This window comes from Protopterus annectens, chromosome 2.part0 (genome assembly GCF_019279795.1).
Source record: "Protopterus annectens isolate FY-2018-M chromosome 2.part0, PAN1.0, whole genome shotgun sequence".
Classification (NCBI taxonomy): Eukaryota; Metazoa; Chordata; order Ceratodontiformes; family Protopteridae; genus Protopterus; species Protopterus annectens.
The window spans coordinates 1,094,185,411-1,094,257,499 of NC_056728.1; positions in this window are offsets into that span (position 1 = coordinate 1,094,185,411).

Genomic DNA, 72,089 nt, shown 5'->3' on the forward strand with positions numbered 1-72,089 from the left:
CTAGACCCTGTTTTTTCAAAATATCATCAAGATGATGCTAATATATAGACTGTATTTTATATAGCATATGTTAAGAACAAAAACTGGCAGGCCAAAAAAGAGCCATAAAGATGATAGTGTGGACTATTGAGGATAAGAAAGAAATTATATATTGTTACTATTATGCAAGAAGCCTAGAATTTCCAGAAAAGATTAAGAAAGAAATTAGAGGAAAGAGAAAGACTTGCACCGGAAAATTGTCTAAAGTTTCAAATGCAACTTTGTTTTCATTAATACAATGGATTCATGAAAAACATTATATAGACCAAGAAACATTGAACTGTTTGGAGAAATAAGTGACTGAGGTAGTGCAAAAATACAAAGACCAAAATCTAAAGATTTTTGAAAGTTATTAAAAATAAACATGGACATGGGAAATGAAGAGAGATCTGATATGCTGCAGTATTTATGTAAAGGATCAAGCAAAACTAATCAATGCAAAAAAGTAGCGCCAAAGGTATTTAAAGGGAAATACAGGCACAGGCACCCAGATATGGAAATTTTCACAATACAAAAAATAAGATCACAAAAGGGGACTATAGAACAGAAGATTAGTAAAGTAGAAATTCAATAAACAGAAGCTGAAGTTTTGGAATACCTGTGAAGTAAGGGATTTACTGTAGAAAGTCTAACATAAGTTATGTCACAGCATGATGGAACAACGAGTCTCCTAAGGAAGAAGAAACAGGAGGACCAGGAGACATCTGAAGAAGAAATATAGACATAGGAAAGAAAAAGATATTTAATATGATGCAATATTTATGCAAAAGAAGAAAGCAAAACTAATCAATGCAAAAAAGCAGCACCAAACATACTCAAAAAGAAATACAGGAAAAGGCATCAAGATATGGAAAAGTTTAGAATACAAAAAAAAAATTAATATATTTTACAGCCTCCATTAGAATCCAATACAAACATTCATTTAGCATTGCACAACAAGGGAAGGACCCGGAAATGGTGGCAACTCTGACATAGTCAGTGTTGTGGAGTGATAGGCCAGTAAGTTTGCATATGAAAGGGAAACAGATGATGTAGGATGAAGCTGAAGAGAATAGGTCACAGGAAAATATTCTGAAACTTTCTGTAGAATGTCTAAAGGAAACAGAGAACAAAGAATGTTCCTTTAGTTTAGAAAAAAATATGATCTAAAGGAAACTTTGCTTGATTTGATTGTTCAGTTTAAGGTGTTTTAGCTTTGTGCCTGTATGGTGTATCATTTTTCTTCCTACTTTTTCTTGCTGTACAGTTTGAAGTTTTTATTATCCTAGTTTGATTTGATGTAAAATCTATAGTGTCATGCTTCTATACCTGGAAATTGTAATTTATTCATTTGTGTTATATGTGGAGCTATTCTCCCTAGGCCTCCACTGAAAAAATGACATGTGTCCAGTTGAACTTTTCCAGTAAGCAATTGTAAAATAAATAAATAAAATAAATAAATAAAAAATTTATTGAGATGGATTGACATACTAAGATCACTGAAAGAAATAGATTGCAGAAAGTCAAGAAGACCCACAATGTTGGAAATTCGATAAAATAAATGAACACAGTAATCAAGTCTACTTACAGAACTTCAAGTGATGGAGCAGAAGTAAACAGGATATATTACTGTGCAGATTCATTAATAACACATAAAGTCTTACCACAGAAACACAAGACAATAAGGGAAAGGAAGGGAAGAAATCAAATGTCATCATGGAAGTACCGAATAGAAAAAATGTAGAGCAATTAAGACAAGAAGCGTCACTGTTAGAAGAGTACATAAAAGGGAACAGATCAACGAAAATACTTGGAAAGATAGACGTAATAAAAGCAACATGCAGTATCAGACCAGGATCTGTCTTACACTGTTCTAAATTATAAACTCAAGATATCAGGACAGGCAGAAAAAAATTAGAGGATATGCAGAGAAGTATAAATGGTAAGTACAAAATAAGCAATTCATTGATACCCCCAACAAAGTTTTATAGAAAACTGAGAAGCAAGGCAAAAGGAATGCAAATACCACCAAAAGAATAAGAAATAAACACATTTTGGAGAAATACCTATGAGGGCCATGTGGAACATAACAAAGATGCTGAATGGATAGAAGAAGTGAAAGAAACAATAAGAAGTTCAAATGTACAGGATATGAAATGGTATGAAGTAATGGCCAGAGAAATTGAAACAAAGTTAAGAAAAGCCTCTAATTGGAAAACCCCAGGCCCAGATGCAATACCTAACTTGTGGTTAAAAGTATTAACATCTTTGCATGAAGATTTAGCTATGAGTAAGAACTATTTATATGCACACCCCAAACAGACACTAACCTGGCTAACAACAGGAAAAACAATGCTCCTACTGAAGAATGAACCTGCAAGCTACCCTAAACATTACAGACCAATAACTTGCCTTCAGATGAGGTATAAACTATATATTGGAATTGTTGTTGACAGAGTTTATAGTCATTTAGAAGAAAGCTCAATTATGGCAACAGAACAAAAGGGCACTAAAAGAAAGTGATATGGAACAAAAGATCATTTACTGTTAAATAAAGTCATAGTGGAGAACTGTAAATGGGAAGACTCTATGTATGGCATGGACTGACTATAAAAAACATTTGACAGTATCCCACTTTCATGGATAAAACCGTGCTTAAAAATGTGTAAGATACACCCTGCACTGATAAACTACATCACAGTGACCATGAAACAGTGGAAAACCACTTTACAGTTAAGCTATGATAAAGGACAAATTATTATTCCAGGGATAAAAATCCAAAGGGGGATATGCCAGGGTGACTCACTGTCACCGCTGCTCTTTTATCTTGCCCTTAACCCATTAAGCTGTTTGCTTAACAGACTAGGTCATGACTATAATTTGGCACCCAGAAAGCAACAAAGTATAAAGACTTCTCATCTTCTCTTTGTTGATGATTGAAAACTGTATAGCTCATCAGATGAGGAACTGAAAGCACAACTGCAAGTAGTCAAAACATTTTCCAATGATATAAGAATTCCATTTGGTCTTGATAAATGTGTAAAACCAACTTTTAAAGCAGGAAAGCTGCAGCACCAAGAAAACATCAATTTGGGACAAGAATATGATACAGAAAAACTTGAGCAAGAGGGAGTGTATAAATATTTGGGAATTGATGAAGGATCAACAATAAAACACAAGCAAATGTGAATAAAACTTTGTAAGGAATATTTTAGAAGACATATTAATCCTGAAAACAGTGTTGACATCTAGGAACAAAATTCAAGCTATAAACCAATTTGTTCTTCCTGTCCTAGTACTGGCTAGATTAGAGAGGAAAACAAGAAATATGCTTCATGCTCATCAAATGATTTATAAAAATCAGTGCATACCAAGGTTATATATTCCCCGTTCCAAAGGAGGTATGGCCTCCTTGAAACTGATTACATGTATAGATCTGCAATCGTGAAACTACATACATAATTGCTGACCTCACAAGACACAAACATAGTGAATGTTTTAAAACATGAGGTGAATAAATCTAAGATGACTTCCCTTCTTAGTCTAGCAGAAGCATATCGGTGTCGAGCAGGAATGGAAATCAAACCAGAAGTAGATAAAACTCAGGCAGCAACTGAATGTGCCAAAAAAAAACAAGATAGAATATAAGGTGAAGGATTAGATGAGAAGGAAAGAAATGTGGGAAATGCATAAATATAGTTGCAAGTATAGAAATCTCCTGGAAGAACCTCATGTTGATCAGGATTGAATGCAGGAATGGCTAAGGAGAGGCAAATTCAAACCAAAAGATAAAAGGTTAATATTGGCAGCCCAAGACAGCATATCTCCCAACCTCTTAGAGCAAAAAATATGGACAAAGCCTAAAATGATGGAAGGGGGACAAAAAAGGGACATATTTTAAATATTGCTCTTACAAACTTAGAAAGTTGATAGAATAATAGGTTTTGCATCAGCATGAATTTTCTAAAGGATGTGGAGTCTTAAACTCAAATGTATGTCATTGTGCAATGACTTCAATCCTCAGCTATTTGCCAGAAAGGAACAGATTTTAGGTGAAACACACCAAAAACATGAGGCAAACATCTGGACATTCTGTGAAAACCTGCAGAGTTGAGAGGTATGCAAGACAGTGGGGTACAGTCATACACGTTGGTTTACAAAGTCTATTGAACATGTGGGAGAAACAGACAAATGTAGGTTTTGTAAAACAGAATGGGAAACAGTTGTACACCTTGTTGCTGGTTATGACATATTAATGGCAGAAAGACTGTATACTGCAAGACATAATAATGTGGCAAGACTGTTGCACAGGGGATTATGCAAACATTATAATACTGAAGTAGCTGAATAACACTGGAAACATAAGCCATAAAGCAGCATGGAAAATTATGAAGTCTTCATCACATGGGATCACCCATTACCAGCAATTCAAAAGATAGATGTGAAAAAAAACAGCTATAGTGGTCCATGAAAAGAAGACAAAGGTAGCATTGATCACTGAAAACTCTACACCCAGTGACTACAGTGTCTTGCATACAAAGAGACACAAAGTCATAAAATATCAGGATTTGCAGGCAGAAATGAGAGCAATGTGGGGAAAAAAGATACCCAGACAATTCCATTAGTAGTAAGAGCAACGGGTCTTATAAAAAAGAATAATGTTACCAATGCATGTAAATCCATACGAATTGCAGAAGGAGTCATTACTGGACACATTGTGGGTGCTGCAAAGAGCACTGCTGGCTGACATCAAAGATTGAAATAATTCTAATTTCATGAACTTTAATCATACTTTGACTTAGGAATGGGGGTCATTCCAGTCATGATATTAGAAACCCAAAAGATTAGGAGAAATTAAAAAAGAAGGAAATAATGTTAGGGGCTTCTGCTGCTCTTCTACGTATGTGTGTGTGCAACAGGTTCAAGTTTATGCTGCTGCTGCTGCTGATAAACCTCAGGCAAGCAGGAAAAAGGTATTTAGACCGTTTAACTTTTCATACTCTACATGAGGTGGAAATAATAGAGTGCTACTGGGTGGATAGAAACACACTCCAGGAACTCTGCAACATCTGTTGTCCTCACCTGAAAGCAAGGGCAAAACAAGAAGGACCAATACCTCTGGAGACCAAGGTATGAGTACCGCTTAGAATATTAGCTACAGAAACCTTTCAGTGATCCACAGGGGACATGCTAGGGGTGTCACAGGCATGAAGATCCTACACCAATTCCTAAATGCTAGGCTACTCCATGCTACTGACTACATATATTCACTCCTACCCCTGAGGACAGAGCTACAACTATGCTGGAGTTCTACCCTGTAGCACACTTCCCTGCAGTCTTGGGTACTACACACACACACACACACAGACACACACACACTCACACACACACACACACACACACACACACACACACACACACACACACACACACACACACACACACACACACACACACACACGCACATACATGCACTGAGATCAAAGCACCACCTGGGGAGCAGGGAAATGTTTACATCAATAGAAAGGGGTTCCACTCCATTAACTGCCAGACTGTGTGTAATGCTAACAGAATCATCCTGAATGTGTGTGTTGGCAACCCTTGCAGTTAACACAAATCCCATATCTGGCACATCTCACAGTTCTACCAGAGGTTTTCCAGAGGTGATGTTCCCACAAGGCCATTTACTGCAAAATGTAGGGTATGCACTTGAACCATGGCTGATGACTCCCATCAGAAATGTACACACACCCACAGAGGAATGCTATAATGAGGCACACACTCAAACAAGAAATATCATAGAGTGTGTGTTTTGGCAGATGAAGTCATGGTTTTAGTGCCTCGATACATCAGGGGTGCTGCAGTTCGATCCCAGTACTTTTGCCAAAATTATCACAGTCTGTGCAGTCCTATGTAATATCATCCTGAAAAACAGCTGTAGCAGGAACAGCAAAGGCTAGGAGAAAATGTTCCACCACCACTGGCATGGTTACCTCATCCACTTGCAGTTGAGGACTCATAAGGTAGCATCCCCAGCTGCTATGCGTATAGGTAGATGTAGGCGTGCACATATGCCCTTGCCCTGGCCAAGAGGCAACAGATAGCACCCATGCTCACCTCTTAAAGGGTACACCTTTCATCCTGTGCACATACATAGAGTAAAATTGATGCCAGGCAATGCTCACAACCTTTACTTATCCATGCAATGGCTGAGTGATGTTAACATCACATAGAGTAAGCCCTAAATGGAAACAGTTGTTACTGCAGGACTATCAAGGTTAAGTGTTGAAAATGTAAAAGAAAAATAAATGTGTAAAAACACAAATGAATGGCAGATCCCTGCATACTGTTGCTTGTAAATTTACCTAAGTAGAATATGTGTGAGTTGACGTCTGTAACATATATTCATGCAATTTAACAACTAACATGCCTCATGCATCTAAAAAAAACATTATAGAAAAAAGCAGTCCAAAGTCTGCTTATCTGAATTCTCATACGTGGAGCAATAAGCATGAATACTGTGTAAATGTTTTCAAAGTAGGAATCTTAACACTAAAATGCTGTAATAATTCAGAAAAAAATTCTAAATTACATCACCACTACATATCCTAAGTTATCCATCTTATCAGACATATACATTTGTAACCCTGAATCCAAAAGATAGAAACAAGGTGATGGCACAGTTATGATCATTGCATAGGGTGTTGGTGGGGGGGGGGGGGGGCAGGCAAGGCTAATACCAAAGTAATGACTATGTGGGAGTAAGAAAGAGTAAGAAGCACAGGCAGGCAGGAATGTAGCTAATATCAAAGGGCCACTAAGATAGGATGACATGCAATTCTCATTAATTCCTCATGTAGCTGATATGTGTGGGGGTCTGTATGAGCACCCAATGTAAAATGTGGATGTCCTGGCTTATTGAACAGGTATGAGCTCTGTGTGGTAGCAAAATCAGCTGAGCATCATTGTCCCAGACTGCAAAAACTGGCTCTGCCGGGAGTTGCACTGGCATGTCCTTAGCCATGGTCAGATGTGCTGGTTATGCCTGAATGTGAATGATGTTTGCTGGATGAGCTCTCTTCATAATTATGCCCAATATCATAACCCCCATGGTCTTCCATGTCTAGGTGTGGACATCTCAACCACTGACACAGCAGTGGAAGTAGTGCCACTACTGGAGCAGGATCTGGCATGTCCACGTCAGTTAACTCCAGATGAAGATGTGGTCCTATGACCATGTGGATGCTATCACCCTCCCAGCAGATGTGCCATTACAGACACTGCCTGTTCCAGCATGGCATTCATCTGATCCATTAAATCAGCCACATGGTAGAGGCAGTCATGCATGTTTGATTGTGCCACATCTAGAGCCTTAAGCATGTTCTCGGAGGCCCTAGTGGAACATGCCTGTGCCTCCATTAAGGCCCTATGTGAGTAGCATGTAATGACACACCAGGATCAAGTGGAGGGTGAACAACAGGCCTCCTCCTCTGAGCACCCCTACCAACCATCCTGTGTTGCACCTCTCCCACACATTGGCTATGGCCAGAGCCAACCAGCACTGAAACTGCAATAACCACACTACCCTGATCAAATGTCTCACCCTCAACCTCCTGTCCACTATCTGAGGGCTCAGCGGAATGGGTCTGCATAGACATACTTACTGTGTCTGAAGGAAATCCAGGGGATGCATGAGTCACAACTTCAGTGTCAGACTGAACCTCTGGACCCACCTGACTGTGCCCCCATTTAGCTACCATCATCATCAGAACCTACTGATACTTTGACATCAGGTGGTAAGAGTCCTGCACTCCCACTGTCAGGATCACCTGTGATAATAAGCAACAAACAAAGGAATGATGCTACTAGTCCCCTAAATAGTAACCCAAAATGTCTGAACAAAAGGTAACACTGGTCATACAATTGCAGATGGAAAATCAATACAGACACGTATTACATCCTCCTCACACATGCCAATAATATATTTAAATAATGCTTAGTAATAAGAAGAGAAAAATTTGCTTACCATGTGCAGATGTCTCAGCACTTTACAGGGAGGATGGGCCTGGAAGAAATGAAGCAGCAAAAGGATGGCTGTTAAGCATTACAAATGGAATAATACAGAGAGAGTGAATAAACAATTGGCTATATAACTTGTAAGAAATAGCTATAACTGCAACTTGTCTGAGCCATTCTCTCCACCCTCATGTCTATTTTCCCACTCTCTTGTAATACTATGAATTATCAATAGGTACAGAAGTAAAACATATCACAAGCAGTTTCAGACAAATTATATTTTAATTTACAAGACAATATAATGTTGGCATATGTAAGCCTACCTGGAATCTGTTCCTAGGATGCACATGGCCTCCCTGCCACATCAGCACCAACATCAATCATGTGGTGCTAAGGCTCCTGTGAGCTGTCAGGATCTCTGACAGTGGGCAGGAACTCCTCATTTGGTGTCAGTGCTTTCTCAGTAGTAGGACCACCCCCTATAGCCAGCTGTTCTTGGGCAACTTCTGCCGCCCTCCTCCATGCCATTGAAGTAATGTCAGAGGCCCAGTGCCACAGCTGATTGTAATTATGTCCACAACCACCAATTGTATTGACTTCAGTGACTAACTGGTTCCAAATGTTCTTTCTGGCAGTCATATCCCCTGACTTATATCAAGTAGGAAGGCTGCATGGTGTCTTTGAGCCTGGATGATGTTTGCTAGCTTGGGTGCCATAATCTTATGTGACAAGAAACAGAGAAGGACAAAACCCCATATTAGCACATAACTAATGCATTTTTTTCCAAAAAAATAATAATGCTGTGGTAGCCATCATCAACATAAAGCACTTGAAACACACATCTCATTTTGGACAGCAGAATGGTAGGTTGCACTCCCCACACCCTCCAACACAAATGTAAAGGTCTGGACAAAAAAACATTCTGACAGAATTCTTGTACTGAAGACTGCAATCATGTCATTGACTTCTGGATGACAGTTATCATTGCTAAACAGTCAATAATGCAAATTAGGAATGCCAGTCAATTTTCACTGTACCCACCACTGCTGTGGAGGTAGCCCTGTGCCAGCTGAGAAGCATAACATCTATGTCAGCCACATGTACAACCCCTTGCATTGGATGTAAAACATAATTACAATTTTTTTCCATTTCCAGGTGAAATTGCAAAAACAAATAGTAAGAACGTACCTGTGCTGTAAGCATAACCTGTGTATCTCACAAACGTAAAGCCCTGCAAAAACTGCCTATGCCAACAGTGAAGTGTAAGAAGTGCATACAGATCAACCTTCTTTTACCTACTCGCTATATAAATACATATTTAAATGATTACAATGTAAATTTCTTGAATGATAGAAGCATACCTTATCAAAATAAATGTTTCTCAACAGAGAAATCTCCTTCAAAGAAAGTATTCTGTTTGCCTGAAAACATTTCTCCTGATCTTAAAGTTCCCTATTTACACAGTTACTTTTTTATAGTGTATTTTCAGCCCTCTGAGCACTGTGAAGATGCAAATGAGGTATGAAATCATTAGAATTGCTGAATGCCAAACTTTTGACTTTGTGCAGCAGATGAAAACATAGTGTAGCCTCTACACCACTGTTAGGTGTTATTGTCTTGCAACTGTGAATGATTAGTCTGAGTGAAAGAAAACACAACAGAAATTCAGACACCATTCACTGCAGTGGGTGTGTTGTAAGGATCCACATACAAAGCGTGGAACTAACTGCTGTGAGCTTTTAAATAAAATCAAACACCATATATGTATAATTTTTTGGCCATAATAGCACAAGGCTCACTCCTTTGCTGAAAACTGTTGTTCACTGTTATGTATTTGTAACACATCTTGAAAGAAAAATGATAGGAAATACATTCCAGATTGCATGTCTGACAATAAAGCAGAGATAAAGGAAGGGTGGCCAGAATACAAAGAGAAGACAGAGATGCATTTTTGCAAACATATACATAAATAATTGTGTGATCATTAATTGCACTAAATATGTTAGCTACACATGTACAATCAAATGAGAATGTCCAACTGTATGAAATGTTAATAATGGATATGAAATGTGAATTGCTTATATGCATGTGATTTGACTGGTATTGTAAAGCTGTGTCTTTGGCAAAGAGAAATAACCCACTACAATTGTGTTGTGTAAGTGCAATAGTCTGATGGTTCAAATCCAGAGATGTCTAATTGTTTGACCTTTGTTTCCCTTTTTTATCCTTTTTTCCATGGGCATGTCCCATGGAAAAGAGAAAACACTGTTAGCTGCTTAAAACTAAAATTTAATTTCAGTTACCTCATACAGAGCAAACACGTTAGACAAGATTGCATTGTGGTCAGAAACATGGATGGTAATGACTGCAGAAATTCCACCCATTACCTGACTGTCTCTGTGGCACATGGTGTAAATACACTGAGCTACAAAATATAGATAAAGTGAGGTTGGAGTCCTGCTGTGCTTACTTTTACTGAGGAAGTTTCAAAATCAGTAGTTACATAACTGATATATGCTCACTATTGCCTTTTACATTTGTGTATTGCCTACCTATGCACAAAGAGGGTTCATTACTTAGCTATAGTTTGCCTTTCTTCACACAAACAGGCTCACTGTCAAGGTGTGGCTGTCAGCACACCAGACAGTACTGAGTGTGCAAAATGCACAGGGTGCCTCACTTTACATGTAGCACCAGGTGTAAATGCAGTGAGTTTATGGTCAGAGCACAGATAAACTAGGATTCAAATCCAGCAAACTCCACCCTTTAGTAAAAAAATGATTATGAAGGTAATACTACATGCCAATAGATATGTATAGCAGGTTGATTGATAGAAAGGTATTGTTACTGCTTGAATGCACATTCTTTTGTAGGTATCATATGTATTATGTGTGTAACTGGTTTAGCATGACAGTGATGATTATGTGATAAAACATGCAGTTGAATATCTGTGATGGATACCAAAGTTTACTGACAATCATCTACACTCCTCCCATAACCCACTTATAACTGTAAAACAGAATGCATTATAAGATATGTATCTTAACTCCAAACTGTATTACTAAAGTCATGCAAGTCTATTCATTTCCAGTATATTGTCAGACATTAGTCCTGCATCACACATCAGAATATCTAAGCCAGGACATTGTAATGTCACACACATACAGGCTTAATTGAAGTATAGCCCCATCACTCTTTAAACCACATATCTGTAATGAATATGGTTGACAAACACCTCATCTGTGGCAATGAGGAATAATCACCTATGTGGAAATGTATGCATTCCCTTTTACACAGGTTTAAATCCCATATTGTAGAAATTACTGTTAACAGTATGTACTGCTCCACAAAGTCATGGCTTAAAAGTCAAGTCATTTAGCATTTCATTGTTGACCATTGGACAAAGTATGACCAGGGATAGCAGCACACATGCCATAAATCAATGTCAAATGTCACATCATCATTGCTGTTTCATAAACTGCCTTCCTCTTTGTTTGGCAATGCTTCTCTTTGCTTACCATTGTAGAAGTGCTGTTTGCATGGTTGTACATGTTTGCACACTGGTCATAAAACATGATATCATAGCTGGGTGAGAAACCATTGCAACTGTTCTTGGAGGATCTTTGCAGACATGGCTGGATATGGGAAGGATGGTGCCAAATTCAGGACAAGAGATGGGGTGTGGAGGCATCAAAAATCTTTGTTGCACTCCTCATAAAGTGCTACAGCTGTAGACTGATACAAGGGTACTATTCTGGGTCTCAGTACAACGACGAGGCTTGGCACAGCCTAGCCAAGGCTGCCTCTAGTGCAGGTGTCATACCATACACTGTGTAGCAGTGTAGGAACTACTACAGTGACCTTAAGAGGTGCAAGCAGGTACACCTTGGCCAGTGGCTGAATGATTTTCGAACTGCTAGTACTCCTGAGTTGTGTAACTCTGGAGATCAAGCAACTGAAAATGATATGCAGTGGTGTAGATAGCCAGGACTGGTATGCATAATGCTTTCATGTCTGCTTTTCTCTCATTCTTTATTTTCCAGCTGCAGAGGAAATCACAGTGAACAGGGAGGTACATGCTGAAAGATTGGAGTGACTCAGAGAGGCAAGGGTTATGTCTGCAGCACAACTAAACCTTATTGTGGTAAATATATTGTGATTCCATAGATCAGTATCAAGTTCAGCATGCATATCTTAACTGTACTGGCAAGCACATGTGCCTTCTTCTGTAGCTCTTGGCAAGTGTATTAGGCAAGTGTAATAGTATGCCCAGATTATGTGGGTTCAATTCCCACATGGAGCCTATAGTTTCACATTCAGCCAGTATCATTTTTACATTTGAAATGTAGCAATATTAGCTTTAATATCATGTTGTTAAGTTAATCTGTAGTAGTTTTAAAAGTATTTATACAATATGTGTATATTCCAGTGACTACTTGTAACAATTCATAGCCACGATTGGGATTGTGAAAGCTCTATAGCTACTATAATAAGAAAATGATATTTATTATAATAAACCATGAATGTGACATTTCATGGTTCTAATAATCTCTTTTCTTTTTTTGTCTCACTCTACCCCTTATCTTTTTTCCTTTTTTCTTCACAGATCCATAAAAGAAAGTACTTTCCCAGCAATCTGGAAGATATCATACATCATACCCTTACACAAAGGAGGTAAATCTACTGACCTTTCTAACTTTCTATAATAGCACTATTATCTCCTCTAGCTAAAATCAAAAAAAATGTATAAAACAACACTATTACCATCTCCTTCCTAAACAACCCTACTAGCTAACACTCTACATGGATTCAGACTTCACCCTTCATACTACTCTACCACTTACTTTCTTTACACTAACAACTGTAAACTACAACAACAACAACAACAAACAAACTAACCTCCTAGACCTGTCACCTGTCAAAGTTCTTCCCTACATACCTTAAATACTTCACATACTTTTCCTTTCTTTACCTGGATTTAACTTTCTCTTCCTTTTTCATCCTTCTTGAAAAACAAAACAAAGCCTGCTAAAAAGCCTATCTGCTTCTAATTTACCTCAAGGATCTATACTAGCTCTACTTTTTAACCTATATTTTTATTTATACTAGGCAATCTTTTTATTTTTCTCATTTATCCAAAATCTCAAATCATATATCTATAATCTATGCTAGAGATTCCTCACATATAGATCTCCATTCTCTCTCATAGAACTCTCTTCAATATCCAATCAATCAATTTCAAAATCAACCTTTTCAACCTCAAAACAAAACTTCTCTCAAACTTTTCTTCTCAACCCCAAGAAAATCTAACTTTACTTTCACCACTACTGCCTACAACTCTCAACTAATTCCCCCTATTCCCAACCCTCAACTTCGTACTCCTACCCAAAACTCCTTGGTGTTATTGATAATACTATAACTATAACACAATAAAAGCACAACAATAATACAATTCATAAAGCAAAAAAAAAAAAGTACACGAAATAAAACCACCTTACACCAAACCACAATCACCCCGCTATTCTCACCCCCACTTACACCCTCTCTGTCATCTTAAATCTCTACCTCTCTATCTCTAAAACCTTTTTACACTAATCTCTAATATAGGTAACCTTAGATTCTACATCTACTCTACTATAGCTCAAGGTCTCACCATTTGTCTCACTCACAACTAACTTACTACACTACAAACTAACTACAACCAACTAACAACATCACATATAACAATATATCTAAAATCAATACCTTAATATCAATAAAACTTATATCCCCCATCAAAAACCCCAAACTAACCGCTCTTGACTAAAACTCATAGCTCCAAAATAACCACTACCAAATTAGAATTACTAATAAACACTACTACTGCCTTAAATCAATCTCCAACCAGAACCTGGAATCTCCTCTTCCTCAATATGGAATCTCTTCCTCTCCAATCTCTCTTTCTCTATTACATCTACAACTTCTAAGAAACAACTTCCATTCCTGAATTTAATTTTATGGCCTTTCTACTCTTTCTTTCCTTACTCACATATCTTTCTGATTCTATTACTATATTGACTCTCATTCACACTGCACTTATGATGTCTATATAACAAATTGAAAAAAAAAAAAATTTTTATTACAAAAAAAAATTTATAAAAAAAAAAAATTTTTTTATACTTACAATTTTTCTTTTACTAACCGTTTACCACTGAATATTTTAATACTTAGAAGTTAGTATAATTTGTACTTTTTTTTACCTTTTATTTGTTTTACTTTTTACTTCATATTATTTTTTGTTTTTTTATTGTTTTGCCTGTGTTTTATTACATTTATTTTATTTGTATATTTTTTTCTGTCCTTTGCTTTTCCTGTTTTTCCACTGAAAATTAACCACTGGAATAGCCACAATAGCTGCTCAACAAATGTAAAATAAAATACAATAAATAAATTTTATTTGTTGTGGGTTAACTGTAATCACATTATTCTGATGTCATACCTTCCCGGCCATAAACCAAATGCATTTCAGCACTGTGAGGTCAGTCAACTGCTATGGCTCAGCCTGCCAGCCCTCCACTGGCTGCTGTACCAATACCCAGCACCTCTGGGATGCAACCTGGCAGTACTACCTCCACAGCTCCTACCCTATCTGGTCCATCAACATCAGGTAGCATTACCCTGGCTGGTGATGCAGTAATACCCTTAGCCTGAGGGCCTCAGATAGTATTGGTGGAGGTGGTGATTATGTCACCCACCGGGAGCTTCCAGGAAAGGTGCATGATATAATAGATACTGGCATTGGTGCCTGCATCAGCCGCCTGGAGAGGCTGCTCATTAAAATAGAACAGAGTCTCCCATGTCAAGCATTCTTGCAGGCAACAGAGGAAGGGGACCATGATGACAGTACTGAGGGTGAGGACTAGGTTATCACTGTTTGCATGCTTGATGGGCATGTGCCTCAGATGTTCCCTAACTATCCCCAAATCATGGTGCCCCCAACTATTTTGTGGCAATCACCATGCCTGTGTCTGTCATTTATGTCCTGTTTGTGTGGACCTGTTACTTCACTTACCCCACCTATCTGTCCCTCACATTCCTAAGTCCCTTCCTCAACATCTCTCTCTTTTTGAAGCACAAAAAATAAATAAATTCGCACATACATAATTGTCCCATACATAACTCTCCACTTTGCATACTGTATGTGTCTTCTTGACACACTTGATTTGGTACAATCGGCTATACATAATTTCATTGTTGTCACCCATCTGTGTTGTGGTGACAGTCCAAATTCATCCAGTTTTGTCTACATGTATACATTACTATGTTGAAGAAGTGGATATCTATGACTCTATCCTAATTCCCTCCTGCAAATTTCTGCATTGTTTCCCCTTTGTTCTTCCCTCTGCTTGCCCCCCCCATTTCACCACTTCTTATCACCCCCATTTTCACATGTTTGATCTGGACAAAAAATAAAATCATATGTAACACATATGGCCAGAAATGGCCCATAAAAAAGTCTTCACTTTTTGTCCTCTGCATTTGCATGGACTTTGGTATCATGCACCAGTGCTGAGTGGTGGTGAATGGCTGTTCATGTTGTATGGCAAAATCGGGTGAGCTTTTGCCATTGGCCAGATTTGTTTGGTTATTTCTGCACAGTGGTGCTTAAACATGATGCACTATTGGATATGGAGTTACAGCAGAGTAGCGCCACTGCTTTGAAACAATTACAGCGACAGAGCTGAAGACTTCTGGATATAACAAAGTGTAACTTCCTATGTGGAGCATTAGCATAAATCACTTGATTGAAAATTATTTTTGCCCATAACACCAAGATTCAATTCCAAATGCATCTTGCACAGACCTCTCAACCAGTCAGGGACAAATTTCAACAGAATCAGGGACAAGTCAAGAAAAAATCATTGACAATCAGGGACACTTTTAAAATATTAGTGCAATTAACTTGAAACATTGACAGAATCAGAGCATATGAATTAATACACATTTTTGAAGTAAAAGAAGTCTATAACTTTTAATTATTGTCATTATTTATTAAGTGTAATTCATTACCTTTCCTTAAAAAGTCACTAGTTTTAGGAGGGATTAAGAGGGACAGAGCTAAAATTTGAGTCAAAATCAGGGACGTCCCTGAAAATCAGGGACAGTTGAGAGGTGTGATCTCGCATCATTTCTTAGTGTGATGTTATAGGTCTATAATATGATTAATCACCCACACATTAACATTTGCCACAGTTGAGTTCTCATGGAGATAAATTGGATACTGGCCAAAAAATTATTTGCATTGACATCTATACCCGCAACTACGAGATGTTTACCCACCCTTATTCTGCTTCTCATAACCCTGATGGCCCTCTCAGGCCCTTCTTTATCCCATATCAGTGACTTCATGCTATATAACATGGCAGGTTAATAATGAGAACAGACCAAAAACATGTCCATGCATGTTCCATTACACCAAGCATTGTTATTTGTATATTCATCTCTCCTTGTACTCACCCCTTCACTCCCACCCCTCTTTACATGTGTGTGTATCTATTAGGCTGATGGATGTATAGGTCATTTCATGGTTTCTGTATCCTAATATGACTGTTGCTGGATAATACCAACATGTTACCTTGATGCAATAGGTTATCAGTGCTCCTGTGGTGTGCAAGATTTCAACATCTGCTGTATGATTCCCTTTGTGTCATATTCAGGTGATGATCAGATGTATAAATGTATGTTTGTATCTTGTCAAGGCTTATAACCCAGAAGAGGGGAATGCTCTTAAAGACTGTTTTCAGAGGTCTCTTTCCTGTGTATCTGTTGCCTATCCATCTGTCTACCCCTTCTCCTACATAAGTATGATAATTCTGCCTATCAAGTAAACTGCAAGGTGGGCCATAATTGATATAACTGTAAAAAATCAGTTCCCACATGGCACCATTATATTTCAGATGTCCCACATCTTCTTCAAACAGATGTATATGGATGTATTAATTATTGTCACTCTATATCTCCTCTTTCCTTATCTCATGTAATTCATGCTACAGAGCAGGACATATTCTGACTGAGAAGACATGTCATGCCAATGCACTATTAGGATGTTCATGAATGTGCCAGGACAGTATGTCCTATGTCCTCTACATCCCTGTGTCTATCATCACCTCCTCTGTCTCATCAGAATATAATGAAGCATCTTTAGTAGCACGACGGATGAAATGTTCATTTAATATGATGTGGAGACTATCCTTCCTTTGAAGAAGCATACTGCACTCACTTTTCAGGTTATCTGGCCCTACACAAATAATTAGGCTATCTGCTGAGTCATACTAATCATTTAAAAAAAAATGACTACCTCATGTCATTTGTAGCCAGCTGTACACACAATTAACTTGTGATTTGCAATGAGCCCTGCAAAACAACTACTAGTTGTAGAAGTAGCTGTGAAAGTTGCAGATTCTAAATCCAACTTCAGACCAGTGACAAGTGGAGTACCACAGAGTTCAGTCCTAGGTCCTCTCCTGTTTGGTATCTACTTCTCTGAAGTACAGGCTAACAGAGAAGGTCTTTGGCTAACAAAGTTTGCTGATGACTGCAAACTAGGAGCCATAATCAAAACTCCTAATGATGTGGACATGCTACAAACGGGCCTCACTGAGACAGATGCCTGGTGTCAAAGCCATGGCCTCAAGCTCAATGCCAAAAAGTGTATTGTCATCCCTTTTGGTAAAAACTCTGTACCCAGGCGGTAGTCTACTTAACACCAAAAGTGTGATAAGAGACCTTGGGACACAGGTGGACAGCAGTCTCTCCTTTGATAATCACATTGCCAGAGTAGTCAGGAAATTCTTCTATGTGGCACACCTCATCACAAAAGGTTTCTCATCCAGGAAAAAAGAGGTCATTGTTCCCCTCTACTCATCACTCATTAGACCCATTATAGAGTATAACGCCCCTTTTGGTATGTACCTCACAAGACATCTACAACAACTGAAAAGGCCACAGAAATACCTCACAAAGAGGATTACCAGCCTCAAACAGATACCCTACGCAGACCATCTCAAAAAACTCCAGCTTTACTCTTTCGCCTATCGCCTACTCAGAGGCAATCTCTGCCTAACATACAAAGCTATGTCAAACCCAGAGCTGTTGGACATGCTCAACTTAAAGAAATCCCAGTCCCTTCGAGCTGCATGCTTTAGTGACCTAAACCTTGTCACCACAATAAACATAACATGCTGGAGGGATAGATTCCTGTCCCAGAGACTTCCTATACTCTGAAACAAACTACCTATCTATAGCCCCACATTATTATCTCCCTTACTGGGGACTAAATATGAAGTGCCTCCCACGAAATTGCTGTTCTCTTTAAACACCACTTCAGACTCTGACACACTGCTAAACTCCCCATCACTAGAGAAGCCATGATTTCCTGAAACCTCTGATGTAATGTCCATTTTGTAAAATGAACTTCCCCATGTCTTTTGTTTAAGGTGGAATGATTGGTAAGGCAGTTTTCTACTACCCAAGTTCAAGTTCTTCTTTTTGTCGCCACCTAAAAAACAACTGTACCCAAATTATAAGCAGTAGCATCACGATCCAACTTTTTATTTTTTCTTTGAATCAATAGTTTTTCATGTTGTCCAATATCGGACATTAAAGTGGCATGTTCAACCCTCTCACAAAACTTAAACTTAAACTTAGACTCACTAGCCTTTTCGGCTTTACTTATTTCATCCTTAAGACCATTCATAATGTTACAGTTATGCTCTATGAGTAGTTTTAAAAGTTCCATGCCAGCAGAATTAAAAAGTTGCTGCAGTTTGTTAAAAAACTGATCTTTCTCATGAACACCATTGGGACACTTGAAAAACGTAGTCCTTTTGGAACTATACCCAACTATGCATTTAGAAAAAATATTTGTTCTCAATGTCTATACTTTTGTACTTTTTAGTAATCTCTCCAGCATATCACAATGCTCTTTATATAAAGATCTTTCAATTGGATTGACTGACCTTTTGTTATTAGTAAATGGATCAGCTCAGTCTTTTAAGACTGCCACAATGTTAGCATAACTGACAATCGGCTCTTCAGCCCTTTTATTGAAAAAGTTAGTCTTGTTGGTTATTATATTAGCTGACATACCAGTATTGGCTTCAACCACTGTTTGAGAATCGTCATCAGACCCAAGGCATACTAATTTTTCATTAGAATGGTCTCTGGCCAAAACCCTTAACGACTTCTGTATATCTTCCAGGGTTTTTAATAACAGCTGTGTTAGATTCACTCCGGGAGTACTAGAAACAATGAAGGTGCTTAAATCCATCAATGGGTCAGCTAAAATCTCAGTCATGGTTGCACAAACCCCAAATAATGAAAACCAAAAAGTGCAAATGGTGTAACAAAAACAAATAAAACCAAAACACCAAACCACTGACCGAGAAAAAATATATATATAGCGTTAACGTAAATAAACTTTAATCTTCGCTTTCATCCAAAGGACTTCTTCAGAACAGAATAAATTTCACATAATATCATACCAATATATAACAAACTCTAGCCAATTAAACCATAAATTAATCTATTAAACAATTAAATAATTAACTTCTAAATACCATAAAACTTACTATAAAAAACATTTCTAGTGAAGCTGCAAATATACATAAATACTACATATCATTTCTTAATCATTAGTTTACGATATTTTAAAAAACATTTGATGTTAATAACATCATTCAAACCAGGTTTTTTATCAGCTTGTAACTGGATTTGCCATTTGGCTTCCCTTTGTTCTAAATGTCCATTTCTATTACACGCGGCAATACCCAGCTGTGTGTAGGGAATCCACTCATAACAGCATGGTGTTTGTATGTGTTGTTAAGCATGCTGATGATATCTACATCAGCCAGGGATGCTTTTGTCAAGTGTATCACATTTGATATAGGGAGGTCTCACATATCTATTAGGCCATACAGAACCATTCTTTAGGGTGCAAACCCATTAAGATATGACAGTGCAGATTTTCCTTTAAGACGTTCTACAAGATGCTTGTGTGATAAGTCTTTCTGTGTTGAACCTAGTAAATACACAACTGAATGACAACATTGTTGGCATGAGTCTGATTCTTGCAGATGGGGATTGGGGCTTATGTGTCATTCAAACTTCTCAACTGGCCAGGAGTGGCCCTGATTTCAACTCCACTTGTATCACTGTTTCTCTTAACCCCTCCAAAAAGTGGTCATTTTTGAGAAGGGGTGGTGAATTCCCATTATAGAATACTGACAATTATTTCAGTTGTACACATCTGATCCTGCTGTATAAGTTACATTCACATATTATGTCAATGCTGCAGATAAATGATCATAATATTTTAAAAGGGATAATGATTGTGGCTGTTTCTGTCTACATTTGTCCAAGAGTCTGTTGCTATGTGTCCCTGAGTGGTTGACAGCTGGAGACACATCAGTTATATTCAAGCAAGTCATATGGCAGATCTTCAGAGTATGCACATACCCCCTATTTTATGTCAGTTATGTTTATATCACAACCATTCACCACTACTGACATGCAATCTCGTGCCACTGTCACATATATAGTATTGTGTGAGATGATATAACATACTCACACAGGAAATGTAAACAGCAGTATGCACTGTGCTAGCTACATATGTACTTAATGTTATGATACTGACTTATCTTGGAAGTGTACATACATTGACATATCCGATCTTGGGGACGTTGCCATATTTACCATGCCCTCTTCTTCTTTATTTATTCCTATCATTCATGCCTGTACCCATTTTCATCAGCACGCTTTCCCTGCCCAGTATACGTTTCCTTGGATTTGCCTTTGCCATTTACAGTCCCATTATTTCATTCTGCAAATAACTATTGTTGTGTACATTGCACTTAGTACACTTTTCCTTTACTGTGTTATTACTGCTGTTATTGCAGTGTTTTCACCCTGATAGTCATTGTGGCTGCACATGCAATCTTACTTAGCAGGTTTGCTCATAGGCAACATAACAGCTTCTTGTTTCTGTAGTCATGCTGCTCTGCAGAGTTTCATAGTGGCAGCACTGTTGCTGGCCACAAAACATTGGGGGGAATTCAATAAAGCCTACACGGATTAATTTTCTTTGTAGGCATAGTGACATGGAGATTACACGGAAGTAAGCAGCTGAGCAATACAGTAAATGGAGCTGAAGGGTGTGCATGAGTGTGCAAACACGGAAGTGTCCGTGGCATGCAAATCACCTCATAAGCAGGTGAACTGCATGCAAATGGGGATGTTGGGGTGATCCAGCAAGCAGAAAGGTAGTCCTGCAGACCCTGTGTTGGTGTCCGAAGTGTACATGGAAAAATTCCATGTACATGAGATAAAAAAGTGAACAGGGGCTGTAAAAGCCCAGTTAGAAGGACAGAAATAGCATAGCAGACACAGATATGTGCAAAACTATGCCCTGTGTGTCCAAAATGTAATGTAAGTAGTGCACAAACATGCCATTATACAAAAAGAAAATATTTAAAAGTGTAAAAATGAAAAAATAAGATATGTGACAATAATGCATTATAGGGCGCTGCATGGAATATGTACAATGGTAGATTTATGTGGTTGCTAAGGAGTCAGGGTCTGGAATAGTGTAGTTTCCTGGTTGTGTGGATGGATCTGTATGCAAAAGAGGTGGGGTTACTGAATAGCAAAAATGGGTATTCATGCCTGCAGATCACATCCATGTAGCCCCAGAACCATGTTTGTATCCACAGTAGAGGTAGCTGACATCAAAAGGGAGTGTGTCTGTATTTCATTAAGCACACTGGAGCTCAGTGGGACCTGTTTGCATGCTGCACCACTGAGCTGAACAGGGAGGGTGTGTCTAGTGCCTGTTAAGCTTTAACTTTGGGGCACATGTTTTAGCTAGTTTGAGCACATTTGCACAGTGTGCCGCTGTGCTGAGCATGCCCATCTATGGAGGTGTATCCATTGAGTGCTAAGCATTGTTTATATCTGCAGCATGGGTTTGCATTCCATGCCATAGTGATTAGCAAGGAAGGTTGTTTAAAAAAAAAAAAGAAACTTACCTGTGAAAGCCAATCATATATAAATTACTGATGACCCCTGTAACACTTAAACTGGGCCATTAAACACTGATAGTGATGTACTTGGCACATGGAATGCATCATAGGTAGCAAATCACACAGGCTGTACCTACAACAGAGCACTAGAACAGTTGCGTACACCCTACAATCTGATTTCACCCCCATACTCTGAACCAGTGGAATACAAACTTGGGATTTCTAACTGAAGGAATGCTAGGGGATGCTGCAGGTCTACTACATCTGTATGTGCTAGAAGCTGAGGACAGTGCTGCTGCTGCTGTGGCTGACAATAGGCCTAGACTGAGAAGGAGAAGAGTGTTCAGGCCCAGGGTAACCTACCAGAAGCTACATGAGCTGGAGATTATAGAGCACTACAGGGTGGATAGGGACATTCTACGAGAACTCACTGAGCTCTGCCACCCTCAACTCAGACCCAGAGCCAACAGAAGGGAACCCATCCCAGTGGAAACAAAGGTATGTGTAGTCCTTAGGATACTAGCTACAGGTACTTTCCAAAGACCAACTGGGGACATGATGGGGGTTTCACATACATCAGCATCCAGGGTACTCCCCCAGTTCCTGGATGCCATGCTACCACATCCCAGTGAGCACATTTTTCCCCTCACCTGTGTGACCTATAGTCAGCAGCAGCAGCATTAACCTCAGCATCTAGCACATACAGATGTAGTAGACCTGCAGCAGCCCCTAGCATTCTTTCAGTTAAAACTCCCAAGTCTGTACTCCAGTGGTGCAGAGTATGGGGGTAAAATCAGATTGTAGAGTGTATGCAGCCTTTATAGTGCTCTGCTGTAGGTGCAGCTTGTATGGCTGCCAACTGTGATGCATTCTATCTGCCGAGTACATCATTAAGGACTGTTAGTAGCACAGGGGTCATCTGTAATTAAGATATCATTGCCATTCTCACCAATTTTTTTTTTTGAACAGCTTTCCTTGCTCAGCATGAAAGGTCATGCTCATCACGGCAACATGTCACACAAACATGCTCAAACCCAATGAAATATGCACCCCAAAGGTAAACAAAGCTTAGCAGACACTGTACACACCCCCTGCTCAGCAGAGTTCCACATCACACAAACAGGCATCGGTGAGCTCCAATGAGCTTACAATTCCTTAGACACACACCCCTTTGATGTCAACCACCTCTTTTGTGGACACCAACATGGTTCTGTGCCTACACAGATGAGATCTGTGGACACAGATACCCATTTGTGCTATTCAGCAACCCAAGCTCATTTGCATAGGGATCTGTGCACACAGCCTGGAAACAACATAGTTCCAGGCACTGCCTCCTTAGCAGCAGAACAACTCCACCACTGCAGATAATCCACACAGGGTCCTATAATACATTACTATCACATACTACTAAATATCGTTTTTACACATTTTTTCATAATGGCATTGCTGCACACTGTGACACGCCATGCAAACATACCCATATTATTAAAAAAATACAATTATTTTAAATTATTTTCCATACAGTTTTGGACACATGATGGATAGTTTTGCACATATCTGTCTCTGCTATGCTATTTCTGACCATCTACCTGCACTTCTATAGCCCCTGTTGTTTTTCTCACATCCTGTACATGGACTTTTTTCATATAAACTATGGACACCAACACGGGGTCTGCAGGACTGCCTATCTGCTTCCTGGATTGCTCTGCCTCCCTCAGTTGCACGCAATTCACCTGCTTATCAGGTGATTTGCATGCCATGGATACTTCTGTGTAGGTGTGTGCTTGCATGCCACCCAGCCCTGTTTACTGGGTTGCACATCTGCTTACTTTGTGTAAGCAGTGTGCAACTATGCCTCTATGGAAAAAAGTCCATGTAGGCTTTATTAAATACTCCCCACTTAGTTTGGTGCTTTCATCCTATATAAGATGTCATTAGAATTAACTGAAGAATGCTAATCAGATGCCTTATATAACTTCCAAATATCACTTGATTTGTAACAAGTCACACGAAAAGCAAAGTTCATTCAATCTGTTATTTATAAGTAACATTTTAATGTTAGAAAACAGAATTAAACAACCACTTATAAAAACTAAAGCTATACAGGAGATTCAGATGTATAAATAATGTATGAATTGCATTAAAAATGTAATATTCTCCAAAACATAAAAATAATAAATATCTAAATTCTAAATAAATAATCAATCAATCACACAACTATGATTGAGCTAGTTAAAATATCTTTTAAAAAATCTTTAAAAAAATCACAAATATATTCGATATTGTGTGTGAGGCACACTACTACAGTCTGTCTGTGCTCATCTTAAGTACACTGTTGATGCTTATGTTTTAATTTTTACCCAGTGATTCACCAACCTTTAAGTGTAACCGACAGATTAATTCATGTACCTCTAATTTGAACTTGCAGGGGCAACTGCTGGAGTTCACTTGAATCTCTTCCAAAACTACAAATAAGAACTTCCTATAATGTGGCCATTCAATTGTGTTTATATAAGGCATTTTCAAAACTACCTCTAGTGAACATCCTTCTATGCAGGAAGTGCTCACTCTTTCCCATTTAGAAGGAACAAGGATCACAAAATGCTAAATACAAACCTTCATATCACAATTTCACAAGTTAAATAAATAATGTACCCCATTTAATTTAAGTTCTGTACCTTCAAATATAAATGTACTTTTTGAACATGCCTCACGTTTTAGCATGCCTTTTGTAGCTTTCCTAAGTGTGGTCATTCTTCCCCTTTTTGGTTCCTAATTTTCCTTAATATTCATGCCTTTTATATATATAAAGTACGGTGCCTTCACACACAATGCCATCTATTTCATTTGAACACTGAAATATTTTCCAATTTTGTGCAGTTACTTTTTTTATTTTACTACTCTCAGGGCTATATTTTAAAACCAGCATGGTATTCTCATATCCAGTTTTATACTCCACATATCGCCCAAATAATTGCATATATTTGTTTCTCCTATCAGCTAGCACTTCTTCAGTAACTTCATTCACCAACAAAATGGGATAACCCCTATGTAGAAATATCTTTGTAGGTAAACATATGTCATCCTTAAACATTTCATCACCTGAGATAATTCTCCTTAGTCTCACCATTTGTCCCTTAAGCAGGCTTCCATTTTGCTTCAAAGGATGGTTAGTTTTAAAGTGCAAATAACTATTACAAAATGTTGGTTTTCAATATATGGTTAAACTAAAGCTTCCAATTTCATTATTCTTACCAATATGCACATTTAAATAATTGATTCATTCACAAGAATAATTGTATGTAAATATTAAACATGGCACTGTATTCTGTATGTATGTCAACATTTCCTTTAACTCCTCTTAATTGCTGTTCGGTAGGATAAAAATATCATCCAAAAATCACTGATACAATTTTATGTATCCATTGTAGGCTGAATTAAACACATACCCATAGATTTAATAAACTCTGTGTAGGCATAGTATAGAGCCTGCATGGAATGTTACTATGTCCGTATACATGGTTTCCTCTCGGCAGTATACCACGCATATGAATCATGGCGTGTTGCCAAGGGAGAGCCATGGAACATGGTTATTGAATCAGTGTAAGGAGTGTGGTGTGAACTGTGTCTGCAGATGAGTAGCACACTCCCTCTCCCTGCACTGTCCAATTGTATTATATCAATGTAATCTAATTTTTTTCTTTATTATTTAAAAAAAACATGTTTGCATGGTGCAGTGCAGAGTGCAGCAGTGCTACGCAGTGCCAAGACACCTGCCAGATATCTAAAAATAGAAACCAGATGTTTTTAATTATTTAGTTAAAGGTCAAGTTTAAGCATAGCTGAGTGGGTTTGTGTGGTGTGGTGCTGTGCTCAGCACTGCTCAAAGGTAGCTCAGAGATATATGTAAATGCACAGCAAAACTCCACATATCCATGTAGTTAAATGAGTAGTGTTACAGCCTCATGTAGTAGGTGCAGGGTCTGAATTCCTGGAAGGACAACTAAGCATTTATTTTAAAAATACAGATTATGCAAATTATTTTTAAACACTGGCCTGATGCGCTCAGCTAAGCACTGTTAAGTCCTGCTAAGATGTGCTAAGCACTGCTTAAACAAAATAATGGCTGATAATGTTTATGCACTGCTTGCCACTGCCTGTCTGGTTTGCACACCACTAAGCAGTGTTAAGCAGATGGGTCTTTGGGTTTTGGCACTGCTCAGCTTAGCTGCACTGGTTTGCATGTTGCTAAGCAATGTGCCACAGTTTTAAATGTTGCCCAATGGTGTTTAAGAGTGGGAAAACATGCAATATTAAGCTCACTAGGTGGGAATACAGCATAATTTGTTGGATTTCTACCTGTGTAGTGACTATGGCTGGCATTGCAGAAGTGCACACTTCCAGGCACAGTGGTGGGGCATTCAGGAGTCCAGCATCATGGTTGAACTCCTGGAGAAAAGCCATTATGATATGGCTGCTGCAGGGAGGGTTCCAGGGCTCAGAGTGAAAGATGGAGACCTGGGTTTGGCTGGCACATGAACTCACCAGTGTGACAGGTATTCCCCACACAGTTGAGCAGGTTCATCACCACCATGATGGCCTGAAGCATAGAAAGTGGGATCTCTTGGACACCTGGATGTGAGAAGCTTCTCCAGGGAATACCCCACAAGTTTATAAGTAGTTTTACCTTTGTTTCACCAATACCTAATCTGAATGTCTAATAAACTGGTATGCATAATGGTGTGCCTCTCTCCCAACAGCTGCAGAGGAGAGGGCTCACAACATCAAGGCACATGCTGGGCACTTGGCCAGGTTGCACCATGAGTGTGGTGAGTACGGATGTAGTTTGCTGTCTATAGTCAAATAAGCAAGAAAGAGTAAAGCATTAACTGCAATTAGGAATATACAGTAAAGATTGTATTGCAATGAATGTGGAGTTACAGCTGTACTGCAATAAGTGCATATTGCCAACTGTAGTGCCATAAGCAGGGAAGACTAAAGCATCAATCGTACTAAAGTATATGCAATAAAGTTTGTAGTGCAAGAACTGTGAAATTGCAACACCTGCATAATGACAACTGTTGCACAATAAAATACTCAAAACTATACCAGTAACTGTATGAAGGTATCTCTAATAAAGTCTATTGTGCAATAAGTGTGGAATTAGTGCTGTTTTGCAAGAAATCAATTATGACAACTGTTTTACAACAAAAACACAACATAACACCAGTACTGCATGAAGGTATATAAAGTGTGTTGTGCAGTAAGTGTAGATTCAGAGCTGTTTTGTAGGAAATGAATTATGACATCTGTTCTACAACTACACATGAACTGAGAGAAATAACACCAAGGTAAATTGTGTACATCAGGATTGTCTAGTTTTCACCATTGCATGTCAGATATATGCATTCAGGCTGTGAAGTAAGGTGCTGCAGTCAGGTATAACAGTGTAATAGTTGAAGACTGTAAATAATAACCCATAATCAGATATTGTTTGTTGACTTCACAGATATTTCAACACACTAGCTATATGTTGTGTACACCTGCATTCTATGTAGTAATGTATAGGTTACCTACTATCTCTGTTACGCTTGGATTTCATGCATGTTTGTTCATGTAGTATAACACTGTACTACTATTACCAGCTCATATTTTGGTGCCAGATGAGCTCTAGGCAAATATCAGTCAGCTAACAGTTAGGAGTAATGCAGTAGCTCCATTTACTAAATGCTCTGTATGAAGTACATTTTGCCACACACAGACCAGGGTTCGAATCTTGTGCTATGTAGCACTAAATATTACAGCATCAGTCACGTAATGTTAACAGATTTTTTCTCCACAGGAACTATAGGAAAATGGGTGAGGTAGCCCATATTATGAGTGAATAATTGTGTGTTTAGATGTCACAGACTGTTACAATCATTTCCAGGAACGTGAAATCTTTGGTATGGCTGTATGCCTAGAGTGTCTGTTAAAGGTTGCTGCAGTCAACTAATACAGTCAATGCAGATGTCTTCTGCAGTTACTGTTATTGGGTTCAATCCCCATGCCTGCCAAGCAAGGCATGATAGTTGTTTATTCTCTGTACTGCACACATACATGTCTCTCAAGTGTCACACTGTCATGTAATGTAATTACTACTGCATTATCCCTCTGTCACAGATTTATCTTCAACATGATTATGTAAGTAGCAAAGTATCACTACATCAGCCCATAGTACACCTTGGTAGTTATATAGGCCCACCTGATGTGCAAGTGTTCTGTGTAGTTGTGTACCTGCAGTTGTTACTGCTTGGCCCATACTATCCCATGCAGATAGCTTGAGAGGTATGTACATGCTACAGCAGCTATAGGGCACTTTTACACATAAAAAAGGACAGACCTGTAGAGTAGCTAGCATTACTGTTGTCAACTATATAGCCTTTGATGGTATTAATGGACTGTATTTCTCTCTCTCCCCACCCCTTATCTTCATATATTTATAATTGTTATTCATTGGTTATGGTTTACTATTAACATATGTTGTTACATTAAACTGTATTTTGGGGCATGTGTTTTATTATTGTATGTATTAAAATGGTTGCATATTAACATATCTTGTTGAATTACCTATTCTGTTGGCCTTATGCTGTAACTATTGCTAGCATGCTGTTAATATATTGACTGTTCTGTTATTTATTGTTGTGTTTCACATCATATGCATTGAAATGTAATAGGGTTTTTTCCAAAATTCTGGAATGCTGTTATTACTAACAATGGTTTTGTTCATAACTAACCTATACTTATTGCTATACCTCCACCACCACAGCACATCAGGGTAGGCCAATTCCCGTTGATCCACCTACCCTACCTAAACTGGCCTTGGCACTGGGTCCCAGCACATCTGGGACCCAGGCTGGTGTGCCACCTCCACTGGTCCTACACCATCTTGGGGTGGAACCTCCTCAGGGGATGGCACCTGCCCACCCCACCCAGGAATGGTCGTGGAGGGGCAATATTCACCCAAGATCAACTACCAGCCATGGTGCACAAGAACATTCATATAAGCTATGAATGTCACCTGAACCAGATTGAGGGCAGACTGTTCAATCTGGTGGGGCTGGCTGGCCCTGGCACCCAGCATCCTGGACAGCCACCTTTAGGGCAGTGAAGGAGTAGTGTTGACTGCCTATGGGTGGGGACATCAGTTATGCTGCTGCCAACTGGAGGCACATGTATCTCAGATTCCACAACACCCTCCCCATCCAAGGTGTTTACCCTTCTCATGGGTCACAGACTGCCCTGTCTGCTGTCTTATCTGTCTTGTCTGTCTGCAATTGCATCCTCTTCTACCCAACTTACTTCCCCAAATGTACCTATATCCCTTCCTCAACATTCCACTCTCCTTATAAAAAAATGAGTAGCTGTCCTACAATAAAAATATGGGTCTATATCACATAGTCGAAGTCTTATAACTTCAAACATGTAATGTTCGAACCATTATGTTCGAAGTTGCAAAACTTCGACTATGCATAAGAAAAAAATGGAAAACAAAATAAACTGTTTTAAGCAGGTGGACAAGCCCCTCTGCACCCCCCACACCCCCCACTACTTAAATATACCAACTCTGAGATCACACCCCATTGAACAAAATGGAAACCTCCACTTATGGAGATGTCCAATGAAATGCTCAAACTTTTACAAATTCGAACTTATGGTCTCGACCATATGAGGTTCGAATTTGTAAAAGTTCGACTACATGATAGGAACCCTAAAAATATTACCCCATACATAGCTCTTCATTTCGCACAAGTGTGCACTGGGCACAACTATTTGTGTCCAATTGGCTTGACAACACATTTATGTCATCCTCACCCCTCTCTCTGGGTTTTGAGAGTCCAAATTCATCCACAAAATATGTCAAAATGCACAGCTGTTGCTGTACAATAAATAGAAAGCTATGGTTCTTTATTACACATTCCTACATGCCTTTCAATATGTTTTTACCCCTGCTTGCCTCCATTTCACCACTGTCTTCTCACCCCTTTTTTCTTTTAGATTGTTTAGCACAGAGCTAAGTGAAGCGCAAATCTGCTTTAATGTGCCTTAATGATCTTATGTGTTTCTCACAGTGTTAGGCACATATACAAAATAATCACTTCTGGCATGTTTTGAACCCAGGCCCCTGTTAACTGCAGCCTACTGCATTAACCCCGTACATCACACAGGTCTTACTTAAGACACGTGTTTCCAGCAAAACATACTGATTGCCACTGACAAACTGAAATTAAACCTAATGGGAAAAATGAAAGTGTACCTGGGACTCTGATAAAAAAATACACCAGTAGACAACTAAATAAATAATAATGGCAGTACGTGAGGCCTGGGATAGCAGGCAAATGTTCTCTTTTATCTGCAACATCTTTAAACACACCTGCTAAGGCATCAGTGGCACAGTACATATGTTCAACTGGGACTCTGCTGCAGAACAACTGACTTTGAAAGCCATGCACATACTGATGGTTGCAGACAATGTGTGTCACAGCCTGTATTACTGCAACTATCTCTGGCAAATACACCTATTGCAGCACTGACTCAGTAGCTCAGTCTGTTAAATGTTTTGCATATAGTGCATTTTGCCACATACAGTCCTGAGTTTGAATCCAGTGTGTTGTACTTCAATTACATTTTTGTGAAGACAGCAAGTGATGACTGAGACATGCAGTTTTAATCCCCATAGGTTACTGCTACTGAATTTCCTGTCACCCAGTTTTGCAAGGCAGAGGCCTGCAGGTAGGGACACACTGCACATATTCTTATAGCCTAACTATAGTTTGCCTACTACTCTGCTATTGGTACTGTTGCATAATGATAAGATGTACCTTAAGCTCATGCCTCAATTGGACTTTAAAGAGTACCCTTACTCTGGCTCTGCTGTAATGACAGAACTGCCACTGCTGCCACAGTTACATGCACAGCTTGCTGGCCTCCAAAGTGTTCAAACTCCCATCTATATGTGGAGCATACACAGCTGTATGTTACAGTAGCTGCTACAAACTGACTATACCTCCCAACCCCCTATAACAGGTGATCCGGACACATCCATACATGAGGGGGGCAAAGGCCCAGAGATAGGGTCATGTTTCACAGTTTGCCCCTACAAAGATAGTTAGTTGATAGAATAGCAGCAACCACATTAGCATGCATATTCTGATGGGTATGAAGATTGACACTCACGTGTCTTTCTCCCCTTACTGACCTCAACCCACAATGTTGGCCAGTGAACTGCCAGATGACCACACTGTCATGGGATACTGACCAAACATATAAGACAAAACTATGGACATACTTCATACATATCTACAGTGGTCAGTATTAGTACTTACCCTCTGTGATGCTGTAGTTTCCACACCTCAGTAATGTTCATCTCAACAACTAAGAAAGGGGCCAAGGCCTACATGAAGGCCTCATATATTGCACTGTGGTGCCATGTCATTGGCTAATGATAGTGCAATGCAGCTGTTTTGGATGCAATTAGCAATTCTGAGCCACAGATTGGTGCAGAGGCAATACCTGCTAATGAGCATTAGGAAAGCAACTGCTTATGGGGAACAGGTATGTATATGGTTTTGCTCATGCAGACTGTGTATGTGCAAAGCATTTCCAGAGGAATGCTTAAAAAAAGGAATACATCACTCTACCAGGTATGTACTAGATTTTCCATTAAAACAAGATGCAGATGAGAGGATTGAGGTATGGGGAATAGGCATTACAGCAGCAGGCTTGCATTAGATCTATGATATTGACATGTCAGTGATACTCTGCTGTCCAACACCTACAGGCATGCCTCTCAACTGTCCATGCTTTGAATCACATCTCTGCTCTATTCCTGTCAATCCCTCCTACAATGGTCACCTGTTGTAGTAAAGATACCAGATTACACATAGGACATAGTGACGCTAAGTAAGGGTGTACACTCCTCTAACATCAAATGATGTACTGTAATTCACCTCCTCTCAGTCAGTCAATGTCATGCATACATAGGTCTAACATTGTAAAGGTATCACTGAATGACCCTGATGAACTGTGGCTACATCCCTGTTTCATGGACATTCGTTCTTGTCTGGTTGAGAGCTATGCCTAACATAACTCTCAACTTCCTATAACATGAAATCAGAAGAAAGCTATAATTAATGGGTGGACAAAGGCCCAAATACAGCCAAATGCAGCTCAACTCAAGCTCAAACCAAACTCAGCTGTCAACTGTTTGGCACAGCTTAAGCCTCTGGCACACCTGCACCATACCTTGTGCATGTGATGATACCTGTGCCAGAACCCTGCCATCCCTGCCATCCATGTCATCGATTCAGGGACTGGCAAATGTGTCTGATGCACAGGGTGACTATGTTACTTTACTTCTGTTTGTGTAGTACAGTAGTGTTAAGCCATGGCAGTTGTTGTGGGCCACGGCAGGTACTGTATGCTGGCATGGGTCATGACTACACATCAGACAATGTGTATTTTTGTTACCTGTTGGTACACTGGTGGTAGTGTTACAGAATGACAGGTGTTTCATGGACCTGTCTATGTTTGTGTCCCAGGAGTCTGAGCAGTTCAAATAAGGACATATGGTGGCAATGCAGTGGCACAGGATGGCAAGGTAGCACAGCAGAAATATGTCATCAGCAAGGTATGCCAGTATGCATGCCTGGGTCCCTATGTTCATATGTGCATAACAGTGTGTCAGGGGCAATGGGGACAGTTAGCGTCATCATGCTTTCATACCCTGTGACAAAGTCTTCTACCCTTGATACGTGTTACCTGGGTATGCTGCACGTACAAATCTAGATGATGGCGGACATCAATTATGCTTATGTAGATGAAGGGCCAATGGCTACCCACAGTGCCATAAAATGCATAACCAATGCACAGAGATAGGCCAGATGGCCATGTCTCCAGTGCTGCAAGGGGATATCATTATACACACACCAACCTATCTAGTAATACATACTATAGCTTGCAGTACTTATTGCTTGCACCATGGTGCTTATCTGTTATTAGATTGTCAAGCCAGCAGTCTTACGGTGGATGACATCAGCAGTCCTTGTAAAGGAGGGCAATGTTGGGGCTAGCAACTAGTCATAGGGCATAAAATGTATAACCATTGCACAGAGATAGCCAACACAGGCTTGTCTGAAGTGCTACCTGGAGATATATTTACACACACACAGAAAAGTTAAATGATGGGTGATTGGAACCCCTACCTATCTAGTAATACACACTGTAGATTGTAGTACTTATCACATGTGCCACAGTGTTAATCGGTTATCAGATTGTCAGCCAGTGCTCTTAAGGTGGTTGACATCAGCAGGCCTTGTGGAGGATAGACTTTAGAGGCCAACAGCCAGTCACAGGGCCATAAAATGCATACCATTGCAAGGAGATAGCCCATATGGGCATGTCCATACTGCTGTGAGGGGATGTATTGATACACACACACACACACACACACACACACACACACACACACACACACACACACACACACACACACACACACAGAGAGTTGGATGATGTGAGATTAGAACTCCTACTTATCTAATATTATACACTACAGCTCATAGTACTTATCACATGTGCCATATGTTATGTCTGTTGTATATGCTGCTGTAGGCACAGTGTGGAGTACAGAAAGTGGCCTTCTGTTAGACAGCATGTGTGGCCTGCAGAGTGATACTGCTTGATAATGTTATTGTTTCTAGTACCCTAGGTATGGGATACCTGGTAATATCCCTGCTATGTGTGCGCACTTACCTGTCTGACCATATGTGGCTGTTTACAGTTTGATAGGCGGACCTGTGGCCAGGGACAATATGACCTGTCCAAGGCATGCGTTGCACCCATTGTACATTACACCACCTGCATACCTATGTCTGCGTAGAGGTTGAAAGTCTGCAGGCACAGGGGTCTCTGGGTGAGTGGATAATGTACTGTTGCAGCCTTGGTCTGGTTCCATTTGACAACTGTTGTGATGTGTATGTACAGATAACCCCAGCATTCTGGGGTATGTGGGGACATTCGTACATCACCACCCATCATATCTCTATAAATGTGTATAACAGTGGTCTCTTTAAATGTTGTATGTGTACATAATGTAAATGTGTTATGTAGATATATGTGGGGAGTATATGTATCATTGTACTTTATATAGTTATATATACCTTTTGTTATTTTATATATATATATATATATATATATATATATATATATATATGTGTGTGTGTGTGTGTGTGTGTGTGTGTGTGTGCCACGTACTGATAGAGACACTAATCAAGCATAAGGAGGATAGGGAGAGACAGATATGCATACATAGCACTATGTATGTACAGACATACAGTATTTCCACATAGCAGGTCTTTGGGAGGTAGAGGCCACAGACTTGGGCTCAAGATTACTAAGTGTAGAAGCATGGCCATTGTGATTGTCAGTACTGATAAGGTGACTCCAGGCCGGAGCTACCTGCATTCCAGTCCAGGATTATGTGTACTGCAGGCCATTGGCTGGTGCACCTGTTACTACAGTACTGCAGTTTCCTGATATTGTCCAAGGCATTCCACGGCTGTTTGGTTACCTTAATATGTGACTCATACCTCACAGCTGTACAGAGCTTCACAGACTGTCCAGAAGTTTGCCTCATATTTTTGGTCCTTTTCACATATAATTGTGTTTTTCTGGCAAATTAGTGGCAGATCAGTGAAGATTGAAGTCAATAATTAATGACAGACATTAGAGTATGAGACTCCGTACACATCAGGAGATTCATGCTAATGCAAGCCCTGTTATTCTATCGACATTCTATGTTTGTAGGAGCAGCTATTTAAAACCTGCCCCTATTTGTGGGCCTTGGTCCAACTTTTATTCATGGCTTTGGTCAGGTTTCTTGCTCTAAGAGATTGAGAGGTATGACGTGACTGGGGTACATGATATAACACCACACACAGGGTGACAGTCTGCATACCTCTCACTGTACATGTTTTTGCAGAATGTCCAGAATTTCACCCCATATGTTTGCTGTGTTTCTCATACATTTGTGGTTTTCTGGTACTATACTGTAAATATTAGTCACTGACTTGTTGTAACTACTGACACAGTTAAGTGATAGCCTTTACAATCTGCATCTAATCTGACCTATTGCAGCCTGCTGTTATACTAGCCACCTGCTAAGTTACTCACAGCATGTAAAATATCTGTCTGTAGATATGGCCCTTTGTGCCCCCATTCACTCTGGCTTTCTCCAGTTTTCTTGCAGTAACAGATTGAGGGGTTATGACAGTCTGTGGGAATACCACCATATGAGTATCTGACATGCAAAAGATGTTGGATGCTGCCAGATTCAACCCATCAGCACCATTGCCCATGCTACTGTCTCTGGCCCAGTGAGCCACACCAGCCACAGGATGGAGGGGTTTCATTCCTCACACTATCGACAGCATACAGGAATTGTCTGCTCTGCTGGCATGTCATTGCAGACTTACTGTTACAGAAGTTGTATGGGGACACTGATGTGTTTGAGGTGGGGGATGACCAGCCTATGCTCTGCTGGCATAGACAGTGGTGTGACTGTCCTGTGACCCCACTGTTTGGCATCTCCCTGGAATAATATCATGGATTTTCCAGCCATATGGCTTAGTGGATATTATGGGGCACATACTAGTGAACAGAGTACCTGTTTTCCCAAGTGTTTATTAGATCTGTACAAGTAGCCCAGTAGCCGACTACAGAACTCTGCAAGTAGCCCAGTAGCACACTATATACAGCCCACTATATTCTCTTGCATACATGCAGCAGGTCCATACGTATTGCTACCATATTGCAGTACCCCTTACAAGTGGTGTATAGGAGAGTGACTTACATTGTGAATGCAGCAGTTGACAGACCTGTAGTTCAGAGCCAACTCTGTCTGATGCATGCAGTCCACAGCCAATACATGGTGAGGTACAGGTTGTGTGGTCTGCCTGGGATCATTTTTACTAATATGTATGTGAGTCAGAGTAAGGTGTCAGTCCCTAGGGCCTTAGGTTGTCAATGCATGTGCTAAGCGTTGCCTCTTGGCCAAGGCCAGGCCATATTGGGCATGCCTACATCTGCCTACAGAGACAGCCTCAGGGGGGTTCCTCCTCTGAGTCTCCCTGTGGGTGTGGCTGTGGTGACCTAGGCACTGGTGGGGGGCTGTGTATCCCTTCCCTTTGCTGATTCTGCTGTAGCTGTTTCTGCAGGATCATATTGTGTAGCATGGCACATAGTGTGAACATCTGTGCACATGTGGCTAGAGAGTACTGCAGGGCTCCACCAGATAAATCGAGGCACCAGAACCATGACTTCAACAGCCCAAACAGATGCTCTAAAATGTTCCTAGTTTGTGCGTGTGCCTCATTATGGCATTCTTCTGTGTGTATGTGTCCATTTCTGATGGGTGTCATTATCCAAGGTTCGAGTGCTTAGCTAGCTTCCCCAAGTAAATGGCCTTGTGGGATGTCCCCCTAGCAAACATCTGGTACAGCTGTGATGCGTGCCAGATATGAGAGTCATGATAATTGCCAGGGCTACCAGCACACACATTCATGATAATGCCCTGGGAATTGCACATGACCTGGCAGTTGATGGAGTTATACCCCTTGCTGTTGACGTAGATTCTTCCCTCTTCACCAGGTGGTACCTTGATGTGTACAGGAGTGCAACCTATGTCACCCAGTACCTCAGGGTAGTGTGCTACATGGTAGAAGAGTTGCATACTGCTGGCCTCAGGGATGTAGGGAAAATAAATGTGCTCACTGGCATGTGGTTGCATGGCATCTGGGAACTAGTGGAGTACCCTGGATGCTGATGCCTGTGAGACCCCCATCATGTCCCCAGCTGGCCTTTGAAAAGTACCTGTAGCTTGTATCCTAAGGGCTACACATTTGTTTCCAGTGAGATGGGTTCCCCTCTGTTGGCTCTGGGTCTGAGCTGAGGTGGTCAGAGCTCACTGAGTTGTTGTAGTATGCCTCTGTCCACCCTGTGCATCTCTACAACCTCCAGCTGATGTAACTCCTGGTAAGTTACCCTGGGCCTGAACACTGTTCTCCTTCTCAGTCTAGCCTTATGGTCAGCAGCAGCAGCAGCTGCATTGACCTCAGATTCTAGCACATACAGATGTAGCAGACCTGCAGCAGCCCCTAGCATTCTCTCAGTTCAAATTCCCAAATCTTTACTCCAGTGCTGCAGAGTACTGGGGAAAAATCAGCTTGTAGGGTGTATGCTTACTTTATAGTGCTCTCCTGTAGGTGTAGTCTGTGTGGTTGACTACCTATAATGCATTCCACTTGCCAAGTACATCATTGAGGGGATTAATGGTGCTAGTTTAAGTGAATCTGGACTCATTAGTAATTAATATATCATTGGCTTTCTTAGCCAGTTTGTTTTTTGAGATCCTTCCTTAATGAGCACTGTGGTATGCCACTAAAACCCACTCTGCAAAGTTAAACAAAGCTTAGCAGTCAGTATATACACCCCCATGGAAGGTCACACTCAGCACAGTGGTGCACCGTGCAAACATGGGCAAACATGATAAAACATGCACCTCATAGGTAAACACAGCTTAGCAGTCAGTGTACAATCCCCCCTGCTCTGCTTAGCAGTGAGGCATGCAAGCAGATGCCGCTGGGCTCCAATGAGCTTAAGAGTTTGTGGACACACCCCCCTTCTGATGTCAGCTACCTTTTCTGTGGACACCAACATGGTACTGTGCCTACACGGATGTGATCTGCGGACACAGATACCCATTTGTGCTATTCAGTAACCCCATCTCATTTGCATACAGATCCATGCACAGTACCTGGAGACTACACAGTTTCAGGCACTGCCTTGTTAGCAACCACAGCAGTCTAACATTGTACATACTCCACAAAGGGTCTTATAATGCATTACTATTACATACTCACAAATTCTGTTTTTTACAATATTTTTATAGTTTTTTCCATAACAGCATGTTTGTGTACTGCGGCGCACTGCATAACCATACTCACAGTATTAAAAAAATAAAATTATTTTACATTATTTTCCATATGGTTTTGGTCACACAGTGTTTAGTTTTGCACATAGCTGTGTCCTCTGTGCTATTTCTGCCACTGTTAGTACTCTTTTACAGCCCCTGGTGTCATTTATACATGGACACCAACACAGGGTCTGCACAACTGCCTAGCTGCTTGCTGGATCACTCTACCTGCCTCATTTGCATGCATTTCACCTGCTTATGAAGTGATTTGCATGCCATGGAAACTTCCATTTCCGCACACTCGTGCACGCCCCAAAGCTCTGTTTACTGGATCGCACATCTGCTTACTTCCATGTATCACTATGTCTACATGGCAATAAGTCCTTGTAGGCTTTATTGAATTCCCCCATAGTTGTTCTTCCAGTCCCACATTAAGACGTTTGCATATAAAGGGGTACATGCAAAACCTATAGCAACTCCACTCAGTTGTTTAAGGAACTCTCCCTCAAAATACATAAAATTGTTGATTAAAATTGTATCCATAAGGGTCAAAACAACATTCATGTCTTGATTATTCAAAAATTCACAGAGTGACACTTTTTCAAGGAAGCAGCCTAAACCTTCCCGATAATATAATAGAGAAGAAATCTATGTCAATGCTTATAATATAATATATTTACCATGATGAAGTTCTGTGTAGGACAAAAGTGCTAAGCAAACTGTTGCATATAAAATACTTTTTAACTTTGTGAATGTGACTTATTCCTTTTCAGGGCTGTTGGCTTTTGTATTTATGTTTGGTTTTAGTTTTTGTAATGCAGAAGGAGGCTTTTCTGTCATGTTTGCTTAAAACTCTGATTACTTAATGTTTCATTCATTCCCACTCTGTCATAATCAATATGTATTTAAACATTACATTAAATTTGTTTAATGGAAACTGAGACGACTAACCTATTTAGTCTGTCCTCACAAATGTCTTAATATTCAGCCTCCACTCTGTTCCTAACTTCCCCCTTACCTTTTTCAAACTGTCCCATTCCTCTTAAATGCTTTTGTGGATTTATTCTTCAACAGCCATTTCAGTAGTCCATTCTATGGCTTCTCTACAATCTGTGTGATAAAATACTTTGAGAGATCCAGGGAGTAGTTAGCTGCTATAATTCAAGCTTTGCCATTATATATCAATTTACAGGAGTGACTGCTTACAACTGTGTCAGATGCCTTCTAATTTCCTGACTAGAGTTTAGGAAGCTTATTAGGGTCTTCATCTCTAAGACTTTCCAAACAGGGGCCTTTTCTTTGAATCACAAAAAACAATGGCCAGAGTGCAAGCAAAACTTTAATGAAATACAGTGAAGCGCTTTTCGTTCATAGAATAACAAACTTCGTCTGATGAAGTTTGTTATTTTACAAACGAAAAGTGCTTCACTGTATTTCATTAGAGTTTTGCTTGCACTCTGGACTTTTTTTGTGATTTCTACAGTTTGTTTTTTGTCTTTTCTCTGAATGACAGAATCTTTAAAGCCTGTGCTTTCATCTTATGCTTACTTGGAAAGCTGTTTTTGGAAACTTCAGATAAGCAAGTAGTCAGTTTATATTGAACCTTCAGAGGTATAATTGCTTTAGTTTTCATAAAATTAAAGTAGCTCAATTTTAGGAAGAAAATATTTCCATATAATAAGTGTGAGAAAGCCTGCTCTTTCATAGTATGCCATGTGAACCATGAATACAAGATGCAATTTTATTCACTTTGTCTAAAGTTTAGGACCAGAAAGATGCCTATACAATAACTGACTTATTTCTCTCTGTTATAACAGAGCAAAAACATACTATGTGAAAGTGGTTCTTTGCGGTTAACAAGGCTGACGCCTGTCACTACTGTTTTCAAAATACAGACACTGTTATAGACCTGATGTGGAATTAGATTAATAACAGTCTGGAAAATTACATAACACTACAGTCTGGGGGAACAGCCAAGAATAAGTTCTGACATCACTCTAGCAATATTCAATACTAATCTATAGGAGCAGGGCATGTGACAGCTAAAGAACATTTGGAAATGCAAAATTATCTCCAGAAATAGACTTTTTAAAAGAATTTGCCTACTATTCCATGTAAATTCTAGTGTGCTCTTGAAACGCTGCATATGTGATATATTTTATTTTTTTTAGCATATGCTGCTGTTATATCAGTTCTGTACAGGTGCATGAGTATAATCTGAGCTAGGCATGCGGGTGCAACATATCATACAATGATGAGATTCAGGAGTACTTAGTAATGGTTAATGTCTGTCCTTAGGAAGATCCTAATAATGCGAAATCACAGGAAGTGTCACTTTCAGATCTTATATTACTAAAGAAGTGGAAACAATGTCACAGAATCAGTAACTCATACAACAATTCACATAAAAATAAATAGCTAAGTAACAGTGATATACAATATTGCAATGAACAACAGAGAGAGTTTTCCATCTTTTTTATTAATAAAGTTGAGAAATGTGTATAGAAAACTTGACTTCATATACTGGCAGAAAATAAAGAAGGACAGGTGAGTTATATGAGGAGATTCCCTGCAGTACTAAATTTAACATGGTTAGTAATAAAGACACATAATCCACATTAGGTAAGTTGGACAGTATTTTCGGAGACCATCAATGTACCATCTGCATGTAATAATGTTAACTCAGAACAAATAGACAAGGTAGTCTAAATATCAGAAAGAAAGAAGGCATGAGCAAAGTACATCAGAACAGTACTGGCAAAGAGATGCAATCAGACATTGCTTAACACATGGTTATATATGGGAGAGCATTTTCACAAAACCACAGATAAAAAAGTACTAAAGAGCTGTTATAGATCCAAAATCAGCCTTTGCGTTAGAAAAGTAAAATGTTTCATTAGCTATGGAGCTTGGAGAGAGAAAGACACTTTTATCATTAGTAACAACAATGTCAGTTGGTAATAACTGAAACATATTCAGTAAGCACAGCATTGGTAAACCAGCTAATAATGACCATGGCAGTTGGCTCCATTACAAATAAAAATCTGATGATTAATGCTAAACGTGTAATCACAAAAATACTTTTTCCTCAGAAAAAGGGCAACACTCAAGGATCGCTCTAACACTTCACCTGTGTTTTTAACACCCTCTCCTTTCATTCACTGAAGCTGTACTTCTACATCTCTGCTACTTATATGTACTAAGTCTTTGATAAATATACCTCCAAGTAAGAATCTGAGTAGGATCCAGTCTTACTATATCAGTCATGCATTTTACTTCTGCAATCACAGTTTAGATAAAAGACTCCAGCTTTTATCTGTCTCATATCGCCTACCTAGAGGTGATCTCTGCTTGACTTACAAAGCCATGTCTGACCCAGCTCTGTTAGAGATGTTACATCTAATGAAATCCCAATCCCTCCACACCACACGCTCCAGAGACCTCAACCTCAATGCCACAATCAACAGAACATGCTGGATGGACAGGTTCATAACCCAGAGACTGCCCATGCTCTGGAAAAGACTTCCCATACATGTCAAGCAAAGCACCTCACTGTCCCTCTTCAAGAGAAATCTTGATGAGTGGATGGGAAATAGAAAGTTCACCCGGGGATCACTCCAGTGGCTCTACTTGATAGAGGCACTGGGAACTAACTTTGGGCGGCATGATGCCAGGGCACTTCTATGGACTAGGCTTGTAAAGGCTCCAGGGCCATTAGCCTAGTACATACCTATGAACCTATGAACCTATTAATAGTGCTTTCATTTCTGACTGACACCCCTGTGGATGTCAACATGTTAAAGTTAGGGAATAAAAATGAGGTAGAAGAACATATAGATCAGGATAACGTTCAGATATTAGGTGACACACTGCTTAGAAAGGCTGCTGGAATAGGAAGTAGAAACGATAAACCAAAAATAAGCAGAGTCTTATGGACCTGGGTCTGGAGCTAAAGAACATGAAATGTCTGTAAAAGCACAGCAAGTCATACTTCCACAGAGTATCAGAAATTGATGGTGATAACTCCTACATATGGTAATTTTATTATCATTATTATTATTATTATTATTATTATTATTATTATTATTATTATTATTATTATTATTGTTGTTGTTGGTCCATAGACCTTTTCAGCCATAACTAGCCATAAAGACAAAAATAAACACTTATATATACATAACATGCAACAAACCAAACAAACATGCACTTGGAAGAAAACTGGATTAAAGTCATCAGTCACAAGAAAGGTCAGGTATGAATAACAAACCATGGAGTTATTATTGTTAGGTATGCACCCAAGACAAAAATGATAATGCCCCTAAATAAATATGCACGACAATTGAAAAACACTTTGAAACAGAAGTGTAGAATAAATGGTTTAATATTTGTGGATAAGAGGTTACCTTTCCGCAGAATAATATTATTTTAATAGGAAGAATCTATTTAATTGGGGAAAGGAAGAGAATTGTAGCAAAGAGATTTATATTTGTTGATTATTTTTGGTCAATAGTCTTCATCAACATATAAAACAATGTACAGTTCACCTTCAGCAGCAGTTTATACAACTAAATTCAAGGGCTTAACAAGAAGGAACACTAAACAAATCAATGCAATGAGATTGTATGAAACTTTCCTCCTAAGAAGACCATAAAAATGTATTTAATATAAGGAAAATGTATTTCTAAGAGGTTGAAAAGGAAGCTAAACTAAGCAGACCCAGCTTTATAATAATATTATGTTTCAAGTGATAGCAGTCAGCTGGTATGATATAAAACATTATGTAGAAAAATGAAGAAAGAAGTAAGGAAAGAAAAATATAAACCCCTTAATATTCACTTTGACATCCAAAAAGTAAATGCCAATCAGTAGTGTCCCTAGAACTGAACCTTGGGGTGCACCACTAGTGACACTCTAATTTGCTGGGTTCTGTTTGTGAGCCAAATTGCTATCCAGTGAGTTACATAGGGATTTACATTTAAGCTTAATTTCTATAGGTATTTTGGGTTTCTAATACCATGACAGGAATGGCCCTTATTCCTAATTCAAAGTATGATTAAAGTTCATAAAATTAATATTGTTTCAATCTTTGATGTTAGCCAAATGTGCTCTTCGCAGCACCCACAGGGTGCCCAGAATTGACTGGTTCTCTGATTCATATGGAGTTACATGTATCAGTAACACATCTAAACATGACTGTAAATTGTTTTTTATGACACCCATTCCTCTTGCTATTATTGGAACTGCCTGGGTATCCTTCTTCCACAGTGCCCTCATTTCTGCCTGCAAATCTTATTATTTTATAATTCTGTGTCTCTCTGTATGTAAGACATTATAATTACTAGGTGTAGCAATTTCAATGATCAATGCTACTGTTGTCTTCTTTTCATGGACTACTATATCTGGTTTTCTTGCATCTATTTTTTTTATCTATTTGTAGTGGGTGATCCCATGTGATATAAACTTTATCACTGTCTATAATGCTTTGAGGCTCATGTTTACAATGCTTCTCAACTACTTCAGCATTGTAATGTTTGCATAATGCCCATTGCAAGAGTCTTACCACATTATTATGCCTTTCAATATACAGGCCCTCTGCAATTAGTCCGTCATACCCAGCAACAAGACTGTGACTGTTTCCAGTCATGTTTTACAAAGCCTGCATTTGTCTGTTTCTCCCACATGCCCAATGGACTTTATAAACCAACATATATGTAGTCCACTGTCATGGGCCACTAATATTAACTTTTGGTCTTCTGGTATAAATTTACCTCTCCTTAACCATTCCTGTGTTAGATCGTGATTAAAATGAGGTTGTTCCATGAGTTTTTTGTATTTGCAACTATATTTATACCTTTGCTACATTTCTTGCCTTTCATCTGATCCTTCACCATATATTATTTCATTTAAGAGTTTCTGAATGATACTTGAGTATGGGGTGGTATTTAATGCTCTTGGGAGGTCTAGATATGCAATCTGCAATGATTTGTACTCATCCAGTAACCTTTTCAAAGAAGGTATTTGTTTTAGGTAGGAATCTAGCAAAATAAGAATGTGCAACTCATGAAACTGGCAAGGTATAGGAACACATCCTCAACAAACTACATATGGATGAAGAAATACATAATGATATTCTAAACAGATCTACAAGCTGCAGTGGTGCAGCGGTAGTGTTGTTGCCTCACAGCAAGAGGTTCTCTCGTTCAATTCTTGGCTGGAGCGCCTTCTGTGAGGAGTCTGCATGTCCTCCCCGTGGTTGAGTAGCATTTGAAAGACATGCATGAATGGGCGTGCCTTCGTTGAAGGTTGGGCATTGAGCTGGCACCTCGGCACTGTAAAAATCTACTGCAAATCATTAGCGGACCGGAGTTCCGCTGTGGCAGCCCCTAACCAGGAAAAGCTGAAAGAAAAACAACAACATTCTAAACAGATCTGCAATCTGTTATTAACAAATTTATGACAGATTGCAGAAATCAGGGAACTGTCCTTGAAAGTTGAAATCTCATTAACTTCACCTTCTCCCAAGAAAAGACAAACCAATCACTTTAATACAGGAAAAGTGATCAGCTCTGAACCAGATAACATCTATCACAAAAGAGTGGAAGAAAATTTTAGGATACAAATTATAATAACATTAACATCAAACAAATCTGACATCATGAATGCAGTGAAAAAAAATAATGAACATTTTTCTTGAAGAACAGACTTTTACGTGAATAATGAGATTCTGAAGCTGCTACTTCATTCTAAATGAAATTTTAGATTTAACATCAGTAACACAAATGGGCATACCGGTATGTTCTGAATTGCGATCCCTTTTATCATGGCACAACTGTTGAATTTTATAATTAAACTATTTATACAACATGCTGTCTTTTTATGGAATCCAGACATAAAGAATGAAACTTGAGATTTTTTAGAGAGTTCAAGGGAGATGAACCTGAACGCTGCAGGACTTAGACAACATAAAATATGAAAGGAGACTGAAATCCTTCAATGCATTGCCATTGTCTTACAGTAAGCTGAAATGAGGCATTATGCATGTCTTTTAAGGCATTCTAAATTCCATTTTTATCAGAATGATGAGGTGTGTTCAGCACAAGAAAAAGAGCCTTAGGAAAGTGTGACATGACTATAGCACACCGACTTTAAAATACAATATCACCTAGACTTTAACATATATCCTTATTCTTTTTCTACAGGTTAGAAATGCTATTTTCAATGGGGTTTATAATAACTGCCAGTGGGCTTCTTGTAAGTGACACTGACAACAGGCATCTTTCTTTCTCTGTCTCTCTCTTTCTCTCTCTGAGATTCAGTTAAAATTGTGTGAAAGCAGACGGATTAATATGCATTCAAGAATGCATCTTGAAAGATCAAAACCTATTATTTCTATTGATTTCAAAAGTAACTAACAGCTATATGATTACATTACGAACAGGATACTTACCAAAACAGCAGTTATAGTGGTAACTACATTTCTATTATTTTGTCTCTACCCATATCCTTCTCATAATGTCAGCTAGAAACTAATTTCTAACCACTTTAATTTGATTTCTAGTGTACTCATTTAACCACATCCTACAGAAGACTGAAAAGTTTTCTCATTAATAGCAGCTGCAAAGTACCTCTTTTTTTCTTAAATTGTTGTTTGAAAAAGTTAAATACTGGACTACAGCACACTATTTTTTTCTGACAAAGTCATTGTTGCATTTAATAGGTATAGAAGAAAGCCATCTTGATAGTTCATTGTACAAATCTATGGCAAAAATTCACCTTTTTCAGAAGACTTCATATAGGACATTACAGAAGGCACAACATTTAAGCTATAATAATTTCTCTGGATTCACCACTGCAATGGTTGACTACAGAACAATGAATGCCATAGGTCACATCTAATTATTTTATTTCAAGGATTTATTTCTTAAAAAGAATTATAATAATCCTTGTTGTCATCTTCTATCATGTTTTCAACGTTGTTTTTGAGTGTAATTCATTAATTTTCTTAGTCTCTTTACAGAAGGAAATCTTTTTGATTAAAATATAGAAAAACCTAAGGTCTTGGTTATGGTCTCCAATGATCTCTTCAGAGTGTTATAGATTCAGCATCTGTGCTTCCCATTTATTCTGCATCCTGAATGTGTTATTTTTTGGCCATAGCCTGCATCTAATGTGGTATTATTTCCTGTATGTTTTATGTAGGATTTGTGCTGCTGTTTCTTTTTACTTTAAGGATGATTGCTTTCCTTCATTAATAACATTTTCACCGTGGGGATATTCAAATATAAGTAGGACATAAAGGAATGATTAATTAACTTCTTTGACTTTGAAGTGTTTCATCTCGCATGCATGTCAAAAATGTTGCATGTTAAAAATTATTTTCAATTTCTTTGTTATGATCAATGTTTCAGATGTTGCTTTTTCCTGAATAATATTGTCTCTTGATCTAGTTTACATCCATATGAATCAAGGTGTTAACAGAGTGGTTCACAATTGTTCTAGTTTTCAGATGACACAGTGTAGACTAAAACCAGGTGTTCTTATTGATTATCTGTCTACTTTCATCGCCAAGGTTCGACTTCAGTGGTGCCCTGAACAATATGTATTGCTGCTTGGGGAGATTCCTAATACTGACCAGATCCACAAGGCAACAATGTGACTAAACATGTTTATGTGGTCACTATCCAGTCTTGACATAATTGTGGATTGGGATAATATCAAAGGGGAATATACACCCGATTTATAGTGGCTACATAATGTCTAGTATTAGTGTTTCATCTGAATAAAAATTATATCAATAATGTTAGCCACAGTGCCTGAAACCTTGATGACAAGACCCTTAAACAGTCTAGGAAATCATGCTAAAGCAGCTGGATTAGACAAGCGCCTTGTGCAATGGACTGGTTAGCAAAACAGCAACTGATTCCAATCTAGGACTGCAAGAAATGTATATCTTCCATGAAGCCATTAACATCCATGTCAAATAACTGAATAACAATTTGCATTATAATTTATCTTTGAGCAACTATATTAAAGAAACTGAATCAATGATATGCCTTTAGTGACAGAAGGTAGGCACAGCCTACCTTTAATTATTTCACAAGTTATAATAATATAAATAAGCTAAAGTATTTAAAAGATGTCTGCATTCTCAAGTGTTATCCTATTGCCTGCCAGTTCCCACAATGTTGCAACTAATGTGGGCTTCTATTAGAAAAATATTTCACTGTTTTACTTTGTGCAGTAACACAATAAATAAAACTGAACTTGGTTCTCATTTCAACAGTCCATTGCTGATTGGGAGAAACTGCTATGACTAGTGGCTTTAATTCCAATGAGAAAACAAAACCGTGATCACATGCTATCTTACCTTCTGACCTACTACTCACTGTGTCACAGCTGAGTGGTGGAAGTTTGGAAATATGGTGCCATCTGCTTTAGTTATAAGGTGGCCTGACTTTGGTAGACACATGGTGGTTGAAGTTAAGGGTGCAGTCAACCTGTGATCTAAAGTCCCTTACCACTTCATGGGTACTTGGAGTATTGTTACTGGTTTGAAAGTGTGAAGGAACATTGTTTGTGCTGAAGGGAATGATCATCCATTTATTTGCATTCAGTTTGAGACATCTGTATAGCCACTTACAAACATAATCTATGAGTTTCAAATACGGGTCTATATTAGAACCACGAAAGCTCAGTTCGGAGAATGGCATTTTACATCAAAAATGCCATTCAACGAACTGTTATAGTAAGATCACGGTACAGTAAAGATCAGAAAGTTTTCCCTTTCCTCACTGTAGTGTGATCTTGGAGTTGGTATATATAATTAGCGGGGGTGTGAGGGGCACAGCCCTCCAAAAAAGTGAGTTCGACGAACTGCATTTTCGATGTTTATGCCCTTCGCTGAACTGACTTTTCATGGTTCTAATATAGACCCTTCAAATACTAATTTATTGTAAAGCTAGCAGTAGCAGATGGATTTTGTAATTCAGGGCTTGTTGCCCTTTCACACAGATAGTACAGTAAAGAGAAAAATTACATTAATGGTTCAATCCTGAGTGTTTTCATTTTTGTGGCACTGACAGTGTAACTGCAACTAATTCAATTGCCATTTTGGATCAGTGGCCATTTTGTCTATTTTTACATGCTGTTAGCAGAAATTGGCAAGAAAGTGGCAAGTTATGGCATCAAAACAGAAACATATAGAATTATAGCTATTTTCATGTTGTATTTATGTTTTTTATGTGCATTTGTAGTGAGTACGTTTTTGAATGGAATCTTTGTGATTATGTGTTATAATAAAAAATCTTACTTAAAACGAAACCATTTTGTTGGACCTAGTATTTCAAGCCATAGTTATGCTATTCACTGTAACTGACAAGCCAAAAAAAGGTTGAGAGTGCTAGTACCTTTTCTTTCAAATGTATTCTGTCCTAATTGTGGTACCTGTTATTATATTCCAATACTGTCTAACAAGTGAGGCCTAGAACTCACTGTCACACAATAATACCAGATAGAAAATGTGGTATGAATATTTTATTGATTTAACTAATATAGGTTTTACAGTACAATTACTCAGACTATTGAGATTGCAAATGTCCTTCTGTTAGGACTTAATATGTTAATGATGGGTGTTGTATCACATTAATACAGATCATTTAGAGAAAGAAAAACATGGTGTAAAGAGGGAAGATAGAAATTAAGAATGAAAAGAAAAGAAAGAAATCTTGGTGCATGCTGAAAATGTTTAAACATATTACACATACTCTTCAGTGTGTGTGCTGTATGTATGTGAGGGGGCTATGAACCTTGGGCAAACTATCTGCATTGTGAGTGTGCACACTGGGACAGTGCTAAGTTTTGAAGGAGAAGGACTGTTAGGCAGGGGAAATTAGAAGAACTTGAGAAATTAAATAAAAGGGAAAATAGTAGAACAGGTTACTGCTGCAGGTATCTGAGAGGGGTTGCTGTAGAAAAGGGAAGTATGAATGAGGAGGTCAGTGTAGAATCAGAGGGACTAGAGATAACTGGCATACAGTATTGGGGTAGTGTGTGACAGAAGAAGGGCTAAGAAGATGAACAGTAAAGTGTACAAAACAGTGGTGCAACCAGTACTTCTGTGTGGTATGAAAACCTGGGCAATGAAGGCACAGCAGTCAAGGAAGCTAGGGTTGGTGGAGATGATGTGCTTGAGATGGGTGGTAGGCTGCATACTGTGGGACAGACAAAAATTGTTGACATCAGACAGAAGCCAAAGTAGTTCCAATTACACAGAAAAACAAAGATGACAGATGGCCATGGTTTGGATATATGCAAGAAAAGAGAGAACAATTTAGTAAAGAAGAATTGGGATAGACAGGAGGAAGGCAAAAAGAAATGAGAATGTGCAACAAAGAGTTGGATGGACAGCATGAGAGAAGACTTATAACAGTCAAGCATGACCATTGAAGAAGGTAGGAGAGTGAATCGCGATTAGTGATGAACGTTAATGTAACACCTCCTGATGATGATGATGATGACAACTAGGGCCTACTGGCAACAATCTAGACTGCTCTCTTTCTGCTGGTAAAACCACTGGAGATGCCATAGTGTATAACTATTGTGAACTCCTTACATAGCAGATAGTAGAAAAGGAACCTGAAGGCCCATTTTATGGATTGGCTTTCTCTTTCTGTAGTGAAGTACTGTCTTTCAACAGTATCCATCTTCCTTCTCAAACGGCACACTGGATGTTCTTCATTGTTTTTTTTCCTTTGTTTTTTGTTGCCCAAAATTCTATTTTAAATGGATCTACAGAGACTGAGGACACCAGAACTGGCACAGTACACAGGCTCCTACTAATATCTTTAAAAGGTGAGTCAGTCTTCATGTCCACCTGACCTTCTGTGTCATCTGACCATTACTTAGGGGGCAGGCTATCGAAGCAAATTCCATGCAAAATGTTCTATAATACCCAGCTAACCCCAAAAAAGTTCAGACTCATTTATTTGGGATATCCTCCACTTAAGGAGCACTTCTACCTCATCTTTCTGAAGTTTAATTATTCCTCTGTTTATTACCTAGCACACAAATATTTGAGAGCAATCATGCAAACCTTGCATTTTAAAGCACTGACCATGATCCCAGCCTACCTCAGAGAGCCTAACACTACCTGTACCTTTTGGAGATGAGAGTCCCAGTCTTATGAATGAGTAACTCGGTCATCCAAGTAAGGTCCTGCATAGGTTTGCTGTGGTCTTTGGAATCTGTACATTAATCTTTGGAAAGTGGCTTGGGAACCATGGAGATCAAAGGGAATGGCAGCGTATTGGAAAAGCCTGTCCACTTTGGTGAAGGCAGTCTTTTGCTTAGCATCTTTGATTTAGGAGGATCTGCTAAAACCCCCTTGTGAGATCCAAAGTGTTGAGGAACTTGGCTTTTCCCCAACTATTTCACCAAGTACTCTATCCTAGACACGTGGTAGTTATCAAACTTGGATATAGGATTCAGTTTATGAAAGCCATTACATAATCTATGGCTGATTATCTGCTTTGGAACTACTGCAATAGGGCTATTGACTCTTATTTTGCCTTTAGTTTCAGCGTCTTTCTAATCCCTCTTGTATGTTCTACTTCTGGACCTCTGGTATCCTACAAGGTTGTACACTGACTGTCTCCCCTGGAAGGGACTTTTTGTGGTGCACAATATGGGAGGTTCAATCAATTAGCTCTGAAAAAAAATCATTGTCTCTCAGCAGAAATCCCTTAACTTCCCTTGGATTTAAGGATGGTGTTGTATACTGCTTGAGGAATGGACAGCAGCTGTCTCTCTTGTTCCTGACTGGTGAGCTCAAATCTAGCATTTGCTATGCTAAACTTGGTTTCTTTCCTGGGTTTTAAAATGTTTACATGACAGATATTCTCAAGATGTGCTTCTCTTCCTTATATCTTATAATTTATCTTACTCATCCTTTCATTGACTTCATATGGTCCCTGACATTTGCTAAGAATCATTATTTTCACTGCTGGTGACAAGAACCAAGCCCTGGTCACCTATCTGGAACATGCTGTTCTGGACATTTCTGTTGTATATCCCTAGCTGACTAGTTTATGCTTTTTTAAGTCCTTGCAAACAATGGACATTACTGTTTCCATCCTCTCTTGTAAACTACCATAGTGTTGGAGTAGTACTAAAATGAGTTTCCTCCTCTTCTCCTTTACTATGTTCAACAGCCCATACAGTGTTTACCTTACAATAGTTCAAAGGGACAAAATAATGTGTGTCATGAAACAGCTGTGTGAATGCCTAAATTATGAAGCAGTCATGCCAAAGATATAACCAGAATTTGAAGCAGAACATAATTGCACAATAATAAAGTAAGATAATTTTAACTAATGAGCATAAGTAAATGCCATAATGGGCTGTAAATCCTAAAATATCAACCTAAGTAAAACTAGATGATTCACATCCTCAGAAATGAAGCTACAGAAAGATCTAGCTTTATACTTATTGAATAGCACTATTATTCTCCAAATTTCCTAGACAGCACTATTATAATATAGCATAAGACCCTCGATCGTCCGCAGGACTTAAGTTCAATTTACTCTTCAAAGCATGTCCAGAGGTCAGCTTCAGGTGTACTCTCCAGTTCATCTGGTGGAATTGTGCATCCTGAGGCAATGTCACAACTGCCTCATGTATACAGACAACCTTCTCCTCTTACCTCTAGACACGAACACTTGTGAGAGATGCAAATACACAGCCAGACAGGAGGCTAAGTGCTCTCAACCCATGACTGTAACAGACAGTCAAGAGGATAAGGGACACACTTGCATCACACCACCTGTCACACATAAATCTACAAAACAAGCACCGGCAAAACATACGCATAAATACACAAAAACATGTTCGGAGGCACTAGGTACCAATCTGAAAAAGAAACAGTGCCCTCAAAAGCAGACAAGCAAGCAACCTGCACCCCCAAACACAAGCCAGAAAACACATAATTCACCTCAGCAGTGTGCCTCACAGCAATCCTTAAGGCAAAACACTATACCTAACACGCTAGTAATAGGAGACTCTATAGTAAGGCACACAGATGTTCCACTCACCAGGCTGAACAAGGAAAAGGTTACTGTCAGCTGCCTGTCGGGTGCTCGGATCCGCCACATAACACAGGCACTTAGGTCACTCCAGAACAAGTACAAGTATGACACTGTCATTGTACATGTTGGTGTGAATGATCTAAGACAAACCTCCCGGGACTACATGAAAAGAGACATTGAGGAGCTCTCTGATCATGTAGCCCAAGCTGGTATGACCCTGACCTTGAGTAGCATACTACCTTCACCTAGAATGATACCACAATACAAAGACAAAATGATCAATTTCAACAATTGGCTAAGCTTCTGGTGTCATTCTAAGGGGATCCAGTGTCTGTCTGCCTGGGATGACATGATAGACAAACCTTGCTGTTTTGCCAGAGATGGGTTGCACCTGTCACCCCTAGGTTTTCGAATACTGGCCAAGAGTCTTGCCGTCCCCATAGTGCCTTTTTTAGGCAAGGCTCAAAGGACAAACCAACCACCGTAACCAGCACAGGTAACCAAAAACTAAGGGTAATGCTACTCAATGCCAGAAGTCTCAACCTCAAAATGCACACACTTGAGGCTCTCCTCAGCATGGAGAAAATTGATGTTTGTGCAGTGACGGAAACCTGGTTCAAGGCTCAAGAGAGCACCCCAGCACTGCCAGGTTACAATTCATATCATACCTTTAGGCCTCAGTTACCGGATCGCAGTACAAAGGGCGGAGGTGTATCCATATTCATCAAGGATACCCATATCTTATATTAGTAGCACAGCATGATGCCCCAGAGATCATCCATGCGCAACTATCAGCAGGCAAAACCATATTTCAAGTCATAGCTGGTTATAGATTGCCCACCATGTCCCAAGATGCTCACTCTGCATTCCTTGAGACATTGGAAAATATAAAGGTCCTACCCAACACCATAATCTTGGGTGATTTCAACTACCCTGTTATAGACTGGGTGAAGTACCAATGTTCCAACTCCTATGCTCAGTGATTCATAGAATTTATAAATTCAAATGCACTTGAACAACTAGTATGTTACTCCACTAGAGGGGACAACATCTGGGATTTAATCATCACAAATATGGGCACCCATTGTAACACACCTGTTATCACTCCTTCCTTGGTCAGATCTGACCACAAACTGATAAGCCTGGACATCCTCACCCCTTCACCTCCCCCAGTCAAAGAAACCATAGTCAAAAACCTTTCCAAAGCAAACTTCAAACTACTTGCATCCGAAGTGGAAAGCTTCACTATTCCCTTGCAGAAGGATAATGATATCCAGGATGTGGAATCCTACACCAAGGCACTCTATATGCATCTTCAGGATTGCATGGACCGTGCTATCCCAAATAAAACCAAGAGGCCTTCCTAAAGCAAGAAGAAACCAGTCTGGTGGACCCCGGCCATAAGCAAACTTTACAATAAAAGGAGGAGACTTATACAAAAAAGGCCAAATCTCAAGTAGAAAAATCATCCCTGATCAGCATTAGTAAGAAATTGAGGGCCCTCATCAAGTCAACTAAAGCTAATTTTGAAAAGAAAGTTGCCAAGGATGCCAAGGATAACCATAAGGCCTTCTATGGCTACGTCAAAACCTAAATGGCAATGCTCAGGTCTGTTCTGAGCTAGTACAAAATGGAACAAAATACACTGATCCTTCTGACATTGCCAAAATCTTGGCTGACAGTTTCAGTGCAAATTTCTCTCCCCCCTCACCACCTACAGGGCCTATTACCATTCCAGGGGATGGTGTAAGTACAATTATTACTGATACATTGGTTAACAAGGCTCTATCTAAAGCTAAAAACACTGTCTCCATGGGACCAGATGGTGTCCCAGGCTGTGTCATCACGAGCTCCAAAAGGAATTAACCCCGCATCTTAATACCCTGTTCAGTCTCAGCCTCTCCACAGGATATGTGCCCATAGAATGGCGCATGGCAACAGTGGTCCCGCTACACAAGGGTGGGGCCACAACTGACCCTGAGAACTACCAACCAATAAGCCTGACCAGTCTGATCTGTAAGGCTATGGAGCGAATCATTATGGAACTCATAAATGGAGAGATTGGGAACCTCCAGTCGCTGGACCCCACACAGTTCGGCTTCGTCAAGGGCAGATCATGCCTCCTGAACCTGGTGGATTTCTTTGAGACAGTTACTCAGGCTATAGATAAGGGAAAGGAGGTACACATGGCTTACCTTGACCTTGCCAAAGCATTTGACACCATTCCCCATTTAGGTATTATTGATAAGCTCACCAGCCTGGGCATAAACCCTTACGTCACAAGATGGATCGCAAACTGGCTCTCAGACAGATCCCATAAAGTAAGAGTAGTGGGATCTATGTCCGAATCCAGACCAGTAATGAGTGGTGTGCCTCAGGGCTCTGTCCTGGGGCCCCTCCTGTTTGGCATATACTTCTCAGAAGTACAGGCAAGCACGGAAGGGCTGTGGCTGACTAAGTTTGCGGACGACTGCAAACTGGGTGCTATAATAGAGTCTCCGGCTGACATGGAGATCCTCCAGAAGGGCCTAAATGAGACTGATGCATGGTGTCAAAGCCATGGTCTCAAGCTAAATGCAAAAAATGCGTAGTAATCCCCTTTGGAAAAAACAGAGTACCCACAAACTACAACATAGGAGGTAATCTCCTGAAATCTGAAGAAGAAATAAGGGATCTAGGGACCCAAGTAGATAGTCAGCTTTCCTTTGATAACCATGTTGCCAAAGTGGTTAGAAAATCCTTCTATGTGACCCATCTGATCATGAAAGGGTTCGTATCAAGATCTAAGGATGTAATGGTGCCCCTCTACTCTTCCCTCATCAGACCCATTATTGAGTACAATGCACCAATTGGAATGTACCTGGCTGGACATCTCCAGCAGCTGGAGAGACCACAGAGGTACCTAACCAAGAGGATTACTGGCCTCAAACAGTTGCCCTATGCAGCATGATTGAAAAAGCTAAGGGTGTTCTCTGTTGCATACCGCTTTCTCAGAGGCGATCTCTGTCTGACGTACAGAGCCATGTCCAACCCAGAATTGTTGAACATGCTCCATCTTAGCAAAACCAAATCTACTCGAGCTACATACTCTAGGGATGTAAATCTCAACACAACAATGAATAGAACATGCTGGAAGGATAGATTCCCTTCGCAAAGACTTCCCTTATTATGGAACAGGGTCCCGATCTACATAAGACAGAGCCCCCTCACTATCACTCTTCAAGAGGAACCTTGATGAGTGGATGGGTAACAGAAAGTTCATACCGGGGATCACACCAACAGCACTACTAGATAGGGGCCAAGGGTACTAGCTGCTAGTAGAAGGGTCTAGGGAACTACTAAAGGGGCGGTGAATACCACACAACGTGGCTGGGCTAATATATGCCTTCGGGCAGATAGCCCAGTACCAACCTATGAACCTATGAACCTATGAATACACATTAAGACAAAAAGTTATTTTTGTGAAAATGTCACTGAGAATAATATTAAAATGGACTACGGAAAAAATGGGGTTCCTATTATGTAAGCGAATGCTTAAAGTTGCAAACGCTGTTTAATCGAACGTGTTTACCCGAAATCAAACTGTTGTAACTAGAAACACCAACAAAGAATATAAGCACTGTAGCAAATGAAAAGCACGAAGATAACCCAGGCTGAAAAAAACATTTATTTTTTGAAGTGCTTTTCGTTTGCTGGAATAAGCAAACTTCTTCAGAAACCATTTTAATTATTTAAAAGCAAATAAATACTCACAGTCAATTACTATTGAGCCAATCACAGCTTGCACAAATACTTAACCACTCTCTTAAAGACACCAGCCCTACCTAACCACTAGTAAAGTAATAAAATACAAGCTACACAATTGACAACATAATGTAACATGTTGCATAATAGGTAATATAATATATAACATGTAATGTAGATACTACCAACACTGTTGTCAAAAAGTTTAAATAATAAAGTTAAAAAATAATGAAATAAAAATAAAAATAAAAATAAATATAAATAAATAAAAACACAATAGAAATGCAAGATATATAATGTGTATAATGAAGCACATCATGTTTCCTACTGTAAGCATACCATCAATGCCTGAGACTCTTTAATTTGAGAATGCTACTTATGGGAGCATGTTTCATTCAGCCCAGGGTAGTTATAAGCATTCAATTTAATCTGCCAAGCTAATTCTAACTCTTCCAACCATAAGGGTGCCAGACCACCTCTTACATCTGTGTTCACCTGGTCAATAACAGAAAATTTAAATCTATGGTTCATGTATAACTGGGTATGTTTAGCCAAAGCATTGTCCTGTTTGTTCTTATTAATGGTGTACTGATGCTCATAGATCCTTTCGTGGAGCCTACGCTCCGTTTTACCTACATAAAATGCAGGACAATGCTGACATGTTGCTAAGTAAACAACCATCTTCGAGTTACAATTGAACCTAGACTTTAATCTAATGTGGAAACCACCCACTGTTGCCGAGTGTATATTATCCACAAATTTACAATAATTACAGCTTTGGCATTTAAACATCCCTGGGACCCTTGATACAACCCGTCGCTGTTGTTCAAGTAAATCTTTCAGATTCCTACCTCTTCTAAATGTTACCAGTGGTGTGCTGCCCATCTTAACAAAGATAGAAGAATTGGTCCTAAATATACCCCAATTTTTCTTAATGATATCTAAACAGGCGTAACTGTGCAAGTTGAATGTGGTGATAAAATTCACTTCATTTTGTGTATTATGTACAGGGCTGTGTGCCGTAGTGCCATTAGAGTCTGAGATAGAACTTAAAGTTTCATCATTGCATAATTTAACTTGCAATAAGGGTTTATATGTCCCATTAAACCTCTTATACTGGACTTCCTTTATTAGATTGTCCAGTAATCCTACTGGGTACCCTCTGTGCAAGAACATGGACTTAATTAGCTGACATTCTTCTACAAAGTCTTGATCTTTACTTACAATCCCTGCAGTTCTCACCAATTGCCCTTTAACCACAGATCGCTTTTGATGGTGAGGATGGCAACTTGAAAAATGCAAGAGTGAATTGGAATAAGTACTCTTCCTATAAATGTTGGCAACATACCCACCTAGATCCCTATTCTTAGATATCAAGGTGTCTAAATATGTTATAGCCTCTTCATTAAAGATGGCAGTGAATTGTAAAAATTGAGTTGACTCATTGAACTTTTGGACAATGTAATTACTGATGTTGGCATCACCATTCAGCAAAATAAAAATATCGTCCAAGTATCGTGTATAATAAATAATCAAGTCATTGATACTTGCATCCTTAAATACGTATTCTGATTCCCAATATGCCATCACAGAGTTCGCTATGCTCACCCCACATGGGGAGCCCATAGCTACACCAACTTTTTGGAGGTACAAATTGTCACCAAACACAAAGAAGTTGTTATATAAAATAATTTCCAATAATTCAGTAACTAATGCCACCTCACCATCAGGGGCACCATGTTTCCTTAGTAACAAGTTTGCCCATTCAATACCTACATCCTGAGGTATACATGTGTACAAGTCCCTCACATCGACTGTGAGGAAGTTGTAATCTGTGTTAAATTCCAGGCTGTCTAATCTTTTAAGAAATGACCACGAATCTTTACAAATGTGTGGTTCCTTAATCAAATATTTTTGTAGGATTGCATCTACTAATTTAGCACAAGGGTAAGTAGGCGAACCTTGGCCATCAACTAATGGCTACATAGGTGGATTTATTATATCCATATGTATCTTCGGTATCCTAAACATATAAGGATATCTAGGATACATAGTGGACATGTGGTTAAATACATTCTGCTCTATCCTCCCCTCAATAAACAAGTCTTCTATACTGCTTTTAATAAAGCTGTATGCTTTGTTTATTTCTGATCTAGAACTCATAACATATGCAGAATTATCCAATAATGAAACCATCCTTCCTGCATAATCTGCATTATCAAACACTACCAAACCCCCTCTTTTATCTGGTTTACAAATACGAATGTCCTGAGATTTGAAAGATTTACTTGAACAACAGTGACAGGTTGTATCAAGGGTCCCAGGGATGTTTAAATGCCAAAGCTGTAATTATTGTAAATTTGTGGATAATATACACTCGGCAACAGTGGGTGGTTTCCACATTAGAATAAAGTCTAGGTTCAATTGTAACTCGAAGATGGTTGTTTACTTAGCAACATGTCAGCATTGTTCTGCATTTTATGTAGGTAAAATGGAGCATAGGCTCCGCGAAAGGATCTATGAGCATCAGTACACCATTAATAAGAACAAACAGGACAACGCTTTGGCTAAACATACCCAGTTATACATGAACCATAGATTTAAATTTTCTGTTACTGACCAGGTGAACACAGATGTAAGAGGTGGTCTGACACCCTTATGGTTGGAAGAGTTAGAATTAGCTTGGCAGATTAAATTGAATGCTTATAACTACCCTGGGCTGAATGAAACATGCTCCATAAGTAGCATTCTCAAATTAAAGAGTCTCAGGCATTGATGGTATGCTTACAGTAGGAAACATGATGTGCTTCATTATACACATTATATATCTTGCATTTCTATTGTGTTTTTATTTATTTATATTTATTTTTATTTTTATTTTTATTTCATTATTTTTTAACTTTATTATTTAAACTTTTTGACAACAGTGTTGGTAGTATCTACATTACATGTTATATATTATATTACATATTATGCAACATGTTACATTATGTTGTCAATTGTGTAGCTTGTATTTTATTACTTTACTAGTGATTAGGTAGGGCTGGTATCTTTAAGAGAGTGGTTAAGTATTTGTGCGAGCTGTGATTGGCTCAATAGTAATTGACTGTGAGTATTTATATGCTTTTAAATAATTAAAATGGTTTCTGAAGAAGTTTGCTTATTCCAGCAAACGAAAAGCACTTAAAAAAATAAATGTTTTTTTTTCAGCCTGGGTTATCTCCGTGCTTTACATTTGCTACAGTGCTTATATTCTTTGTTGGTGTTTACCCGAAATGGCGAAATTCTGAATGCACGAAACAGCGATTTTTTTTCCCAAGGAAAAAAAATCACTGGGCCGTTTTTGGGACTTTGCCATTTCCCCCACTGTGGTTCGATCTCAGAGTTGGTATATTTAAGTAGGGGGTGTGTGGGAGGCGAAGCTCCCCACTTTATGTTTGTTTTTTTTTTTTTTTTTTGTTTTTTACGGATCAGCGATTGTTTTCCCTGGGAAAAAAATCACTGATCCATGTGTTCGGCATTTTGGATTTTCAAAGTGTTTGGGTCAATTATACAGCATTCGCAATTTCAAGCATTCGCTGATATCATATAAATCCGAAAAAATAAAATAAGTCTTAAGGGATTTTGTAATCTGTTTTAATGATGGCTCAAGTCATAAATGACAAGGAAGTGAATTCTGAAGACATGAAGAATGAGAGGTGAAATAATTTTACTCCTGTTTTTCCAAACTAAATTTAGAAATTACTAGCTAACCTTTTCCTATTGATTTAAAGGATTTAGACAGTAGTTAAAGTAACAACAGCTCTTTCAAATAAGTGGAATTGCAATCGTAAAGAGGATAAATTAACATAAGTATCTTACACAGTGACATTTTGAAGTTTTGACACCATTGCGACTACATAACAAAAGTGTCATATGGATGCAACACCCCCATTAAAATGTGAACTACAGCACACTCTACTAATTGAAGGTGTCCCAGATCCCCACACCTCATAGTATATGTATTATTGTAGTCTAGATGTGAAAAGACCAGAATGTGCATTATTACAGACAAGCCATATTTTGGAATCAAACATTTAGTAAAAGTGATATTCTTAAAATGATAAAAAGATTTAATAAAGACTGGTACCCTGTCCCTTTATTAGTGGCTTGCTCAAGATACCATCTAATCTATGAGCTTGTGACAGACCTGGGGATTCAATAAACACCATGTAGGCTTAGCGTGAAGGCCATATTGAGTTTACAGGTTTGTGCAGTGAGCAGCATAACTAATTGCATATGTATTCTGTGCACCGCTTTTAAACATAAATGAGTGTGGTTTTATGGCTAGCAACAGTGTTGCCAGACAGAAAACTGTGTAAAGCAATGGGGACATCAGCAGGTATGTAAACCTGTTTACCTATGAGCAAACTAGGTCTTCGTGTTTGCACAGAATGCCATTGTGATTACCAGGGTTATTAATAAAGCAATGTACACAGTTCCAACACATTATATGAATGTGCATACAGTGCAGAGTATTGTGGGAACCTGTTTTAGGCATACTGAACAAAAGTTGTGTAAATGATCAGTGAGGGTACATAGACTGCATTATAAATAAATAGTCAGGGGAAGTGCGTGTATTGAACAGGGACGCATGTATGAATTGTAGGAATGAACACAGGGAAAGAGGACAGGTGAAACATGGTAATGTACAGCAGATGAAGGCACGTCAATGAAGACAGTTGTAGCATGAACACTAATCACATATCGACATGATACAGTACGGACTGCACAGTGAATGTATATTATGTGACTGTCACACAAGGTGACATAACAATGGAGAAGATCCCTTGTGACATAAGTATCCTGGCATGAACAATGGAAAGGACATATATCAGGGATGGCATATACAATAGGTGTTAGGTGCATATTGTAAAGCTGTGCAAAATGAGTCACCTGAATATGACTCTAATGCCAGCAGAGGTCTCATCCAAGTGGGGTGCATAATAACAGGCTCATGGACAACAGTAATAGAAGCAAGCACAATCATGGACAATATCAGAATAATACCACCAGCAATCCCATGTCTCTGACATAACATATGTGATTGTACAACTGTCATGATTTCTCAGCAATTTATGAGGGGAATCAAGCACACTGTCCTGAAACTTTAACATCTGCTGGAGGGACACTGCTATACCTGTATGTAAAATTATGATCAGTCCAGGCTAGTTGAGAGGTGTGTATGGCACATATATGGCACAATCCACACTGTCATGAATGTAACCCATGCCATTAATGCTGTCAGTCAGCTATGTATGCACTGTGTGCATCACGGGAACACATATCACACATGCATCTGGTATAACACCTTGAAGGGGGTTCTGCACCATCAGACACTAATGTTTATGCAACAAAAAATAATACTTAGGTATGGCCAATAAGATGTATGGGAGCTCACTGTGGCAAATGTGGTACACTTGAGTAATGCATCCCTGGAAGATGTGTATGGAGGTACATAAAAATAGTGCATTGTACTCAGTTATTGGTGTGATGAAGGCTGTGAACTATGGAACTATAATGCCCTTTGATGTGGATGTCCTGTACAGGTCTATATTAGAACATCAAAAGTTTAGTGGTTCGAATCACTAAAGGTCGACCTTTAATGGAACCATTAAAATTTTGAATGTTCACAAAAAGTAAGTTAAAAGAAAAAGATAATCTAAAGGGTGTAGGCAGGGGGGCAAGCACCCTGCACCCCCCCACATGGGGGGCGTTGCCCCCCACACCCCCTGCTACTTAAATATACCGACTCTGAGACCACACTATATTGAAGTAAACAGAAATCTCCCCTTACGGAGATTTCCGTTTACCCTTTCGACGTTCTGCACGCTATTCTCTTGTCGACAATATCAGATTCAACATTGTAGGCTTTCGAGAATATAATAGGTAACCGTCCTGTATATACTCAGGAGTTGTGCTACATACAAGGGAGTGCTCACCACTGTGAGCACATGCTGGTGGGTGTTCCACATACCATCTACCTGAGTACACAGATCACATATCACTTGGTCTGCTCATATGAGTGTGCTGTCTACATTATCATTAGGTTATGCATTTGCTTTTATGACATAACCAATCCGCCCATGATTTTTTTCATCTTATGTGTCTCCATGGCTGTGGCAGCAATCCTTTGTGTGCGTTGATACTGTCTGTATTATACAAATACCACACATGGATTCAGTGATTGTCCACAATCTGCAGTCCTCCAGACAGCTGTTTGGACAAAGGATGTGTACGCCATTCTTGATGTCTGTGACTTAAATAATGAACAGGAAAGGGCCTGGATCACAATCTTGAGGTCCAGACCTGATCACTAAACTCTATATATAAGTCACTTCACACACTTCAAGATACTTATATGTCATGTATGTGATCCAGTGGTCTACCCACTTGGTGATATAGGTGTTTATGGCCACTTGTGACAGTGTTACAGTAATACCTTGGTGTATATTTGTGTCAAATGTCTTGGCCAGGTCAAGTTCTACAGGATGATAGTGTTGTCATCGTGCATGCCCTTGTTGACCTTCTTGAGGACATCTAACAGATGTAACAGACATGGATATAGCCTTAATCACACATGTCTTTCACACACAGTTGGAATATTACCAGTGTCCATTTAGCAAAAGTCCATGATGACATGTTGGTCTACCTCACAGATGAGGAGAGTCAGGATGTGTCTATACATGCAAGCATCAGGTAATGCCCCCCCTCAAGTCAGATGGATGGATGTTGATGTACACCCTTCTATGGGAACATATTCCATCTATAGACTGTGTTGAAGTATGGATCCAACCATGTCTGGAAGGTCCATGTTTTGAATCAGGCTATAGGCAATCTGTGGTGTTGTCATGGACCATTGATTCTGCGTAATTAGATATACAGAGCACACATATGTGCTGCTGTCCTTAGCACAGAAACTGAGTAATGTTTGCATGTACACTTTGGCTGATAGACAGTGGCAACAGGGGGTGACATGAGAAAACTCATGCAGAACATTTCCTGACACAAATGCTAATAGTCATACAATGGTGCTGCTGACCCCCTCAATAATCCTTGGGTATAGCAGCACAACTGCATATACAATGAATTCCACAAGGTTGCAATTGTATCAAAAGTTGTGATACATTGTCGAGTATATCACAACATAACAACATATGTATGAGACAAGACTTATGTGACCATGTAATCAATACAAATTTATATTGATGTGTGTCACAGAGGATTTAATGATGACATGTAGACACTTGCACACCTATGCCATACTGGAATTGTCACTGTGATGGTGGAATGTAATTGTGTCTATGGTTGATCTGCTCCACTACAACAACACATGCCCTAATATGCCAACAATACACATGCGGGTGCATCATACCATGTCACCCACGTCACTCAACAACAAGTACCATTATGACTGTCATGGCTCATGCTGGGGTAAATTACTTGAGACACACCTCTCTGGACTATATGAAGAAACATATGACTGAACTCTAAGATTATGTGTTCCAGACAGTTATAACCCTAGCCGTAAGCAGCATTCTCCCTTTACCCAGGATGATGCCACAATATAAACAAAAAATGATCGACTTCAATAATTGGCTTAGCTTCTGGTGTCATTCCAGGGGTTCCAGTATCTCTCAGCCTGGGATGACTTGGTCAACAGGCCATGCTGCTTTGTCAGAGATGGTCTGCACTTGTGTCCTCTAGGCTATCAGATACTGGAAAAAAGAGCTTGCCTCCCCAATAGTGTCTTTTTTAGGCAATGTCAAAGCAACAAAAGTTCTGATGTAACAATATCCAAGGGAGGCAAACTCAAGGTTCTGCTGCTTAATGCAAGGAATCTAAACATTAAGCTACAATGGAGGAAATTGACAACCTGCTAGCTGACAGATTTGGCACAAACTTCACCCTCTGGCCCAACCAGCCATACCCCAAAGCATACCTGACACCAGTCATCTGCCTAGTATCTCTAGAGATCAGGTCATAATTGCACACTCCAAGACTAAAAACATGACCCCAGATAACATCCCAGGTTGCTTACTAAGCAATTTAAAAAAGGCCATAGTAGCCCCACGTAGTGTCCATAAGAATTGGCTTTGTTCCAGCAGAGTGGAAAACAGCAACAGTAATCCCCTTGCATGAAGGGGGGCCATCAGCCAGCCATTGGAACTATAGACCCATAAGTCTAACCAATCTCATCTGCAAGACCATGGAAAGAATCATCATGGACCTTATCAACAAGGACATAGGCGACCTTCAAACTGTAGACCCAACACAATTTGGCTTTGTTAAAGGTTGATTATGCTGATTAAACCTAGTAGACTTCTCCTAGGAAGTTGTAAAAGTCTGGATGAAGGTAAGACAGTGCACACTGCCTATCTTGACCTGGCCAAGGCTTTTGACACAATCACCCACACAGGTATCATTGAGAAACTCTCCCAGTTGGGGATTAACCCTTATGTCACTCGATGGCTAGCCAGTCGGATCACTGACAGAACACATACTGTGAAAGTTGGTGACTCAGCCTCTACCAGTAGAGCCATCACCCGTGGTGTACCACAAGCATCTGTGCTGGGCCCTTTACTGTTCTGAATTTATTTTTTGGAAGTCCAGGCTAAAGTCAACAGTCTTTGGCTTACCAAGTTTGCTAATGATTGCAAATTGGGTACAACCATTGAGTCCCCCAATGATGTTAACATATTACAGGAGGGGCTAACACAGACAAATGATTGGTGCCAAAGCCATGGTCTAAATCTAAACATAAAAAGAGCCATTATTATTGCCTTTAGCAAAGTGGAATTCCCCACCAATTACATTATTGACTACACCCCCCCCCCAAGCTCAAACTCAGTGGTGTGAGACCTGGGAACACAGGTAGATAGCAATCTGAACTTTGACCACCAAGTTTCGACAATGGTAAGGAAAGCCTTCTACATCATGCACCTTATAAGTAAGGACATTGAATCCAGGTCTGAGGATGTTATAACACCACTGTACTCGACCCTCATCAGACTACTAATAGAGTACAATAACCCTTTTGCCAATACCTCACCAGACACCTGCAGCAGCTGGAGAGACCACAGGGGTTTCTCACAAAGAAAATACTGGGCCTCCAAACCATGCCATGATGTAAGTGGATAGACTGAAAGCCCTATCACTGTACTCTGTATCTTATAGGCTGCTGAGAGGTGACTCATGCCTGGCCTACAGAGCAGACTCTGACCCTGTCCTGATGGAAATTCTGTATATCTGCAAATCTAATGGCACAAGAGTCACTTGCTCTAGGGATCTTAACCTAGCCAGTGGCATTAACAGAACATGGTTGAGAGACAGATATATCTCCCAGAGACTGCCACTCCTCTGGAATAAACTTCCAAATCATGTGAAGCAGAGCTCTTCACTGACCCTATTCAAGTGAAACCTAGTCAAATGGATGGGAGACAGAAAATTCACTCTAGGGTTGACACCCATGTCAGTCATGGGTAGGGGTAGTCACTGTTGACCATAGACTCATTCTGCTAATTACATCTTCCTAATTTGTATTTATTCATTTATTTATTTTACATTTGTTAACAGAGTATGTCTGACTGAGCTGAAGAGCCCTTTTTCAGTGGAGGCCCGGGGAGAAAAGCTCCATACATTAGACAGTTGCACATAACAAAAGCAATTAATAAACATAATATAATACATAGTTTATACAATACAAGAACAAGAAAATATCAGAAGTGTGTTCAATGGGAATAAGAAGAACTGACTTAGGACATTACTTAGTGTATGAGAGATCATATTAAAACATCTACAAAAAATGTTCAGGATTGTGCTCTAAGAGAATAAGATATATTGGCATAGGACTTTACGGAGAGTATAGTGAACATATTTAAAATATTTTTGTTAGACAGCACATGTATTATTGAATGAACCACAAAGGTGTTAGCAGATTAGGTTGAGAAGTTCAGTTTTAGGATTAGTTTAGGAGAAGGACAATGTGTGTGTGGGGGGGTAGAGGGCAAAGGCTTGTTGCCTATTTGATAGAGAAATAGTTTAGGGAGGGTGAGTACAGGAGCAACAGTGGCAATTAGTAAGGCACTCACTACTAGTGAGTACAGTGGCAACTAATAAGGACAATTGAGGCAACCTGGGATGAACATAGCTAGGCTTGTAAGGGCTGTCGGGTCACTAGCCTAGCAACCTCCTATGAACCTATGTCTACAGCTCTCAGGGGGCATATTACTACAGCTGTTATAGAAGGAGCATGTCATGCAATGGCAGCAATGGCCATCAATGCATTCGCTCACATCACAGATTATAATTCTCTCTTGTAGCCATACTGTACATCCACACCTAAATATAGCACATGTCAATGACAGCAACATTGACATGTCAACTGATCATGAGGTCATAGGACACTTTTAGGCTGATGGCCAACATCAAATGAAACCCTAGGAATTATTATAACATGAAAATCAAAATGCCTATATGTATGTTATGGAAGACAGCAGACTATTGTGAGTATGTGTATAATTGTTGGATTGCATTACATTCTGCTACTATCCATATGGGACATGTACACTACACCATGACAGAATTAGCAATCACACATGCAGTGGTTTGCAGATGGCTTGCATAGGCTCATGGAAGGAATCTGCTTCATGATGTGTGCATGCATATTTGATATGAGGACATTCTCCACTCCTCTGCAGGAAGGATGTCATGTGGCCAGAGGACAAAGGGGATGCACAGAGCTATGTGAATGGTACCCCAAGTGATAGACAACTGAAGAGCTATTCCAAAGATCAGACAATGACCATAATGTATCAGCAACCAGACACATGACAGTGCACTGGTCCTGATATGAAAATTACACATGTGTAGGTATAGGATATGAATGACATGCAGTGTCACAGTAGCAACACCACATATATCTGACTGTAACACTGTCACATTGCACATTATGGAGTATGACATCATCATTGTATGCTGAGGAGAATATGTTGCGAGCAGTGAGGACATGGATGTAGAGTCACATCTCTGTGTAAAATTGTATCAGAAGTGATAGTTGCATATATATAGACATGCAAGTTACTTGCTGTCAGATTAGAACACCTATATGTGTAGTTAAAGCAGATTGCAAGCACAGTAATTAATGTTACTGCTACAACATAGGTTTGTCTTGAATAGTGTCAGAATGCATGTTACACAGGATGACATGATCATTGTATGCTGCAACAAGATGTTTGAAGGAGTGTTGGACATAGCTGTGGAGTCACATATCATTCTAAAAGTACCTAACTATTTACATAGCACAGTACTTAACACAGACACTACAGCACAATTCTGGTTTTTACAGTGTCAGAGAATACTTTATAGTTGATGACATCAGTAGATTCTCGTGAGAGGAAGATGGTAATAGCAGTATCCCACATACTGGTGTAAAATGCTCTCACTAATGTCAACCACAAAGACACACACACACCAGTTGACTGCAATGGGAACAGAATATCTATCTAAGTACACCAACTAGAGACCTCAGTATTAAACACACAGCACAAGTCTGACTTGGAGAGTGTCGGACAACACTTTATAAGTGATGGCATCAGTAGTGTCTGTTGAGGAGAAGATGGTAATAGCAGTGTCCCACATACTGGTGTAAATTGCTCTTTCTAATGTCAACCAAGTGAACAAACATACACACACACACACACACACACACACACACACACACACACACACACACACATACTAGTTGACTGCAGTGAGAACAGAACCTGCACCTATCTAGGTACACTAACTAGAGACCTACGTATTTAATGCAAGTTCCATAGCACAAGTCTGACTTTTACAAGGCTGCAGGACAATTTATAGTGGATGACATTATCACTGGATGTTTGTGAGAAGATTTTGGGAGGTCAGAATGAAATGGATGTGTAGACATGTACAACTGTCAAAATATTGGTACTCCATGGGATTGTAGTAATGACTATAGGATACACAGTCATGCTCTTCTGACTAGACAAACAGACACACATACACACACACACACACACACACACACACACACACACACACACACACACACACACACACACACACACACACACATTCACACCAGTCGATTGCAGTGAGATTAGAACCCCTACTTAAGTACACAGACTAGAGACCTCACTACTTAATGCCCTCACTACTTAATGCAAGCACCATGGCACAAGTCTTACTTTTACAAGGCTGCAGGATGATTTATTATGGACTACATCATAACTGGATGTTTGAGAGAAGATGTTTGGAGGCCTGTTTGAAATGGATAGCTAGCCATGTGCAACTGTCAAGATTTTAAAGATATGCGTGTTACCAGATTGATGAGTGTGCAAAGTGTAGCATTTGTTGTTGTGTTTCCAATGTGCAGGAGCACCTTAAAAAGACAGCTTTGCAAACTATATGCAAATGGCTGTCCATATTACTACAAGTATTGGAATATCTGAATGTGTATTATCAGTATAACAATGTCCATGGCATATAAGAAAGCAATTTGTATTTATTTCTGTAGTGTAGTTGATATATTTGTGAACAAGTACTGAGAGACCAGGTTTCAAGTGCATGGGTGCAGGTAACAGATGGCTACAATGTAAATATGTGTTCTTTCCTTAAAAAGTGCCTTCCTTTTGTTTGTGTTTTTAAATGTACTTTCATGGGATGAAGACTAAATGGACAGTAAACATAAGTAATACAGGTTGTTGTGCACTTTCCATAATGCCCAACCAAGCAGCTGGTTTGTAAGATTGATGGCAAAGTGTTTATGCATGCGAGGTACACATTTATAACACAGTTAAGCAGTGAGCAAACACGAGCCTCTGCCTCACTGATAGAATGATGAAAGTTCATTTGGTTTGCTTACCTCCACACAAACATGTTAAGTGGAGAGGCACAACAGTCATCAGTGTGGATAGCACTGAATGCAAGAAACACACCTGCTGTTTAGCTGACTCTGTGGCAGCAGGTGTAAATGCATTGACAGATTTCTTTTGTAGCCCAGATAACATAGGGTTCTTATCCAGGTGTATCTAATAATTTAAATATGTATTTATAATGCAATGAAATAATTCTTTATCTTACATTCACTGTGTGTTACCTTAGCACAGCCTGTTTAAGTGGCATTGCATGGACCATTGAAGAGCCATTCACTGTCATTTGGCATTGGTATGAGATGCCAACTCTGCACAAACAAAGAGATCAAAAAGTGAAGGGCTCCATTGCTTTTTTACTTATGTGTGCTGTGTGTAATTCTATTTTTTGACTAGATTAAAGGTGTTAAAATGGGGTAGATAGGAAAATAGTGAAATGGAGGGCAAACAGGGGGAAGTACAAAGGGAACATAATATAGAAATGTGCAGGAGGGAGGTAGGAAAGAACCATAGCTATACACTTCAACAACAGTGTAAAATGAAAATATGTACAGAATAATACCTGAATTTGGACTGTCACCTCAACAAAGAGGTCTGACAACAGCACAATTATATTGTGTAGCCAACTGGACTGAATCAAGTGTGTTAAGAAGGCATGTGTGCAAAGTGGAGAGCTATGTATGGGTCAATATTTTTTTGGGGAGGACATGTACCCATTTGTGTTTTACTTTATTAAGAGAAGAATGTTGGGTAAGGGACATTGCTATTTCTGGGTTAGGTAAGTAGGGTAGGTGAGGAAACAGATGCAAACAAACAGAACAAACAAGACAAGACACAGGGATGGTGAGGGACACAACAGTTTGGGGAACACCTTGATTGAGATTAGGGAGGGGACAATGGATGCCCATACCATCAAACGTGAGGACAGTGAGAATCTAGTCCTCATCTGCAGGACTGTCATCACTGTCCCCTTAATCTGCTGGTTGTTAGAGTACTTGACATCTTCTCCTATGAAACATAAAAGAGAGCATCCTGTCTATTTGGCATAGGTATGCACCAATGGTGCTGTGCATGATCCTATGCACCAAAATAAAGACTACTATAAAAAAAGAAATGAGATAAAAATGACAGGCAGGAACCAGAAAAAAACAGACTTTATTCTTCCTCTAGCACTTCAGCAAAGCCTTCAAGGAGAACCATATGCCCCAAGCCTGGCAACGTCTGGTGGGTGACAAAATCCCCACCTCTGCCACTATTCCTGGAGTGCACCAGAGTACCAGATGTCAGGTTTGTGCTACCTAATGTGAAGGGCCCAGGTAGTGCAGGGGCAGTGAGGCAGTACTTCCAGGTTGGGTCCCAGATATGTTCGGTGTTGGTGCAGGAGCCGGTGGAGTGGGGTCAGGATGAGCAGTGGGAGTTGGTCTACCTCCCAGTGTTGTAAAGCATTTTGTGATTTGTCAGACATGGATGACATGGAAGCATTTTTACAACACATAGGAAAATAAAAAAGAGAGATAAAGGATGTGTTAAGTGAAAACAAAAGAGATATAATTAGTACCATCATATGTGACATACAATGCAGTATCACAATAATAAAGTATTTTATCTCTACTTTTATATTTAAGTATACTTCTTCACAACTACAAACTGAAAGTAAGAATTGCTCAAAGTAATCCTTGCAATGTGTACATATTCTTGGCCCATTTATACAGATTAAGTTAACAGCAGGGCATTTTTGCCATTTTTGTTGAAATTAAATTATGTAATATTTTTACAGAATTTTACTATATATTTGTTACTTGTGGTATTTGAACCCACAATGTCCAACTACAGTATTAGACTTAACTCCTACAGTTGGCTTATGCTACAGACTGCACCCTTTGAGGTAATTATAGTGATGCCTACACTATTCTTCAGTGTGTGGAATGCCAGTTACACTGGAGACAGCCTTGGCCAGACTATTCCATGCCTCAGACTTGTACTGGGAGCCAGTATAGTCCCACTGCAGCAGCCTTTGGCTGTAGAACTTTACAAGGAGTCCACTGAAGATTTTGAACTTTTCAACACCCCACCTCTGCACCCTAAATTGGGCTCCTTCCCTTCTACCACTAGCCATGTCTGACTAGAGAAAACAACAATAGTTCAAAGTGATTTCCCACCAATGTGTGTTATCTTATTTACTGGTAGTGCTCAAACCCAAACAATGAAGCCAACCATGTTTGTGCAATTTTTAAATGGAGTGCAATAGTCCCAAACAGACAGGAAAGAGTTTTTTGAAACTGGGAGGTTAATTTGACATTTGACATTAGTTTTTGGGTTGTTTTCTGCTTTAACTTCTATGTGATTTAACTTTGCAGACATGTACTGGGGGCATATATATATATATATATATATATATATATATATATATATATATATATATATATATATATATACACATACACACACACACACACACACACACACACACATATATATATATATGTATGTATATTATATATATATATATATATATATATATATATATATATATATATATATATATATATATATATATATATATATATATATATATATATATATATATATATATATATATATATATATATATATATATATATTTATACTGTATATATATATATATATATATATATATATATATATATATATATATATATATATATATATATATGTATATAAACAAATAAATATTACATAGTAACTGTGAGTACGCATGAAAGATTTTTACACAAGTCTAGATTTGAACTCTTCACATCAATGAACCTACAAAACACAGTAATGGTGTCTTATCCGTTTTTGCCACAGAAACAGCTTTGCAGCAGGAATGACAATCATTGTGCATACAAGCAAGTCCAAAATCATCCACAGTATTAACAAGACATATAGCACTTGTACACTTCTGAGTTGTTTGTAAATGTGTTAATTTCAGATGTAGTGCAATGATAGATCACATAGCTATTTATGACCATTGTTTGCAGAAATGAAGCTTTGTCTTAATCTTTGTATGGTGTTCATACTTCTCTTATCTGAGCAGTAATCTGAGACATGCAGTCTGTAAGGCATTTTGTATCATTGTCCTTAAAATGTATGAGAATATTAAATGACAATAATATATAGTTTTCAACAAATGCAGGAGGGTTTGGATATTACTGAACAGAAATGGGAAATGTGTGCTGCTTACTTACATTTAAAACCTTGATACAAT